General features: G+C 34.4%; 6 protein-coding genes and 1 long non-coding RNA gene across 8 annotated transcripts in view; 5 read left to right on the top strand and 2 right to left on the bottom strand.

Annotated features, from left to right (window-relative positions):
* LOC133201326 (uncharacterized) overlaps window positions 1–2,868 on the bottom strand; it is an 18,304-nt gene extending 15,436 nt beyond the window's left edge. Inside the window, exons 1-2 of the mRNA XM_061337127.1 lie at window positions 2,784–2,868; window positions 2,181–2,471 (exon numbers count right to left, since the gene is read on the bottom strand). Coding sequence (XP_061193111.1) covers window positions 2,181–2,471; window positions 2,784–2,832 — 340 coding nt within the window. The 5' untranslated portion in view covers window positions 2,833–2,868. The remainder of the gene's footprint in view (window positions 1–2,180; window positions 2,472–2,783) is intronic.
* A 7,418-nt stretch (window positions 2,869–10,286) lies between these two features.
* Window positions 10,287–12,900, top strand: LOC133201223 (E3 ubiquitin-protein ligase MIB1-like). Its single transcript, XM_061337017.1, has 4 exons — window positions 10,287–10,647; window positions 11,084–11,185; window positions 11,437–11,643; window positions 12,653–12,900. The coding sequence occupies exons 1-4, from the start codon at window positions 10,287–10,289 to the stop codon at window positions 12,898–12,900; spliced, it is 918 nt and encodes a 305-aa protein (XP_061193001.1).
* Window positions 12,901–16,163: 3,263 nt separating this feature from the next.
* Window positions 16,164–20,532, top strand: LOC133201267 (N-alpha-acetyltransferase 50-like). The gene is made up of 5 exons (XM_061337063.1): window positions 16,164–16,237; window positions 18,733–18,869; window positions 18,981–19,100; window positions 19,331–19,397; window positions 19,719–20,532. The coding sequence occupies exons 1-5, from the start codon at window positions 16,230–16,232 to the stop codon at window positions 19,903–19,905; spliced, it is 519 nt and encodes a 172-aa protein (XP_061193047.1). The 5' UTR covers window positions 16,164–16,229; the 3' UTR covers window positions 19,906–20,532.
* Window positions 20,533–23,132: 2,600 nt separating this feature from the next.
* On the bottom strand, window positions 23,133–38,401 carry LOC133201325 (ammonium transporter Rh type A-like). The gene is made up of 10 exons (XM_061337126.1): window positions 38,119–38,401; window positions 29,613–29,787; window positions 29,342–29,492; window positions 29,103–29,247; window positions 27,271–27,434; window positions 25,851–25,988; window positions 25,640–25,773; window positions 25,370–25,539; window positions 24,419–24,563; window positions 23,133–23,739 (listed from the first exon to the last, which is right to left on the bottom strand). The coding sequence occupies exons 1-10, from the start codon at window positions 38,267–38,269 to the stop codon at window positions 23,727–23,729; spliced, it is 1,386 nt and encodes a 461-aa protein (XP_061193110.1). The 5' UTR covers window positions 38,270–38,401; the 3' UTR covers window positions 23,133–23,726.
* Window positions 38,402–42,913: 4,512 nt separating this feature from the next.
* LOC133201266 (uncharacterized) lies at window positions 42,914–47,141 on the top strand. The gene is made up of 2 exons (XR_009723067.1): window positions 42,914–43,010; window positions 46,385–47,141. It is a non-coding gene; the product is annotated as an uncharacterized LOC133201266 (long non-coding RNA).
* A 792-nt stretch (window positions 47,142–47,933) lies between these two features.
* LOC133201265 (transmembrane protein 79-like) lies at window positions 47,934–48,766 on the top strand. The gene is made up of 2 exons (XM_061337061.1): window positions 47,934–48,034; window positions 48,155–48,766. Exon 2 carries the CDS (start codon window positions 48,182–48,184, stop codon window positions 48,746–48,748), a length of 567 nt encoding a protein of 188 aa, XP_061193045.1. The 5' UTR covers window positions 47,934–48,034; window positions 48,155–48,181; the 3' UTR covers window positions 48,749–48,766.
* A 4,736-nt stretch (window positions 48,767–53,502) lies between these two features.
* On the top strand, window positions 53,503–54,431 carry LOC133201263 (transmembrane protein 79-like). 2 transcript variants are annotated; one of them, XM_061337059.1, is made up of 2 exons: window positions 53,503–53,578; window positions 53,729–54,431. In XM_061337059.1, exon 2 carries the CDS (start codon window positions 53,744–53,746, stop codon window positions 54,314–54,316), a length of 573 nt encoding a protein of 190 aa, XP_061193043.1. In that variant the 5' UTR covers window positions 53,503–53,578; window positions 53,729–53,743; the 3' UTR covers window positions 54,317–54,431. The 2 variants fall into 2 exon arrangements, with proteins under 2 accessions (XP_061193043.1, XP_061193044.1); XM_061337060.1 differs by having other exon boundaries at window positions 53,554–53,578; window positions 53,732–54,431.
* Window positions 54,432–55,284: the final 853 nt, after the last annotated feature.

The raw sequence follows: 55,284 nt of genomic DNA, 5'->3' as shown, positions 1-55,284 counted from the left end.
GAACTTCTTCATTTCACATGCAATCATAATTATATTTACTGATTTCCTTTGTTTTGACTGGATGAGAACAAATTTAAGAAAAAGTTTACTCATCAATCAGAACTACTTTCTTGACATTATTTTTATTGTAAAACATAGGTTATCAGAGATTACAGAGCTCATCTCAATGAATATTGTCTTTAAGTAAGGCAAAGTCCCACACTAAACTAATAATCTAGCAGTGTGCATCCCTAGATGCAACCTTTATGCAATTTTGGTCTGATAGGGCTTGCAGTTACTTAGGAATGGACTTCTCTAAAAACTTAAAAATAGTCACTCATCCAGAAAATACATGTATAAGTCAAATCCAGCATCTGAAGGAAGTTTGAGAGTGGTCATTGCTTGATGCATTATCCATGCAAGTCTGGTTCAAATATGTCTTATAGTTTCTTGGAAATCAGATCTACTTCAAAACTTTAACCTGGTCACTCATCCAGAAAATGTACGTCATATCCAGCAACTGAAGAATGTTCAGTTGTGTGCATGCATTACATAGACATATCATCCATGCAAGTTCGGTCAGTATAGGGCTTAGGCCAAATAAAAAAATATGTGTGGTTCTGGTTACCCGACCTTCCCTATTTTATACCCCGACCCTAAACTTTTTTTTTGGCAATTTTCATATTTTTTCCGGATTTTTCCCCTATTTTCATCAATGGCTCCAGTTTAAGTTTTAGTTTCAGCAATGATGGCCTCCTTGCAAAACACAGTGCTAGTGTTTAATAGTGTTAAATCCAAAGCAAGCTAGCATGTAGGTGTCCCCTACCAATATTGACTAGTTTATTATCACACCACATCTAAATGCCATTTGCAAAGCAGTGATTAGGCATAATTTAGAAAAATTAAGAAAATCATTTTGATTAAAAAAAAAAAAAAAAAAAAAAAAATTCCCTACCTACCTACCCTAATTTTTTTGGAAGTGTAACCGGTACCACACATATTTTTTTGTTTGGCCTTATATTTACTTAGAAATGAGACCAGCTCCAAAAACTTTAAACTGGCCACTTATCCGGAAAATGTAGGTCAGATCCAGCAACTGAAGAATGTTCAGTAGTGTGCATACATAAACCACATATCACCCATGCAAGTTCGGTCAGTATAGGGCTTATATTTACTTAGAAATGAGACCAGCTCCAAAAACTTTAACCTGGCCACTTATCCGGAAAATGTAGGTCAGATTCAGCATCTGAAGCAAGCCTGGCAGTGTGCATCCGTAGATGTATCATCCATGCAAGTTTGGTCAATATAGTGCTTAAAGTTACTTGGAAATGAGACCTGCTACAAAAAGTTTAACCTGCTCCAAAATATTTAACCTGCTCCAAAAACATTAACTTGGTCATTCTTTAGGTGAAATTGCAGCATCTGAAACCTTGACTGGTACAATGAAACACACTAGAAGCATCTTCCATGCATCTCTGATTAATTTAGGGCAAAGAAATACCTGAAAAGAAATCTGCTCCAAAAACTTTAACCTGGGTCAGAAATGCTGATGCCAGGGGTATTACATAAGCTCCCCCAACTTCGTTGAGGTGAGCTAAAAATTGAAACAAATCACTTAAATAAAAACAAAACTGAGGACCTACAGGACTGATAGACAGGAATATTATGTTTATGTCATTGTCAAATCACGAGTGTGAAATATTTCCGATGTAATTTTATCGTCATTCCTACTGCTAAACAAATCAGTTGTTGACTTAAACAATATTCGAGGAATATTTATAAGTTTATTTTATTGAATGTTTTGACAATTAAAGTTGAACTTTATCAATATATGTTCATTTCGATTGTGTTTCATTTCCACATCACAGCATTAAGTATTACTATGCTGTACATAGCTAGTGGATTGTATGGAGGCTTGAAAGAGAAATAATTTCAAAATTAATTGGAATTACAAGAATCAAAAGTTCTTTTTTCAGAATTTATTATTGTGTAAACCCATGCCTTTGTACTCACAAACTTAATATTAAAGTGCTTTACACTTTTATTCAGTTTTTGAGTACAAAAGCATGAGTTTACACATTGATAAATTCTGAAAAAAGAATGTTTAATCCTATAGTGGTTGATATGCTTAGTTTGGTGCCATTATGGTGTTTTAATCTATTTTTGAATTTAAACAACAAAGTTAATAGTTAAGATCTTACTGGCCAGATGGACAACTGCCATTATTTCCAAGTCCTGTCCCGTTGTATTTGTAGCTTTGCATTTCAGTATTTGGTCATCATCACTCTTCGTGGCATTTTTAATCAATGTTATAGTATAGGTACCATTGTCATTTTCTGTGTTATTGTAGACAACTGATGCATATTCCAAAGTCAAGGATGAAAGGTCACTTTTACAGATCAAGGTCAAATTTTCTCCTTCTTTTCCATTTATCTGCAAACTACCACCACTAGTTATTTGAACTGCTCCAACAATTTCCAAGGATGACTGGGCTTTTAAAAAAAGCTAAGCTTATTAATAATTAAAATCTTGATGTTTTACATTTAACATATTCAACAGTGACAAACAAGAAACAGTAGCTACTCCCTGGAATAACAGTAATGCTTCAATTTTGGGTGTGATCATTCAAAACACCGTACTCAGGTCTTTTTTTTTCATCAATAAAAAGTTCCAGATGTAGAGCATATTCAAATTTGGATCACACAAGACTTGTAATTACTGAGTACCTGAATAATAACACTACAGGGTGCCAGAAGATCTTGATGGAAACTGATGTATACAAATAGTAATGACAAATATCTAACCTGAGGTCTGGTACAGCAGTAATGCACACACAGTCAAAACAAGAATCATTATCCTGCTGAATTGATCAATAACTCATTTCCTGAAATAAAGCCAGAAAAATAAATTATGTCAAAGAAAATAATTATTTAATAAAGTACATGTTATTAGTTTAATTCTTACACAACCACTGCTGGCTTTTTGTGTACTTATTAATAATTTTACACATGTCTGGAATGCAATGAGATACGTATACAGTACAAGCAAACCTAGTCAGAACTGATACTGAACAGACTGCAAATGTATTCAACTCTAGACAGGTAGAAATGTTTCATTTAATACCTGAACACCCACTTTACTAATTGAACATTAAATTTTCCCCAGTCAGTGCCCTGGCACAGGTTGTCATGTATTTTAAGAGTCAAAAATGGGCATGATCTGCTAGAACATTTTTAGATACATTTTCAGTTATGCATCAATTCATATTTAAGAATATCAGATATAAACAAACCAGCTACTCATCATTTCGAAAGAAAAAGTCAGAAAGCTGATTATGACTCTAATTCAATAAAATGATTGATGAAAATAATTAACTTAAGGCAATTCTGACACCCATTTGAACAATATGTGAATGATATGAGGGCCATATTAACACAAGTGTCCCTAGGGCTAAACATTTACTAGTATACAGGTTTAAGAACATGCTCAGTTGCTGGACAAATCACTTACAGCTTACCAGAATCAAGTCCAACACAGAAGGTTCAGAGTGCCCCGGGGTGAGAACATCAACGGCCACTTGTTACGGACAACACCTCAGATGTGATCTTATCAATAAAGCGTCTCATTTTAATGCATGACAACACAGAGTCCAGTCAACTCTCTAAACTGAACCTGACCTTTAATTGACATCATTTAGCTGACTCTATAGCCATACCTGAAACATACAATTTCTTTCTATAATTTCAAACATTTTTTAAACTCAAAAATGCATTCATATGAAATATCATGTACCCGTAAATGTATTATCGGTAATATCATGGTGGATTTGTATTCATAATAAAAAATTAAATGCTGCATTATAATTTTTATAGAATTCTAGCTGATATCCAGAAGCTTGTAAAAATATTTTGAAAAAAAAAGTGCATTGCTCACCCAGTAAGATATCTGCCTATGAAAATGGGATGTCATTGTGTTAATTGTATGTGAAATGGAATAAGGCTAGAGGTCTATTACTTGAGAGGTGCAGAATTCATTCTTTTTTTTAAAATTGCACTCATCTAACAGTTTCACTATCTGGCATATTAAATTATAACAAGCATTCTGAGAATATTGCATAAGCAATACAAGTACCCTACCGGCATATGTAATATGGTTCTCCTTAAAAATTAAAAAGGCTATAATTCTGCCAAAATTCATTGAAGCGAAACAAAATGCAAACTTAAACTTTAACTTATCAACGTACACTCAAATATCAAAAATCAGCTCAATTTCTGCAAGCGTTTAGAAAAAAAAAACTGTAGAAAACTATGCGGGGCAGACAGACAGACAGATAAAGAGGAAACCTATAGTCCCCTAACGTTACACCAGTAATGCAATGAATTTCCTTTCTTAGCAGTCAGAAACACTCTCAGTTGCTTAGTACCATGATAATCAAAAACAATTGTCTTGTTACACGTTATAAATACATGAAATATGTTGAGATATGTGATCAATAGCAAGCATTTCTTAAAATTAAACTATAAAATCGAAGTTTCTGATTAGACTGTAGCTCTACTGGTTTTCTTAATTATAAACAAAGGTAGAGAAAGGTAGAATTGGACTTAAAACTATGACAACAGCAATAAATAAAATAATGATCGTTAGTTTAGTCTCTTTCTGAGTCAATTTTAATTCCAATCAGACCTAAACCATGTAAACTGTGGGAGGAGTAGCATTTTAAAAAAAATTCACAGAAATTTTTATTTTCAGTAACCAAGGCAACACTGTTCATCAAAATCAAAAACTGATACATGTATACGAATGGATGATGGGCACCTTACTATCCCATAAGCTCTTCTGATTTCTGACCATGATTGTACAAATAAAAGTTAATTAAATTGTTCAAAATTTTAAGACATTTTGGATACTTTGATTAAATACTGACAATTATTTTTAAAAAGGATTTTGTCACAAGTGCACTTTTTGAATAAATGAAGCTCTATTCACTGGCGATAGGCTAGAAATAAAACGAAATCTGCACATCCGTCTTTCTCCTAATTTTACTACCCCAAGTGACATTTAATAACTGGAATAATTATAAACATGCCATCATGAATTCCAAAGCTGCTGTGTTAGGAATCTTTTTTATAACACATACTAGTCTAATTTGATTAGTCTAACTTGGGAACTGCTGTTTTTGCTAAGATCAGAAGGAACTTTAAAACAAAGAACAATTTGCACACCGTTTTAAACAGTTCCTGAATAACCATATACCATATTTTCTCAAAAGAGTTGTTTACAAAACATTGATACATACAGAAAACAGAAATATGTACTATTGTAAAATCACATATTTTCGTGGGGTCAAATTTTCGTGCTGTGAAGAAAAACTATTGGTTTGTGGGGATTTGATTTCGTGGACGAAGAATTGTTGAGTAGTTAGTTACATATTGGACATTTTACATTTCATTGTGGACATGAAATCATGGGTCTCTTTATACATCAAAAACAACGAAAATTAAACCCCCAAGAAAATTAGTCATTTTAGACTTTATCGACATAGTAAAATATTTATGAAAGTACAGTTGAACTTCTGTATCTTGAAAACCGATATCTTGAATACCATGGATATGTCAAAGTGATTGGGAGGTCCTAACCACATATTTATTAAGTATTTTATCCTTGATATCTCAAACCCTCGGATATCTCAAATTTTTTCTCGGTCCAGTCGAGGTCGAGATAACAAGGTTTGACTGTATATTTATTTCAGAAAGACTTAGCTGCAGAACTGTAAGTAATGTTATGGTTTTATAATTTAGTCCTTGACCATGACGCTACAGATCCCGTAATGCAAAAAAATGGTTTTTATTTTTCTTTTGATAACAAGTATTTCATCATTTGGCTTTATTTAGTAACCTTTAAATTGTGAACTCTTCACTCTGACCTAAATATAGGTAGACTAATCTTACTGTGTCTGGATATAATCATTTTAATGATAGAACATTCTATCACAGGGACATCTTATCCATTATATGTGATAATCATCATGATCATGTGTAATGGAGAACAGAGCAGATAAGATGTCCCAGTGGTTCTATCTAACCTAAATGCATTCCTGAGGAGGAGTTATTTTAGAAAGAAGAATTAAGAATATATGTAAATGGATGAATAAATATTTCTTTTATATACACACACACACATATATATATATATATATATATATATATATATATATATATATATATATATAAAGGAAAAGATTTTAGAAGGAAAAGTTTTTGTTAAAGTTTTGATCATTTCTTTTGATGCTTTGGAATATCACCATTAATAAAATGTGAACTTTATGCTGTGTGTTTGTGTGTGTCTGTTTGATGGACAATTGGGATATTTTACCATGTTTACATGCTCGGAAATTGATAAACTATGCTCAGGGTTATCCCCAAGAACGGGGGGGGGGGGGGAGGGCAGGGAATTTCCGAGTCTATAATGATGTTATCCTCCTGTTATTTTGGTATTCCTCTTAAACTCCCCATTAGGGAAGGAACCCCAGATCCCCAGCGACTTTTTAAATATCCCCTTCTATTTCAATTCTTAGGGAAAACCTGTACGCTACACGTCCAGTCTATACCTTCCTAATGTCTCGTGCGGTTTGAAGAAGCAGGCCTAATTTCAAACTAAATAGGTATCAGTAATCTTAATTTATACACGGGTATACGGGTGCTACGACGTATACAGATACACAATTAACACTAACAGACTAGTGCTTGTCCCAACGTTCGCACCGTCAACAAAAACTTTGAAATTAATAATGTCTCTGTTTAAAGTTACTACTGTGCAGCAGAGTTCGTGACAGTAATATATATATCTAAGCCTGCAATAGTTACCCTGTTCTCATGAATGAATGTTTCCCATGATAAGGTCAAACTGCAATTTGGACTTCTTGTTTCCCGTGAAGAAAATTGATGGAGATCGGGATACCAAATATTAAAAAAAATCCATTTTGATAGATCGCACAATTACTGATTCGGTAGACACCCGACTGACCTAACATTTCCGAATATATTTTTTGAATTACCATATTTATATTGGATTCCGAAACTTCATAAAAATCTTTACAAATAAAGATACATAGCGGGTTCCAGTAAATGTTCTCCCTTCTTTCTTTACTCCTCACTAAAACATTAACAGCAGTGAAGGAGACTGTGCAACAATATATTTGAGAAGTGGTGTAAATCAGATGTGGATACTCAAAAATTCCAAGGAACTTTTGGAAAATTTGAAATCACAATTTTTTACCAAAATCAATAACATAAAAAACTCACAACTTTTCAACTCTGTATACCATTGACAGTTGCTTTTTCAATAAAAATGGAACTCGTAAATTTATTTACCTTGTCATTGGTCATTTGCAAAATTATTTTGTCAAAAAAAATTCTGATTGTACACATAAGTACTCTGAAGTTGATATTAAAAAGATTCTTGAGTTTATAATTGAAAATATCTATGTGGTTTTTGGAGACCATGTCTTCCAACAATCTGCTGGAATTCCCATGGGTACCAATTGCGCCCCGTTGTTAGCAGACCTATTTTTGTATTCATATGAAGCAGAATTTATTCAAAATCTTATACATGAGAAAAAGAAATCTCTTGCTGTGGCCTTCAATTCGACATTTAGATATATCGACGACGTATTATCAATTAACAATAGTTATGTAAATTCCATTCATATGTCGACACGATATATCCCAGTGAGCTTGAAATAAAAGATACCACAGATTCTGACACATCTGTTTCATATTTGGATATTTTACTAGAAAAAGACGTAATTGGGAATCTAACAACAAAGCTTTATGACTCTAACTTTTTCGATCGTCAATTTCCCTTACTTATATGCAGTAATATATACCCTTATCACCTGCATATGGGGTTATATCTCTCAGTTGATTCGATACGTAAGAGCATGCTCTACGTATGATTTTTTTTTAAACAATTTCTAAAACGAGGTAAGTTATTGACAAGCAAGTTGATGAAACAAGAATATCAACAGTTTCGTTTAAAGTCATCATTTCGTAAGTTCTATGGTCGGTAACGAAACTGTTGATATTCTTGTTTCACCAGATAGAGGTCTTTGAAAAACACAAGGAGCGGACAGCTTTTACAGTCGGTCCCCTTGGTTTTTTTGAGTTCAACCGGATGCCATTTGGTCTCTGCAATGCTCCGGCATATGTGGTAGTGTCAGATATGTGGTAGTGTCAGACACATCGCTTCCTAAAATCCTTTAAAATCATGACTATTACACAATCCTGGGGATCGGACTTCCTTAATAAAATAAAACCAAACAATGACCTTGTCAGCAAATACAATCTATCATTAAGCCATATGCTTACTGACGTTTTTCATACTAATTGTTAGGCCATTATTTATACACTGAATTGTAGACGGATTTTTCCATTATTTCCCGATCATGACAAGGAGCACAAGGCGGGTGTGACCCAGGTCGGCAGGGAATGCTCACTCCTCCATGGCACCTGATCTCACCTCTAATGTTTTTGGATGTCCGTGCACGTGTTTGCTCTGCTCCCGATTTGTATTGTTTTAATGGACTTTGAGCTTGAATACTATTCGTTATCTCCATATATCAATTTAATAATAATTTATTAAAGTCCAAATTTTCAGACAACCATATCCGTCAGTTGTTTATGAATTCTATCTGTTTTTTTTCTGAAAATAATACAACCGTCATATATCCAACAGCTAAGACGACGACCATTTGATTCTGAAGGTTGGAGAGGGTGGGGGTTGGAAGATTTTAGACTGAAATAATTAATCTGTCATCGAAAAAGCTGAAGATGAATAATCTGTTTTTAACTGGTAAGAAAATAAATATTCTGGCCCTGCCTGGTGAGCTACTAATACTACCAACCCGCATCCATCCCAAACTCAGCATGTATAAAACTTAAGCATACCTTCATAACATCTTTATGTAGAAGCCGAAAGAGGATATCAAGTGAGTGTCACCTTTTCAGAATTGTGTTTTTTTTTTCCATTCGTAAAATGGCAAGACAGATTTTTAATTTTTTAAGATATATACAGCGGCACCGACTATTTAGAAAATTGTCCCCAAAATAATTAATGCCATGCAAAACCACAATTTTTTTTAAAAGTAAGATCATTGCCCAGCTGCCAAATACATCTGGGTACACAGTTTTCTAAAATATTAAGAATTTGTGGATTTCCTGTAAGTTTAAAATTATCACTTTTTTCTGCTCTTTTTATTTTATACATTTTATCATTTAACCTTTAAAATTAAAATTATTGAGAAATATCTATCATGCGCGGATCAAGAGAGGGGTGGGGGTGGGGGTGGGGGTGGGGGGTCCGGAGCCCCCTGGAATTTGCAGGTATTAAATGTATATAGTAAAGAAACTGAAAGTGACCTTGGACCCCCTAGAAAACCCGGACCCCTGCTAAGTTGGTAGGTAAAGTTCATACATGTGAAGCTTAAGAAGTGAAGTGGAGCGGTGGAACCCCCCCCCCCCCCGGAAAAAATTCCTGGATTCGCGCCTGTTTATGGTGTTATAAACCTGTTCATTTTACTCACGTATATTCATTATTCATTTTCATGATTTTTTTTAAAGTTGTTTGTTGCAAGTTGCCTTACATGTATGTTAGCTTTAAGAGCCGGTTCTTGAACAGCAGCCTATTGCTAACAAAACAAAACAACAATGACTATAGTACAGAGCTACTTAATTTGACCTTTAAGATTGACCTTCGTGTCAAGGCGCACTATCTATAAATGCAAATTCCACAGGCTAGTTACAAGTATACCTGTGTAAATTGTACAAGTTTCTTTTTTTTTTTTTAATTTTATTTTCCCACAATCTAAGATCAACATTTGTTTGTATACTTACTACTTAAATTTATTTACAATAATTTACTTTTGTGTGTTTTAATTCTGTACTTCAATTAATCCGCTTATTATACACTCCCTAAACGATTTTAAAGCGAATTTAAAATGACCATTCCAAAGAGGCCTTCTAATTAAAAAGGGTCAAGTAAGATTGGTAATTACATTCGTGTAAATATAGTGTGAAAAAAATATTTTAATATTTATGGTTTAAGGTAAGATTCACAAATTGACTTCAAATCTTCATAAGAATTCATGATTAAGTTTTTCATTAGATTTTCGAATATATTTTCCCGTCTTTCAGGGTTCTAAAAATATCTCGAGGAACAACCATGATCGGTGTTTCATAAAGGAACATTGGACTGCAATTGTTTATCATTTCGGAGATATAAAATGAAAACAGAATCAACTTGTTTTAACTATGATCAGTCGTCGGAAAAGTGTGGCTTTTCAGCTCCCTTCTGATCCGCCCAGGGGACAAAAAGTAAAAGATAAGGAGGAAAAGGGGGTCAGTATTTGGACGATAATTTCTACTGGTAACGCGGAGGGTCTGCGACAGTATATAAAGACCAATGGGGCGGCAAGTCTCAATAAACGATCCGGAAATTTCCGTTCCCCTCTTGGACTCGCAGTGTATCTGGAAAATCCAGAACTGGTCCAAATTATGTTGGAGTGTGATCCGAGACCGGATGTGAATATAATTGACAAAAACGGGAATACACCCCTCCATGAGGCAGTGGAAAGGGGGTATCTACAAATAACCAAACAACTTCTTAATACAGGTATATACCGCAAAAATGTTCTTTTAAAAATTATATACTAGAAGTGTGATTTAATTATTTTCCCTGTCCTTAATATGTATTAACCCATCAGTCTATAAAATGCAATACAGCTACAAAGTGAGATTGTGTTGACAGCCCCAAGAATATTTTAGTCAATTGATGATAAAAAAAATAAACAAATATGTAATTGGCTCTACCCTTAAATTCCCGCAAAATACACTTGATCCTCCCACATAATTCTTGATTTACAAAGGACAACTGCACTCATATTTTAAAATCGTCTAGATCCCGAGCATCCGTATCAATAAATTCAGATTGTTTTGCACACAGAACAAAGGACATTTATGCCCCCTTCATAATTGGTAAACTGAATTGAATTGTTTCATCCAAATACCATTCATTTGTTCGAATTCTGTATATACATTTAATTTTGAAGGGATGTGCAATTTGGAATTGAAAACCCCCCATAATTACACACCTTTGATGAGATCCGTGTACAATGACTATGAAGAAATCGCGGAAGCACTGATTACCGCAGGTAGGACTGAAAAAAATTATCAAAATGTTGAGTTTTACTTTTGTTGAATGATTTTTTTTTGTTGAAAAGCCCTAGCTGCTGTATATATATACATGTATTTCTACTTGCCTCAATAATGTTTTCATTATAATACCTTCAATATGCATAGACATTCTTTGTGAAACTTGTAGCATTACCCAAATTTCTCTCTCTCTCTTATTTACAATAAAAATTCTTTGGTTTAAATAATATCACAAGAGTGAATTAATCAGGTGCCAATATTGAGGCGACTGGAGCCAAGGGGCGGACCAGTCTGTTTATAGCCGTGATAGAGAGTAGCCTGAATTGTATGGAACTTTTACTGAAGAATGGCTGTAATATGGCCGTCCGAGACAGCCACGGATTCACAATGCTAAAAACAATCTTCAAAACCAACTCTATCATCAAAGCTGAGGCGATTAAACTACTTCAAAAATTTGGTGAGTGCACAACCTATTTTACTATAAAAATACACATTACTTTGTGAATTCGGAACATTTTTTGTGAGCATTTTCAATAATTTAATTATAACTGCTGAGTTTCAGAACCTGGGGATCGGACTTCCTTAATAAAATAAAACCAAACAAACCAAAATTAATAATGATAATAATAAAAATAAACAAACCACAAGAAAATAAAGAAATGGGCAAACAAGAACAAAAATTATTCTAACCCACCGCCCTTCTTACGAGAGAGAGAGAGAGAGAGAGTGAGAGATTTGTCAGTATATATTTGGTAAAATTACAATTTAGAAATGATAATGTTTATATGGTAATACGTAAGGAGACGATATTTTATATTATACTTTCGTGAAAATTAGGTAAATCTGATTCGCCGAGAGAAACATTATTTTGTTTAAAAAAAAGTTGTGGTACTGTGAGCACTGAACTCACAAAATGATACCCCCGTCTCCCATATGTTTATAATGGCAAAGTCCATGTGGGAGACCCGAAACAAGTGTCCGATCAAAACGTAAAATAGGAGATGCACAATGGCACTGTGTAATAAAAATTCTGTGAAAGTCTCATTAAATTTTATTCAGTGGTAAAGGAGAAATTGCAAATAAGAGATGGGTACTCCTCAATATTATAGAAAGAATAGCAGTGTCTATGTTTTGCTATTGGAAACCCGAAATACGTGTCCGATCAAAAAGTAAAATAGGCGCACGGTTTAATTTCATTAAATTTTATTCAGTGGTACAAGACATGATAAGAGGAGTTGCGGAATTCATGCGCGTACAGTTCATCGTAATATGTATTTATATAGTATAAATTATAATAAATATTGCATGCAGTTGAAAGTCACAGTGAAAACTTTCACCCAAGAAAACCATTGTCAACCTCGGCTGTCGAGGTTGACAATGGTTTTCTTGGGGCGAAAATTTTCTTTCACTGTGACCCTCAACTGCATGCTTTATTTATCTAATAGCTCTCTCTGATGTAATTGTAGAGTATAATATCGATCACGACAGAGATTATTTAGAGGACATGGTGAAGAAAAGCAAGGACCCCAATGACAAGGTTTACGCAGAGATGCTACTGCAGAATAAGTCCATTAAGGAAGCCTGTGAAAATCCTTTCGCTTCCGGGGGCTGGCACCGGCGCAACTCCCTAGCAACAAGACGCATCTCCGTTATCAGCGAGATCTCGCTGTCATTTATATATGGAAAGCAGTTATCATTAACTGAAGTGGATTAAAGTTTTGTTAATTACCAATACTGTGTAATTGCTGAACATCCATTTGTGTCGACAAAGTGCATGGATCAGTATACATGTATTTTAAAATATTTTCCTGATACTTGTCTGTACAACTAGGGGACAGAACTGATAATGAATGCTGTGAAAATACAGGTTCTTACTGTACACTTTTGATATTAATAAAAAAAAATCTTCACTGTAGTTTTAGCCTTTCTTTAAAACCTTAATTTCATTAAAATCCATTCACAACTTTCTTAAAAAGTATATATATCTGATAGACAGACAACCAGCGCAGATCCAGGAATTTAAGTTAGGATGGGCGCAAAAAGTAAGCAGGGGGTCTGGGGGCCGCCTTGAGGCCCCCAGTGGGTCCAGGGCGAAGCTCTGGTGGGGGCCCACCAGGCGAAGGCCCCCAGAAGCTTCTGGATTCTAGAGATTTTGTATGGTAAAAATGAAGTCTACCGAGTAGACATTTCTTATATTTTTTCGACGAAACTATGATTTACGCTAACTTTGACAATTAATTGGAGGGGGTGCGCCGGGCGCACTGGACAAACAGGAGTGAAAGTAACTACTTTCATATGTCATTGGCGTAGTAATCTATAGCTACGCATATATAGTTAAAAATACAGAACAGAATATTTATTTCTAATTACATGTGTAAGAGCCCAAAACAGACAAATATGATATACATCTACATATAAATCAATGTGTTAATAAGTTAATTAAAAGGAAAAATTTTCAAGATGTTCATTCCCAATGACAAGTAGTACTTAACAAAACAATTTTAAGGTACGTTTCAAGGGGATGTACACAATTGTATGTATTGCGATATAAAATATTGTGGAACTTCTGTTCTACATGTTTTAAAAAGAATTTCTTTATATATGCATTTATTCCTATAAATGTACATTTGTATACGGAAAGATCAAAACCACTGTAAAAGCCCAATCCTATAGCCCAGGGCTACTTGTTTCATGTTACACCCCCTCCTTATGCGGCCCTAGGCTAAATGTAAAGGTTATTTCCACAGACTTGAATCTTTACTACACATATATGTAGGAATGTTGTGTATAGTGACTAATTATAGCCATTTGTTCTTATTAAGAAAATCGTTATAATTTTTTTCCTTTGCAAAATTTTAACCCGACTGTGGTCCATTCCTATATCCCCGGAAACATTTTCAATTTAACAAATACTGAAAATTAATCGCTCACATAATGGGCACTAATTGTGCCCCTTTATTAGCCGACCTGATTTTATATGCCTATGAAGCAGAATTAATTCAAAAACTCCTACAGGAAAAGAAGAAAACACTTGCTGTGGCCTTCAACTCGACATTATATAACATTCAGATATATTGACAACGTTTTATCAATTCATATGTCGACTCGATACATCCCAGTGACTGAAATAAAAGACACCACAGAATCTGCCACATCTATTTCATATTTGGATGTTTTACTGACTATAGACGATAAAAAACCTAACAATTAAATTGTATGGCAAACGAACGAGATTACTTCAGCTTTTCCATCGTCAACTTTTCTTATATTTTAGTATAATATTCCGCTATCACTTACATATGGTGTATATGTCTCCAAGCTTATATATTCGATACTCAAAAGCATATGGTCTGAGCACGATCAATTTTCAAACCGAGGCAGGTTACTAGCAGGTAAGTTGATGTTAAAGGGATGTCAATGACCTTGTTTACTGTCAGCATTTCGTAAGTTCTATGTTCGCCAAAATGGCCCTGTTAACAAATATAATCTTTCACTGGTTCTTATTTGAGCTGACGTGGTTCATATCAATTGTTAGGCCTTTATTTTTGTACTATATTTGACGACGATATTTCCGTCCATCTGATCAATACATAGGGCTCAAGGCGGAAGTGACCGATCAACAGGGGGTGCTCACACCTCCTAGGCATCTGATCCCACCTCAGAAATTTCTTGGGGGGGGGGGGGGGGGTTCCGTGTTTTATGCCTTTTTCACGGATTTGTAATTGTTTGTGGATTTTTTAAAGGTGTAATATCCCTCTGATAAGAAAGATAACTTTCCAAGGAATTTATCCAAAACAATCCCATGAATTGTCTTACCTGAGATTAATAATGAGGACCATTTTATAGTTAACTCATTCAAAGCTGAACTATGTTACAAATATTGATTTTTATTTTCTATTGCCAATACTTATAATAGTTTACCTAGAGTAAATTATTTATACTCAGTTCCTTTAAACTGTTAAAATTTCTATCTCTTGATATACAATTATTTTAATTGTTACAGAAATTTTAGATTAAGAATTTTTATAATCAATTAATTAATATTTTTTTTAATAAAAAAAATTTGAACAACGATAATCCTGTAGATGGAAAGATAACTCTTGTAGATAGATGCATTTTTTTTGCAAGCACAGAAAACAATGTGATATTCTGGTTTAAAAAGCAAAGCTTCAGTATGTTTTCTAATGTGAATTAGATAGGTATGATAGTAAATATTATTTTCATACATACATCATATATTTATTTTGATGGTGAGATAAAAAATTATTGATCTTTCTATTCACCATATCAAATTTTCTTCATATCATGATTAGACATAATATATATTTCTGAAAAAGTAATCATTTTCTTTTTGAATCTAATGCTGTTGTTGTTGATGAAATTCAATGTTGGGAATTTAAAAAAAAAATGATTAAATTTGGAGCAGAGTGATATTTCACCTTAAGATCATCTTCACCTTGGTCACATGCTGTACCTGCATTTGATCAGCTTGCTGTAATATTGTAAATTCATATAAGAAATTTTTGCTTGCCCTAAGGACAAACGCAATGTAGTTTGAACTTTATTTGCATTTTTCCCTGCAGTTGAAGAGTTCCAATACTTTAAGGAACTGAGTGCTACATTTTAATGTTTAAATATGCTGTTGTACACTTCTTCTAAAACAAGTTTTGATAAACAAAACATCTAGAATATATGTTTAGTAATTTTTGTATTTTTTCTTTGAATTATACAAGAATTGTCATCAATTGATATCTTTTCAAACCCCCTGGTAATGCATGATGATTTTTTGCCTACGAACAATTGATGGCAATATAATCTTATATTAAAAATATCTTGAAAAATTATCAGTAGATAAGGTACGTTGCGTATGTCCTTAAAAACAGTACGAATCAGTTTGTGTACGACTTACTTCAAAACGGTTTGGTTCAATCTTCATCAAATATGTGTTTCATTGGATGTGATTACAAAGTGGTAACATATTCAAAGCGTGTTGATGAGAGTGGAAAGGTTTGGAAACGTGAAAAGCGGGAATTGTTTTACAGAATGACACGGTAAAATTCTTATTATTTTGAAATTGTAACCCCATTTTGTAAATTATGACTTGGAAACTTTAAATCACATCCAGGTTACAGCTATTTGCACCTACTTTTTTTAAAGGCTGATTTTAAAAGTGTTTAAGAAGGCATGACATTAAGGAGGAAATTCGAATGTTTGTACTGTTATCAGTATCTCAATAATATAAAAAATAATATTTTTAAAGAATCAGTTAAACGCATTAAATATACATGAATCAACAAGATTTTGTTTCTCAACTGTAGTATTTTTATAGATTGGTAGAGGCGCGATCTCTAATACGTAACAAAATGGAAAATGATTTCAACCTAGTTGTAGTCAAGTACACAGGTCCAGTCCAAAGACTATTTCTACCTACGTAGCTATTAATAGCTACCTAGGTATTTAAACCTACCCAAAGTAGCTATTTTTACCTACTTTTTGTATTACTTGCTGCAGTTGCATTTTGTGTCCAAACGGCCGAACATAGTTAGAATAATCTAACTGTATCTCGGGACAGGCCCTCACCACAGTTAGAATGCCTCCCATATACCCGTAATGTAGCAGAAAATTGCAGAATCACTCCGAAACGATTTTGGAGAAAATTAATGAAGTTGCATTGAAAATAACAGTCAAATTAATCATAACAAGCCTTTTTGAGACTGTAAATACCTTTCATCTAAACATTTAGTCCATATAATGGAAGAATTCAACACTTTTTCACCGACGTTTTTACTCGTTTGAAATTTACACACCATGTTGACATTTGGAACTCTTGGGATTTTTCATAGTAAATGCACAGAGTTAGAGTTATCTCCCGTATTTTCTTTGCTACATAGGCAATACACGGAACGCATTCTATCGTTAAACTGGGTCCGTAAGACATTTATCATTAACGATAGAACATTCTATCTAGGCCGAACAGTGCAACATGGTGAGTACCAGATTTCTTGATACAGTCACACTAATGATGAATGCGACAAAATTTCGGCCAAAAAATGATTACTTCGTAAATTAACAATTTTACATAGTAATTAATTCAAAATTGTCAATTTTCGAAGTGATCATTTTTTGAAGGGGCTATTAGGGGATCAAAGTTGTACATTGAAGAATATAGGCAAAAATCTTTAAAAATCTAATATCAGTAAAATTTAGAAGAAAGCACCCTCAGGTAGTGTAGGTGTAGTTTGTTCAAATTATGGGGGTAGGTTGAGGCCCCAGTAGAAGATCAAAATTATACATGGGAATATGTAGGAAAATGTGCTTAAAATCTTCTTTCCAAGTACAGCAGGACTAGCTATTATTAGTGATTTTAAAATGCAAGCATCCCCAGATATTGCAGATTGCAGATTTAATGCAGCTCATTGAGGTAAACTCTACCTGTACCCCTTAGTGGGCCCCTTAATTGAGTGTGATAATTTGATGATGTTTTTTTGGTGGGTAGAAGTTTTCCCGTTTTGCACACATTTGATAATTACGTAAAGAACAATAGGTATGAATTGTGTCTTCATAACTATTAAAGTCTGCTTACTAATACTAATGTATTAAAGAATTGAAAGACAACACACCAGCAGATTCAAGTTTGTTCATGGCCAGAGGGATAGGATGGGGCCCCAATTGTGGTGCAGTTTTACATGGTATATGTATATGTGGAAATATGTTTTAAAAATTTTCTTCTGAAGTACAGCAGGATCATGATAAGTGATATAAATATGCAAGTATCCTCAGGTATTGCAGATTCTAGTTTTGTTAAAACATAGCTCCCAGAATCGTTGTAAACCCACGGTCGGTCTTGTTTCTCTTATGAGAAGCGAGACAGACTGTGGGTTTCTGACAATGAGCCCCCAGATGATGGGGTGAGGCCACAAATGACAATAGCCATTAGGGTATCAAAGCTTTACAAGGAATATATTGCGAAAAATCTTATGAATTCCCCTCATGGACAACAAACATTATCAGGTCTTATAGATTCAAGTTTTTGACCCTTGGGAGTATGGTTGGGCTGCAGTAGAGAATCAAATAAAAATAAATCTTTAAAGAAATCTCCTTGTATAGAACAACATGGTCATGATTAGTTATATTGATATGCAAGCATCATCATGAAGTTTAGGTTCAAGTTTGTTGTCATAGCTGTTCAAATAATGACCGCGTTTGGTAGGGCCAATGTCTTAAAGAAAAGCAGGGCCAAGGCGACTCAGGCAAGCATTGTACCCAATGGGTCTCTTGTTTCTTTTACCATTAGCTTGAGGCAAAACATGCATAAAAAAGGAAATATCCCAGTTCACTGTAAGCTGCCTGAAAAGGATGACAAACTTCTTATGATTTTTTCCACCATAAATTGATATTTTATTTTAATGCAAAATTTGTAGCTCTCTGTCATCCTATATGCCAAATTATTCAGTCCAGAGAGCTTTAGATATGCATTCAGCAGACAATAAGTTTTGTTAATCCATTAAGTTAACTAAATAGATCTTTTATTCGTCTTTGATTTCAGAGGAAACACTGAATTAGGGGACATAACTCCTCACAACATTAAGCAACTAAAACTCCTTAACCAAGTTGTCTTTCCTGTCACATACAATGACAAATTCTATAAAGATGTTCTAGAGGTGGGAGAATTAGCAAAATTAGGTAAGTGTTTTGTTCTTACACATCTATCTTATTTAAATAGGAATAATAAAATATAAAGTATTTCAGGGATATTTTTCTGGAATGCAGACTGTATTTTATTTGTCAATACAGCGTACTTCAATGACATTGTGGTTGGAGCAGTGTGTTGTCGAGTGGACACTTCCGACCAGCAGAGACGACTGTACATTATGACTTTAGGCTGCTTAGCTCCATACAGAAGATTAGGCATCGGTAAACATTTATATTGACTCTGAAACCTTTATTTTATTTGTAAAGATGATATTTAAAGCTATTTCCAAAATAAAGGCATAAACACAGGAAAAAGCCATTCACAGAAGTTCTCCTGCAGTACAAGCTTCTTGATCCCTATACAATTGTTTGATGGCTTTAACAATATTCTAATGTTTTAGGTACAACAATGGTTGATGGCTTTAATGATTAACAATATTCTAATGTTTTAGGTACAACAATGGTGGAGCATGTCCTGAAGATCTGTGAAGAAGATAATAATTTTGATAATGTATTTCTGTAAGTGATGCTCAGATTTTCCTGTATAAATATTAACCAACAATACTCTAAAGACCATTTTGTTCTGATACAAATTCTAGATGTAAAGGTGATATATACCAAATTATTTTAGCTTTGAATTGTCATTCATGAATCCCAGCAAAGGGCATCAATTTCAATTTTTATACAATGTATTTATGAATATTTATTTAACCCCTAAATACTTTTCATTGTGTGAATGATTTTGACTTTCAAGTCTTAAACAGACCCCCCTTTCTAACATATAAACAGAAAGGGTTGTTTAACATTTTTATGATAATAAAGAAAGATATTTTCTTGCAGACATGTCCAAGTGAACAATGAGAGTGCAATAAAATTCTATGAGAAGTTTGGTTTCGAGATTGTGGAAGAAAAAAAGAATTATTATAAACGTATAGAGCCAGCGGATGCGTATGTGTTACAAAAGTCATTCCGTAAAAAAGACAAAAGTGAAAGTAAAGACAATAAAGAACAAGATGGAGAAAATTGAAGCCGAGGAACGCCCAGTATTTACATAAACAGCTCTTGCTTTGTTTTCAAGGAATTATTTTGTTTTTGTTTTTATGTACAAATAATAATTTTTAGAACTAAGAACACAATGGAGGAAAACTAGTTTTTGAGAATTCAATTTCAATTTGTAAACATACTTTACTTCTCTTGCACAAATGTTTCTTTTTGTTTTATTTTTCAACTTTAATATATTTTCTACACATATTTACATGCATAACTTTTCAAAATCAAAATATATAAATGAAGCAAACAATTGTGTTTACTCATAGTTCTAACAAACTGAATCAACAAAGATTCAATATTGGAAATGAAAAGCATGTTCTCCATTATATATGTAGATACATGTACATACATGTATAAATGTTCATTGTTACATTTATTTTGGTAAAAACATTCATATACATGTATATATCTACAATGTATTAACTTTTTTCTGCTCATATAAAATTGAATGATCAGTTAATTGCCTCTGGTTATTTTGAATATAGTACATGAGGTTTACTTTTGAGGGATTCATAGCATTGTATGCCTTAATGGCAGTACAGAAGTTTGTGAGATTCCCTTCCCTTCCCTTACTTTCGGTAAATACAAATGGAAACATATTTGGGGAAAGGGGAATTGTAATTGAAATATTTGCTAATTATTATAAAATAAGCATTCTGAGAATATTGATTAAGCAATGCATATAATATGGATGAACAATTTCTAAAACAGGGTAAGTTGTTGGCAGGCGGGTTGATGAGGCGGTCTCGTTTGGGGTCATCATTTCGTAGGTTCTATGGTTGATGCAATGAACTTGTCAGCAAATACAGTTTGTCATTAAATCAAATGCTGACTGACGTTTTTCATACTAATTGTTGGGCCTTTGTTTGCACCCTGAGTTGTCAACGGATTTTTCCGTTATTACATGTACTCGATCATGAAAAGGAGCACACAGTGGGTGTGACGGGTCGGCAAGGGATGCTCACTCCTCCATGGCACCTGATTGTTTTAGAGGTCCATGTTTGCTCTGCTCCAAAATTTGTATTGTTTAGTGGACTTTTGAGCTTGAATACTGTTCATTATCTCCATACATTTCATTGTATCAGTGTAGTGTAATATTTTGATACTGTGGCATATTGAACCAGGTTATGTTACTTACATTATGTAACCTGAACATCCAATCTAATTCACTTCGCCAAATGTTACGAGTAAATGCTCACATTTATGCCTTGTTAAATAGTAAAGATTTGGCAAATGTAGTACTTGAATAAACTGATATTATTTGATATGTACATGTATGTTAAGTACATGTACATTAAAGATACATACTATAAACAAATTTTCTTATCTCTAGCTAAGAAGAGTTACATTGCTGTTTCTTCCAATATATCTTTCAATTGAAATCTAAATAGAACATTTTGATTGTGTTTAATGTAAAAATAGACTATCAGTAATGTTTCCAGAAACTGTACAGTAACAAAACTTCATATATTTTTTATAAACTTCTCAAAAATTATATTGAATTGTAAAGTTTCATTTTCCCACTTTTCACTAAATTATGTGGTGGCACCTATTTACCGGGTACAAGCAAAGATATTAGAATTTTGAGAAAAAAAGAAAATTCTTTGTGTTCTTTATCCTTAAAATACAAAAGTGAGCACAGAGCTATTAGTTTGAACAAGTACATGACTGTTAAAGCGACACTTGTACCTGTAACAGGAAGGGAGAAAATGTGATGGACTAAAAAAAGAATTCTCATGCGTTTTTCTGCTATGAACAGAAATGTACCTACACTCGGTCCAGTTTCTGTAAGGTTTTAATCCAAGAATGAAGCCGAGCCAGGTATGGAATTTACTAACCAGGTATCATCCCGTACCCTGTAACTAAAAAACTATGTAACGAATTTACCCCACCGATAAAATATTTATGCATTGTCTGTGGTTTGTAAAATTGTTTTTCTCACTATATATATGTTTCATCACTCATACAATGCCTATTATGACGTCACGTTGTGTGACGTAATGTTGTTTTTGCGAGTGTTTCGTGCTGTAATAACGTACTGACAGTTTTGAAGACTTTCAGTAAAGGGAGAAAAAGGTTCCATCTTCGTTACTTACATTAGTTAACTGTAACATTGTCAACAGACACTCGGTAAATCGCGTGAACTCGAGTTGTTCGAACGTTACAAAAGAACGATAACTCCGTATCGACCATGTATTGATTTTCAAGCGACTAGGTATAAGTAATACACCCCCTTCACGTGACAGACTTCAACCAATCGTAAGCCAGGATTTCATCGAAAAATCAACAGAGGTGGGGTAAATATATATCTTTGGATTTTCTTTTTTTAGGCCCCGCATGAACAAGACTGATGAAAGAAGATTTGTTAACTGGCTATATTGTAACACTTTTGAAAAGCTACAAATTTTTAACTTGTGGGTCACGGTAATTATAGTGCAACATAACATGCTGTTTTGAAGTTGATGGCAGTAAGAGCTTTGCCCACACCTGATTTGAATATTATACCAAGTTTATTTCGAGGCTTTCACGCAATAATGGTGCATGCGATTTGACAAGAACTTAACTCATAGTTATGTCCCGCCCGCGTGGTACAGTGGTTAGAACGTCTGCTCTAGAGTGGCGAATTAAGGAGTTGATCCTTACGTCGCGGGTTCGAATCCCACTGTGAGAAGTGGAGACCGGTCCTTCGGATGAGAGTCATGAGACCGTATAAACTGAGGTCCCGTGTCGCAGTAGGTGCTGGCACGATAAAGATCCCTCACTGCTCAATGGCCGTAAGTGCCGAGCATAGGACAAAATTTGCAGCTCTCCACCGGCAAGTGGTGGCGTCTCCATATGAGTGAAAAAATCTCGAGAGGGACGTTAAAAAACATACAAACAAACATAGTTATGTCCCGACATCTAACGTCTGGTTTTCCTGTCACACATTTGATAAACACCTCCCTATGTACTGATGTATATGAAGGTGAAGTACATGTACACACCAACTACAAATCTCATTCGTTATTATTCAATTTTTATACAGAATTCTGAAAGGAAATGTTTCTTGGTTTGACTTCTGGGACTTAGACAACTTAATGGCTTCCAAATCTACACGAATCCTCACTTTGTTTTGCATGTATTTGTCTGGAGAAATGGGTTTTTAAACAATGTTAAAAAGATGTCCACAGAAGTATACCATCGGAAATTGAAAAAAACCCACAATTTTTTTGTATAAAAATAGTTTTATTGTATTGTAAAATAATGCATTTATAAAACAAAGGTACAATATAAAAACATTTTATAAAAATAGCGCCAGTTGTGTAGATACCCTTTAACGTAATGTATACATTGTTAATGTGTAACAGTTATACCATACAGTTATAGGGAAAGCTTGGTATACAAAATACATGTTAGTTGATATACAAATATACAAGCATTGAAGCAATACTTCTGTATACTGTATACATATAAATAATTCAGAGTTGTTAGATTTAGCTGATACTTAGAGAAATGAAAGCTAAACAAGTATCTGCATTTTTTTTAAATCACAAAATTTAAAGAATGTTAAAGGAATTGTGGATAAAATGTACACTTCAGCACCTTGTATGGTAATTTGGGAAATTAAAGTTTCTACATATATAACTGTTGACAATTTGTTGAGTCGCCCACCCCTTAAAAGCCTGACCTAGCCTATAATATTGAACACATTATGGACCGCTGTAGACAAAAGACTAGCCAAACAATGATTAGCTGTTTCTGGTAACTTGATCGTTAAGTCAGATTGGATGTAAATCTCGGTGGCAAGGATTTCCATCTTCATAACATGGGACTGAAAGAAAACACATATATACACATAAGGAATGGATCTTTATCTATTCTACTTATATGTATTACGTTAAAAAGATGTGTTAATTTGATAGGTTTTAGATTATTGGTATGAGGTCTCTAATCTATCAAACTGAATGTGAAGCTTCAATATGGTTGTTATAAAAAGTTATTAAAGATTATGAGAGCAGTAAATATATATGACATGCAAGTACAGGTGAGACCAGGCATTTATTATACAGGTAGCTCTCAGAATATAGCCAATTTAAAAGAATCATTAATCATCATTATTACAAAAACACAAAGGTTTTTTGTGTCCATTTTTAAAAAAAAATTCTTTGTTTTAACAGATGAGTTTATGAAGTCACGTATTGAAGCTAGAGATAAATCTGCAATTGTAGGCTTGTTAAGATTAAAGAAAGCCATTCGAAGCTTCAGTAAAGTAGTTAGTGAAATAATACTCGTGAAGGGTATAGTACACTAACACTATAACAGCGTAACGAGTATAAAATATTTATACTTCATAAAATGATACAAATTCAAAATATACTTAACTCGTTGCATAATAATATAACTTGCTAATTTGTACAAAGACAATGGAATAACATTTGGCAGTATGTATGCAATTTAGTTGTAGATTTCTCGAAATAAGGAGTATTAACAATATTGACCGATGCCCTTACATCTTCGTGTCATCATTTGGTTTTCCATTCAGAGGGAGATCACCAGAACCTGGGAAACCCTCCTCGGCGACATTCCATTGGTTCTGGTCGTCAAACAGCTGTTCTGCTTTAGGACTGTCTAAGAAGGGGATGCGAAGGATGAAACCTGGAAAATAATTTTGACAATATAAATATTGCATGTAGTTGGCTGGGTCTCAGTTGATGATAATTTTCAGTACTATCCAGTGGTCACATTTACTTAAAATATAAACGAAACTCCAATTTCTCCGAGTTCGTTTATATTTTAAGTAAATGTGACGATGGTTCGCTTTTACATCTATACATGTACATATATAAGAAATGCATAGCCCCTGGATAGTACTGATCGGCACGGATGACTCTAAATTGGCACGAAAAAAAACTAATATTCGATATCAATGGTGGATGAATACATGTTACTTCATATTAGGCAAGTACAATGTAATATCGGGGATGGGGAACTTCTTCCAAGAGTATAATGATTTGATAAGGACAGATGATAAAAACAACATTTTCCCCCAAATCATGAAAATAACAAATAATTCTACGTTTATATTAGTAAAATGAATAAGTTTTAATGATTTTACTGGTCGCTGCGGCGTGTAGTATGCAAATCTTACGATGTACGTTTTGTTTACGTTTTATTTATTTCAACGTGCATCACTCTGTAATGCATTGACCTGTGAAATTGATATCGAATATCTTTAATACCCCCCCCCCCCCCCCCCGACATGGCAGAGCATACAGAAGTCTTTTTTTTCGCACCCAAGTATATCACAATGACAATGAAGGAGACCTCCATTCAGGTAAAATCTGATAAGCGAAATACACTGACCCGTGAATAAAGCTGAGGCTTACCTAGTTGCTGGAGGATTACAGTCTAGAGGAGAAAAATATGGCTGACATAGATAACTCTTTTCCTTTTATGATTACCTGTAATGACCCCGCCCACTATAGCTATAATCAAGGTCACGCAGAGTGCAGCCATTTGATATCCCCCCTGCTCTATAGCTGACCGTCCTCCCGTCATGACCATTGTGGTGTTGGTACCAATGGTTGTGTTCTTCATTGTTGGTTCCATTGCAGTAAATATAGAATACAGACTGTAAAAAAATAATTTGCAAGAAAAATTTAATTTGATTACCTCCTGTCATTTAACTTAACATTCCTTTTCCCTATACTAGCTTTTCCGTGACCTCTCACCTGTCGCCCCAGGTATCTTTGCTGGACAGAGCGGCGGCTACAGCTCCTCCTATAGCCGCCAATATTCCCGGCATTCCGTGCAGATTGTTCACTCCACAAGTGTCATGAATTTTGAGTTTCGATGAAAGGGCAGGCTAGATATGAAGAAAGAAATTTTTTATTTTGTTATTTTTTTCTTATCTTTGGGAAGAGAGAGAGAGAGAGGACTCACTGTTAAGTACTTGTATCCTAGCGTAGAGATGACCCCAGCAACTGTGCCTAGCAGCATGGCACCCCAGGGCTGGATAGGCATATGAGCAGAGGTTCCCACCGCTACACCCCCCGCCAGAGTAGCGTTCTGAATGTGAACCTATATAATAATGTATCAAACATCTTAAATATCTCAATATTCATCCTCTCACAATCTATGTTTTTTTAAAGTTGGTACAAGACAAAACTCTCGTCCAATTTTCGACATATACTATTGGAGTTCAATGCATTAAAAAAAACCTAGCTCTCTAACGCTAACCTTACCCTAGCATTCCAACCCTATCACTCGATCAGCCCTAGCCCTCATTGTACCTTATTTTGTGTTTCGAGATTTTCTCCAACTTTTAGAATTTTGATCTTATTTGTAATAGTAGTGATTCAGCTACTAAATATCCCGTTATGTTCTCCAATAAGCCATCGATAAATCCAATAAATATCAAGTATGTAGTATTCGAAAAATTCTTTAATGGCATTTGTATTAAAACTGTTTAAACTATTACATGTATATCTATTAACTTATTTCTAGAAATCTTTGTTGAATGTCTTTGTGGTGGCTTTTATTTTACAACTTAAACATATTTCTAGACAGATAGGGTTATAATTATACGATATCCTCGTAGAAACCAGAATCGTATGGAATTTCAGACAAAAATCCATAAAATCGAGTGTCAGTTTCTTTGCATTTAAATGAACGTCCGAAAGTACCATTTCGTATCAATCTTAAAAAAGATTTTTTTTTTCTTTAAAAAAAAATGGTGAGAAAAAACATCCTCTGCTGTGAAACCCTATCTCGTCCTTACCACTAATTCATTCTGAAGGAGAATTAAAACGTCATGGAGAACCACAGGGACATTGAAATCACACCTTGTAGGTTGACATCTACTTTTGTGTGGATTGTGATGGATGTGGCCTGTGAAAATCACACTGCCAATGTTTTGCTTTATCATGTCTAAACTACATTCTTCTCCTTTACTGTTTCTTATAAAGATTTGCAGTTTATAGCATTATTTGGTAACTTAATAGAATTGACTATGGGATTGCCAGGACTTGCATATTATATAATTAACCAAGTTTTGAAGTTCTTATTACTTTTCTGATTATCAGCTTTTTTACAAAGAAAATTCTATTATACTTTAGCCTTACTCTTATTATATACAAAATTAAATTAAATTGTATCTAAAACAGCTTTAATTTATTTCAATGCCAAGTTTATCATGCAGTGTATGGATGAGAAATAGTGGTGAAAGGATATTATCTACGTTACTTATATTTTAAGCAATGACTTAAAAAAAAACGTATATCTTTTTAAAGTTGGTTAAGCATATTAAGCATGTCAATTTCTGCTCAAGAAAAGAAGAAGAGTTATCGATCTTTTTTCTCACCATTTCAAATTTCCCGCGCTTGTCCACGAGAGAGGAGATGATGAAGGTGGTGACGGTACAGGCGAGGAGAGAGAGGTAGGTGTTGATGACTGCACGGTGCTGCTGATCCCCTTCTACAGCCCCTCCATTAAAACTCGGCCAATACAGCCACAGAAATACAGTACCTAGAATATTGTTGACAGTTCCATTATTTGAAATCTTTATTATCGATCATATCTGTTTCATACTTGGTAAAGTGCTATTCCCGAACTTCGCAAAGTGAAATAGTATCTTTTTCGAAACTGCTTTGCCGTCAACGGGATACAAAATGAAGAGGGGGATGGGGAGCACACGTGTTACGAATGACTGAGGATTGGATCTTAATGTCTTGAGGGCGGTAAAAAGTTGAATTCTATAATGCTTTTACTTTTCTTAAACACTGCTATTAATTTTAATCGTGAAATACAGTAATCATACTCAAAAGTCGAATTAAAGGAAAATAATTGAGAGCAGAGCTAACACAGATCCTTTAAAATGAAGTGCCATTAGGTGGAGGAGTAAGCATTCCCTGTCGACGGGTCCAGCCTGTCGTGAGCCCTTTGTCTTGATCGAGTATAAATGGAAAAATCTGTAAACAATTCAGTATAAAAGTAATGACCTAATAATTTGTATTAAGAACGTCAGTCAACATTCAACCTAATGACAGGTTGTATGTATTTTGCAAACAATGTTATTGTATTGACTATAGAATTAGCTAAATGTTGACTTTATCAAAACGAAATTGTCAATACCCTTGTATCATCAATTTCTTTGTCAGTAGCCTACCTCAAATTAGAAATTTTTACATTCACAGTTCATGATCTTGCGTATCGAACCAATTGGCAGACATAAACACCGTATTAAGGTGATGCTTATTACATTGCTGCATATTTAACTTAGGGGAAGTTGACGAAGAAAAGTTGAAATCATCAGGGTGTCTGTTAGCCATCAAAGTTTTTCTAGAGTAAAATATTTAAAAGTGAAACAAATGCATGTACCTGTGCATGTATCCATCTTTTATTTTGAGTCCAGGGGGACATTGAATCAAAGTATGAATGAAAATGAATATTGTTAATTCATAAACGTCGTAGATACGAAGGTTGTTCGGAAAGTTCGCGGACCATTTCAACCTTCGTTATACTGTCTTCAAGAAATTTTAAAATGAGCACATTATCAAATGTAAAATATTTATTTTGTTGGTGTGTAAAGTCTCTCTATCATTCAAATACCACCTGTGTCATGTACACGCAGATGTATGGCTCGCTTTTTACATACTTTCTGCTTCCTCCAGCATTTTCGGAGTTTTGGAGTACAACACAAAATTATATCGTTAACTGCTTCTCCGTGACGTTCTCTGACGTCATCTTTGTTTGCCTTTTTCAATGAGGACTGCCTATCTTCTGAAATTGATTTCTTGCCAACGAAGCAAAATTTCAAGTCATAATTTGGAATATGAAACGATGTAACAATTCTTAATTTGAACGTCTAGGGTTTTTTCCCCTGTTTTTGCGCTATTTTTCAGGGGATATGACTACAGACATTATTAAGTGTATTGATTGTAAATAACGAAATTTTTACCTGCTCCATGATCCGATTTTTGCTTGTTTAAACTCTAAAAAATTTTGAAATATATCAAGGTATTTTTAATATTTTTAATTCACATCATTTGGATTTATTGTTGAAACATTTCTACCAAATTTGGATATAATATGACGTTAAGCAATTTAAAAGTTATGACGGTAGTCCGCGAAGTTTCTGAACAACCTTCGTATATGTAAATGTGCAAGCATCTTTCTCCGTTATCGTCTTCATACCTATCATAGAGAAAAGATCTGAATGATACGTAGCGCCCTCTTTGGTTGATTTTTCCACATCTTCATTATACAGAACACGTGCCACTGCTAGACCAAAATAGGCGCCAAAAGCATGAATGAACATGGACTCCCCGACATCTGCCGTCTGTGCATAAATTTTTAAATTTGCAATAATGTGTCAAAATTCACAGAAGTAAAATACACATGATATCGAGATACATTACGTTATCGTTTCTTACATGCAGTATATGGTAACCAATGTGTTCATTGACTTGAGCCAGAACTACTTCTATAGTAGCCATTATAAGAAGTTGAAGAGGTCCAGTTTTACCCAACACAGCACCAAATGATATGAGAATTGTAGCAGCAGCGAAATCCGCCGTGAGCATCCTGAAAAGAATGTAAAGGGTCAAGGTAAATTTCCAAGTTGATTCGAAAAATACCATAAAATATATATAATACCATAAAATACCATAAAAGTGACACAAAGCGTTAATTTCGAAGACTTACTCCATAACTCCGACCTGCCAGTTGCCTGAGATGGCGGATCTGATGATGATTGCCCATTGAGCTGAGAAAGCCGCCAACAGAAGATTGAAGCTAACCGACGAGTACCCGTATCGCTTTAGAAACGTCATCAAAAACCCAAAGCCAATATAGATCATCACGTGTACATCTTGAAACACTGCAATGTATGAAAATCAAATTGTTATAATATGCTTTTGATTATTTTTTTTTCTCATAGTATATGTTGAAATGGTCGTAAAAGAGAGAAATGATGTGATATTGGTATATGTTATCTATTTTCCATAAAATAAGAAATAAACTACACTTCTTTCCCAAGCGTGAAAAAAAAACCTATGGGTGGGTCCACGTTTTTTAGGGAGTTCCAAAGTCTTTTTTATGCCCCCGTATCGAAGATTCGGGGGTATATAGTTTTTGCTCTGTCCGTCCGTCTGTCTGTCTGTTTGTCCGCAAAAACTTTAACAGTACCAATGACTTTTGATTGGCTGAAGCTAAAGCTTTCATATTTCACATATGTATTCCTTGTGACAAGACATTACTTTGGATACTTTCAAATTTGACCGTTTGACCTTGACCTTGGAATTTGACCCAGTTTTGCAAAATTTTACTGAACGTTAACCTTGGCCATTACTTTTGAACGGTTGGTGCTAGAGCTTTCATACTTCATATGTGTAACCCTTGTGACAAGACCTTTCTTTAGATACCAACAACTTTGACCCTTTGATCTTGAGCTTGGAGTTTTGACCTACTTTTGAAAAAAAATTAATCTTGGGTATAACTTTTGAACAATTGGTGCTAGGGCTTTCATAATTCACAAATGTTATCCTGGTGACAAGTCCTTCCTTTGGATACCAACAACTTTGACCCATTGACCTTGACCTTGGAGTTTGACCTACTTTTGGAAGACTTCAACCTTGGCTATAACTTTTGAACGGTTGGAGCTAGGGCTTTCATACTTCACATATGTAATCCTTGTGACAAGGCCTTCCTTTGGATACCATCAACTTTGACCCTTTGACCTTGGAGTCTGACCTACTTTTGGAAAATTTTAACCTTGGACATAACTTTTGAACAGTTGGTGCTAGGACTTTCATATTTAACATGTCTATTCCTTGTGACAAGACCTTCCTTTGGATATCAACAATTGTAATCCATTGACCTTGACCTTGGAGTTTGATCTACTTTTGAAGAACTTTTACCTTGGCCATAACTTTTGAACGATTGGTGCTACAGCTTTCATATTTCACATGTGTATTTCTTGTAAGAAGACAATTCCGTTGGCATCATTAATTTTGACCATTTGACCTTGACCTAGATATTTGACTTACTTTTAAAAACTTTAACCTTTGCCATATCTATTCAATGGTTGCTGCTAGGGCTTTCATAGTTCACAGGTATATGCTTCGAGACGAGACCTTAAATTACTTTGGGTACCAACATATTATAACAAACTTTAACATTGGCCATAACAGTGGAAAAATAGTGCTCATGCTTTTATATATTATATGTGTATTCCTTGTGACAAGACCTTCCCTTTGGTACCTACTTTTGTGACCTTTTGACCATGGAGTTTGAAAAACTTTAAACTTAACCATATCTTTTGAATGGTTGGTGTTAGGGCTTTCATATTTATATATTATATTTCTTGTGACAAAACCTTCCCTTAGGTAACACTTTCATGACCTTGACCCTAGAGTTTGACCTACTTTTGAAAATCTTTAATCTTGGCCATATCTTTTGAATAATCGTTATTTCCATCTTTTTGTTTAGTGCTAGGGTTTTCATATTTCAGATATTTCTTGTGTTAAGACCTTTCCATGGGTACCATTTTTTTTACCTCTTGACTTGACCTTGAGTTTGACGTGCATCTGAGAATTTTTAACCTTGGCCATTGCTGACATACAGGGGCATCAGCGTTTCACAAACACGTCTTATTCTTCACGTTTTAAAACTACACCGTATACTAGTATACAATACAGAAAAAGCTATAGTGGCATAAGAGAACTATTTCTTCAAATAGATGTAAGAAACAGGCCAAAAGGAAGCAAATTCGGGGGGGGGGGCAACCTTAAAGAAAAATTTAGACAACCAAAAATCAAAAATGCATCAGTATTCATTAATTATTATTGAGAGGACACAACATAATTCAGCTTTGTTTTCCAATGTATAGTTACAGGCACTTGCTTCTGTAATAAAGTTTTACTCCATAGAATAATAATAATAGACACCTGTTTTATACTATATTATACTATCGGGTAAAAAAAATTATTACAGAAACAAGTGTCTATGTGTATAATATATACTGGCAAAACATTAAGGGGGCTCAATTGTGAATTAGCTTTATTTTCCAAAGTAAATTAATACCAGTCTGGCAAGATTATTATTACTACGGGCCATCGAGATAAAAATGACTGGTCTGTGACCATCTAATAATATTTTTGTGCAGAATGACGTCTGGATACAAAATACGTCCTACCACAGTCATTCTCATATAACCTAAACACGATACCACTTTCTTCTTATATCGATACCATGAAAAAATCATGTAGATTTCTGAAAAGAAAGTAATTTATTTGCGCTGTTTGAGATAATTCTTAATATCAGTGCTATTTTTCATGTAAATTCGCATATCAATTGCCTGTTTTGAGAACCATTCATCCTCATCTGAAACAGCAAAGATAACAAAAATGCTACTTCCAGTTTCATTGGATCCCGTTTAATACTTGTATACAAACACAATGCAAAATATTTGATATTCATAAAGTTTCAAATAATTCAAAAACTGCAGGGAGTATAAATGGACGTAAAGAGATGAGGCCTAATTAAGGTTGTTCTCAATGAAATGTTTCTTGTGTCTCCGTAAGTGTATGTGAAGGTGGATCCGGAAGACTGGTGTCATTTTACAGTTAATACTTGTATTTAGTGTGCGACTGCCTCAATCATGGTCATCTTTCATAGTGTGTGTAGAAAATACATAGGGTCAGATAAGGATAATGGACAATTCATTCAGTTCTCACGAAAACAAAATTAATGTACTTGAGAATTTATTCTTAGTGCGGAATAAGACACTGATTATAATGCATGCGCGGATCTAGAGGGGGGTGGGGGTGGGTGGGTGGGGTTCCGGACCCCCCCCCCCCCCCGGAATTTGCAGAGGTATTAAAAGTATATATTGAAGCAAATAAAAAATGACTTTGGACCCCCCCACCCCCCTAGTAAACGTGGACCCCACCATCACCATCACGAAAGAGGTGTTTTTTTTTACGTTCAGGAACTGAATTTTACGTTTTGTCTTTTTTGTTTTTGTTTCTGATATTGTTTTTTTCTTTCTTTTTTTTTTTTTGCATGTCAAGTAATTTTCTGGATTTTTTTTTTTAGCTTGTCAAGAATTTTGGGGGTTGGAAATCTGTTTTCGACTGGGGTGGACTCCCTCCCCCCCCCCCCCCCCCTCCCCCGGAAAAAATTCGTGGATCCGCACCTGTAATGTCTCAGGTATATGGAATGGACACCATTAAGTTTGAAAAGATTGTCTGTCTGTCTGCCACAAAAGCTTTTAGTATTATCTGCTTATGTCTAAGAAATATGTGTTCAATCTTGTCTCAACATCATATATTAATATTAAAAGGGCATTATCACTGACTAATAAAATGTTGAAATAATGTCCAGGCTACAACTTTTCAAAACCGTTGATTGGAATATATTGAAACGTGAGTATGTTGTTGCTGGACCGACCCATAGGATCATATACTGTATTAAGTGTCAAGGTCATGATCGATACATCTCTAGGTGATCCGTGTTACATTATCAAGCGGTACACTGTCATTTGTCCCTTTACAGTACTAATATTTTAAAATCAACTGCACGAAAATGGAAGATGAAAATTAGCGCAATGAAAACAAGATTATAAATGAGGATAAAAAAGCATCTGTAAAATGTAGTCATGTAGTCGTGGAATTCATGGCGAACAACTGAATTACAGTGTAAAATTATCTGTCATAACTTACAAGAGAATGCAGCGTTTAACAAATTTGGAACTGAATTGTTATGAGTGTTATATAATACGTCCCGTTTGCACATTCAAAGGATACCTGACGCATTATAGAGTCTGAAAGTTGAACCTGGGCAATTATAACTAGAATACATGTATTTATAAACATGCCTATAAAAGAGTGCTGTCTCATTCTGTAAATACTTAGTTTATACATGTAAGATTGTTGACAGATAGAATGATAACACATACAGTTACGATAGTTATGTATATGTACTTAAAGATCTTATTTTTATTACATAATATACCGTGTCCTTCTGAATTATAATTGTGTAATGCTAACCGAGAGCCATATCTATTTCAAAGTAAGGAATCGTTCTTGTTGTGATACTGAAGGAAATTTCTAGATTTCTATAAAATTCTGTTTTCGTTCAAGCCATCGGGGATACTGTAGTGGAAAAGGCAAAATTAGACTTCAAATGAGGAATTATAAAAAAACATACAATGCTTTCTTAATTTGTTTTACGAGCATAATCGGTTGCAAAGTGCAGAAAAAAATACATAAGTGGGTTCTGTATATCTTCTGCAATGATAGCAACCTCTGATCCAACAAAAAACTTCATCTTATTGATTATATTTTTATTTGTCTTGAAAATATTTGTAAAATGCTGGTGTAAGGAATTTAAATATTGTACTATCAATCAATACGTTACATTGTACATATACTAGTGTACATTAATACATAATTTTCTTGTGGTGAAATTCCAATCTTCCGACCATGGAAAAAGGCGTATAGACCTAGTAAAAGTTCCCCAGCCAAAAAAAATATCTTCTCTAGTCTTATACTGGGTAAATGTCCACATCTGAATGTTGAGATGTAAAGATAACTTTATATTAAATTAGGTCACAATCTTCATGTAATATTACACTGTTCATAAATATCGTATTTCAACACATAAATCATTAGCATTTGATATTAGACCTGAAATCAGACTATACACTGATAATTAAGTTTGCTTTTTCAATTGATATGTTTAAAAATATGTTAATTTTATGCGACCGACAAATCAGTTTGCAATCGTGTAAAGAAATCATGAGTTCTTCGGGACTTTGGTTACACAACAAACCAGTACAGACAGACCAAGATTGTCAGCAATGCCAAATCAAGCCGTGTAGTTGACGCAGACAAAGCTAAAGAAAATCGAGGCTCCTTGTTCCTCGAAATCTGTTCGCTAAATGCATGATGCAGGGAAAACAATATAAGAATTTCCATGAATTACCGCCGAAAACGAGTCTTTCTTTTATTTTCCTTTCGCTTACTTCTCTATTCTTCGATATTATTGCAATTCAATGTCACTTATTTTTATATCCATGCTTATTATACCCTTCTCAAAGGAAGTTTGGGGGCATATAGGAATCACTTTGTCCGTCTGTCTGTGCAATCTTATCCGGGCTATAACATCGTAATGGAAAATCATTGGAATCTCATTCTTAGTACACAGATTGTTTATAACCTGAGAGTGTGTCTAAACCTTGACTCAGGATCATTTCGGTTAGTTCGAAGTCATAGGCAGAAAAAAATCATTAAATTATTTGTTCGGGGCATATCTTTGTAATGGAAAATTATTGGAAGCTCATACTCGATACAAAGATTGTTTATAACCTGAAAATGTTTCAGGACCATAACTAAGGCCATTTCATTAAGTTTAAGGTCACTGGCAGAAAAAGTGTAAAATTCTTGTACGGGGTATAACTTAGTAGTGGAGAATCATAGGAAACTCATACTTGATACAAAAATTGTTTGTGACCCGAAAATATGTGACGACCTTATCTCAAAGTCATTCCGGCAAGTTAAAGTCAGGGTCAGTGACAGAAAAAGTATAAAATTCTTGTTTGGTCTGCAACTTCTTTATGAAAGAAATTGAAAGTTCATACTTCATTCAAAGATATGTGTAGCCTATGATCTGAAGATTTGTCATGAGCTTAAGCCAAGGTCATTTGATTAAGTTCTAGGTCACTTAAAGAATATTTTTATGCCTGTCCAGACCATATTTTATATAATGGAGAACATTAGAGGTCATACTTATCACAAATATTACATATGATCTGAGGGTATGTATTGACCATGATCCAAGGTCAGACAAGCAAGATCAAAGTCACTGGCAAAAAAGGTGTTTTTATTCGTGTCCTGTCTGTAACTCTCAAATGGAGGCTATTGGGAGTTGATACTTGGCACAAAGATTACTTATGAGTAGTTATGACTTAAGGGTGTGTCATAATCTAATCCAAAGTCATTTTAGCAAGTTCAGGGACATATTTACAAATTTGCAAATTGGCACTTTAAAACAATTGCAGCGGAATATTTTTTTTTGTGAGCTCGCTCACAGGTCTATAATAATTTTCGAATGGAGAAACTTGGCTATCCATATTTCACTTAAACATTACTAAGGATCAGAAGATGTGTCAGTTTTTAAACAAAGGTCATTTTGGCAAGTTCATGGTCACATTTACAAAATTTCAAATTGGCACTTAAAAAAAATGCTGTGGGGGTATTATTTTTTAGCTTTCTAACAGTACCTCTAATCACATTTTACTTTGAAAACTTCTTGGTCTTCATGATGTTTGTACTTCTATAAAGCCTTATGTCATTTCTTCGTATCAATGTAAATTCAGATTAGATTTTTTACTTGCATTTTGATACCGATTCTTCATTGCCTTATTTTTAATTAAAGTTTTCTCCATTATACAAAATGTCAATTCAATTACTAGTATGCAAATCATGAAGCACTTTCAACCACACAATGGTTTAACCTACTGCAAACATGAAAATATACGCTTGAGGGTAGTTTACACTAAGAGTATAAGTATCTTTAGTGGCTCTTGTTTCTGCTACTGATTCGCGTGAAATTAACAAAACGCGAAAACGTTCACATTTATAGTACTTTATAAGATGTATTACATCTTTGCTTTGTTTGTATGTGATTGGATGTACAAAAATGTCCTGCAAAGAAATGTTGAACCTCTCAATGTAACCCTTCCATTTATAGGCTTAGGATGCCAGAATAAATCATATACTGAAAGTGTTATCTAATAAGGACAATTTATCAGCCATACTAAATCCCCCTTTGTAACACTGTTTTACGGTTTTTGATTGTCATTCATGGAGAGCAGACCGATCAAGTCTCAGAACATTGATTCAAAAGCAGATTTTAAAAAGATAATGAGATTGAAAAACAGATTTCAAGTCTTTTCAAAGTAAATTTATGGGAAAGTATTGCATGGTAAATGTATTAAATATTTTTTATAAGCCTCCCTCTGATTAAGATGAACAAGAGCAAAATAGGAATCCCCACGAAAATACTGCAAACTAAACCCTAGTTTTTGATAAGTGTATTGAACTTGTGCACAGCTGTTGCAAGGTTTGCGATAAAGATTTATTTTATGGTAGGGAATACAAACACTAGGTAAACTGAAATCTGGTTTAGTTTTGCAGTAAATCAGTAAGAATGAAACCCTGTAGATAACCTGTGCGCATTTTTCTTCATGCTGTCGTTTTATGTTAATCAAAAACGACTGAATGAATTGAATGGTAAAATGTCATTGTTTACTGTACATGAAGCAGTTAAAAGTTACACTTGGGTTCAAGATTGAAAAAGGGAAGTAATGCATGTTAAATAGTCTATGAAAGAGATCACTACTCGTTTGAAAGCACAATAAGAATAAAATCACAATATGAGATTTAACTAATTGCTTGAAACTTTAGAATTTAAGGATATTCTTTATAAGCAAAATTGTAAAACCAATAAGGGAACCCATATCTTTATTTGTTCGAAAATACCATGGTACTTCAAAAAAGCTTTAATTAAGTCTCTAAGCTTCAGATATCTGGTCGACCTATTTATTCCTTCAATTAGTGGGGTACTATTGCCTTGTTAGAATTTCTAGGTGACCAGAAAACCAGCAAGATGCTTTTGTGACTGAGGGATTCACATTAAGCTGTATAGATAATAATGAGTAAGGCGGACCTGGGTCCAACGAAGCATCAGACGTCACAAAAAAAAAATTAAAAAAACCCATCCCGAATGTTTTTGATAAGTTTCCCCCTAGCTTTTAGCTGCATGAAATCCAGTCACAGAGAAAAGGGACAACATAATGTTTTATTTTCCTCAAAGAAGGACTCTTGCTTGCGGTTTTGTTGAATTTGTCGTATAAAAAAGAACTACAATACATTGTCATGTATATCCGTCCATCAAGAAATATGAATGCTGACCTGAATTGACATCAAACAAAGCCTTGTATATTTGCCTTGTAATTTATGATATGAATTTAACCAAGCATGCCAAATTAAAACATTCACAGGTGTACATCGTTATTTTCATTTGCAATGGGGGCACTTATATATATTGTCTAATTTTTAAACAAAGAAGAAAAAGTGAATCGTCACGAAACCGTAAATATTCATTTTTAATTTAAAAAAAAGAAGAAGATTTTTAATAGTCTTACTTGGATAGACGTTCCCCACTGGGGAGGGGGAGACTGTATCTAAAGGCTTAGCCGTCTCATGATATTCGATCTTAACTCCAAAAATCACCAAAAACACAATCTGTACGACCGCCAGAGAAATAATTAGACGTAAGCTTTGTTTTTCTACCATTGTGAGTTTTCAGTAAGTCCTGAACAAAAACTTTCGACGGATAACACGTAAAGCCTTGACCGAATGCGAAGTAACAGATGTTAATCATGAGCAAACCAATGTGTGTGGTTCCCTCCACCAATCAGAATTGGGCCCAACGTAAACACCCAGTTTTGGTATGTTTATTTCTTTTAATATGGAGCAAAGACGTATATAAAGTCTTCAGCGGAAGAGTTTCTTTAAGCTTTGAAAATACATTTGTATATTTATGAAACGTGCCTAAATACATTCACATGGCATGCAGTGAAAAACTTGTATTACTTTTTTCCCCAAATGCATGTTCATGCAACTCTTTCTCTCTTGTGTGTACGTATATTACATGTATATGACTATATATAAGTATTTACATTGTACTTTCTTTTTGCCCCATATGAGGACCCTTAATTGGTCAAATTGTTATCACACTGAAAGGACACGTGACCAAGTTCCTCCAAATTCGCAGAAATAAAATTTCTCATGCGCATAGGTAACATGCCTTTTGGACTTCAGTGACGTTTAATTTTGAACATTTAACCAGCTGATATCTTATCAATAATTAAATCTCTAAAAGTATAAAGTTAATATTTGTGAAACTGGATTATGACATCGTGCAAAAAGAGCGATTTTAGCATGGTCAACTAATACAGTCAACTGATCATATACGTACTGTCACTCGGATCTCAAATATTAATAGTATTTTCCCATCACTGGAGGATAAAGAGAGCGTGTCAGTGACTGGATGATAAAAAGTGCATGGAGTTGTAGAAAAAGTCATTTTATAAGAATTTAAACATGATAAACTATACTTCTGTAAAATGCACAGAAATTTCACTATAATGTTGAACGATGTCTTTATGATGACACGTATGTAGCAATGGCAGATCTGACTTGTCCGGTTATACTGAATGCGGAGTGTAATTTCATCTAATACAAATGAAATTAAGAATGAAATGAAAACACAGACGACAAATGTTTCGTCACTGACGAGCAGTGAAATTGCGGATTAAGGTCCAAACCTGAATAAGGAATGTTTGCATTTTTTCAAATATATGCCCGAATAACCCCCACAGTTGGTTGGTTGAGTGCAAATGAGATCAAGTGACGATCCTCAAGTGACACGGTTTTTGGTATTTTCTCGGACACTTGGAAATAGTAAGACACTTCATTAAGAAGGTCTCAGCTTTGTGAGACGCGATTATAGAGAGATAAAGAAAACTCATTACGATATCTTAGCCGTGAAGATTTATTTAAATTACCATATCTTTATGATCTTATCCTTATGTGGAATTTGAGTGAAATACTAGAATCTTAAATTCCTTCAAGAAAATTGATTTTTTTTAACACCGTTTGTCATTATTGAGAGTATATCAACAGATCAAGACCCTATTCAGTGACAGGGCGAATGACTAAAACATCATAACTAAATAATATATTTAGAAAGTCTCACACACCATTCCCTCATAAAACTTAGTTCTGCTCATATTGCTTAGGACTGGTGTAATAAACCCATATACATGTTGTCATGAACAATAAAACTTGTGATCCAGATAAATATCAAAGAATGGTCGCAAATATGATTGAATAGAAAGTAAGGCAGGGTTCTCGGCAGAATCATTTGTGGTATATTTCTCATTTCATTCTATAAATGGAGCTGTTAAAGACAGAAAATATAGACTGCAAAACAAAAGTAGAATAGAATTAAAGTTGATAAATTGAAATTCAATTAAATTAATGTAATCAGCTACTATAAACTAAGAATTCGCAGAGAAACATTTACCTGGTCATCTTTATCTTTTACCCAAAGTAAAAGGTGAAGGACAAACTCAAAAGATATACAAAATACGGCATCTTAATTTATCTACAAAGTTTCAATATGGAAGTTATGGTATTGATACATCACATACAGCGGACAATGATTTATTTCATTTACCAATTTCAGTTTCTCTAATTCATATTCATATATCTCTTTTTAAAGACCCTACGAGGGATCTTTTTTCGGGGTGGAAGGGGAGGGGTGGGGTGTCTTAAGTGATATTCAGAAAACTATGATATATAAATTTTATAACTTTTCTTTTTTAAGAATCTAAGGAGGTGTCAACTTCTCTTTGGGTTAAGAGGCTCAAGTCGAATTCAGACTACTTAACTGTGATAGAGAAAAAACACTGAAAATCCTAGAGTTAGAACCTTTACTACTGTATCCGACCTTGCAAGAAAACCGTAAATATAGGACAAAATATACAAGAAACAAATCAAAGACAAGATTATAGCACTCATCTTCTTCCATCACCACCAGTCACGGTAACTTAATGGTAGGGCGTTCCCTTCGAGGCCCGGGTTCGATTCTCGTTCGCCGCGCCACGTCAAATCATGTACATAGGTATAGTGACTGTTCCTTCGATAAAGAACCCTCTCTGCTCAATGGCTGAGTGCCGAGTATAATTCTAAATTTGAAGCCCTTCACCGGCATGCGGTGACGTCTCTATATGAGTGAAAAATTAATTCTCGAATGGGATGTTAAACAACATACAATCAATCAATCTTCCTTTATCAAAATGTTCTCGTCCAATACGTGAGATTAGAAAATAATAATAATTCTATTTGAACAGTAGTAACATATATAATCTGTACATCGCACATCGTACATCGTATATATAAATATATATATATATATATATATATATATATATATATATATATATATATATATATATATATATATATATATATATATATATATATATATATATATATATATATATATATATATATATATATAGGTCCATTACTTGATTGTGGAACTGTCAATATTTTTGAATTTCTAATAATCAATTCAAAGTGCGCACGTAATATATAAGCTTTGAACTGTACACTGATAATCTTTATATTAGACTCTTGTTGATTTTACTGAATATTTATTACCTATAGCTATAAATGTCTTATCTAAATTAAATAAATTTCATCTGATGATTTATTGAATTCTGATAATTCCTTTTCACAAATCCATAATGTATTCTCGACTTTTATTCAGAAAAAAGATTTTTTTATCGACATCACATTTTCATAAAATGTTAAACATCTTTTTTTTTTTTTTAATAAACGAGCTTTGTGCCCTATCTTTTCTGTACGTGATATTGCCAACAAGAATATGAGGGCAGGGACACTTGTCGCTTGATAATGGAAATGTTCCTAGTCAAGGCTTGAGAGTCAATGAGGTCAAATTATTGTACAAATTACATAGAATTGCTCTTAATAGATCAGGAAAAAACGCTATGCAATCCATCCAGTGGCAGTCTTATGGGGGGGGGGGCACAAAAAAAGTAGAAAAACTAGTTCCATTAAACCCAAATTAACTTTCAAAAAAGCCCCTCTCCCAAATTGAAATCCTGGATATGCCCCCTGACATCTCACAGACTATTGTAGAGTAATCACGCGTGAAATTCCCTATCCAGAGCTAGTCAGGCTATATTTTTTTTTACAGTGTGAGTACGAGTATTTTTTGTTGCCCGCGTGACGCAGTGGTTTGTGCGTCTGCTCTAGAGTCGCGGAGTTGATTCTTACGTCGCTGGTTCGAATCCCACTGCGGAACGTGGCGACCGGTCTTTCGGATGAGACCGTATAAACCGAGGTCCAGTGTCGCAGTAGGTATTGGTACGAAAAAGATCCCTCAATGCTCAATAGCCCTGAGTGCTGAGTATACTGGTAGGTGTAAAGTTGCAGGCCTCCACCGGCAAGTGGTGACGTCTCCATAGGAGTGAAAAATTCTCGAGAGAGACGTTAAACAAACAAACGAATATTTTTTTGAAATTCTGTTAACATTTATAATGAGAGTACGTGTATCTCGAATTAAAATTATGTCCATGAACGGCTCACAAAGGCAGCTAAGCTATGATGAGTGATTAGAACAAAATGGAACTACACATGTACATGTATACACTACACTACACATGTAATATACATGTAACGCTAGACCGTAAAACGAGAAGTATAAGCAAATGTTAATTATCAAACAATAGATTGAACATGTATAATATATGTATTATGAAATTCCTCTCTTCAACTACGACACATTTTCCATTATGACTGTTGGTATGCACCTAACTTAAACAAGTCTATATACACGTGGTAAATGTCAGTACAAATGAAAAAAAAATTCTTCAGATGGAAGAATCCGGGCAAAGGTTTCAAAAGTGGAGGGGGAGATGGTCAACTTCCCAAAATAATCTGACAAGCAAAATACAAAGCAAAACAAAAAAAAAAATTACCAATCCAAGTGACAATTTCCTGGAATTTGCCCGTGCTCGACAAAAAGTGTGTTGTGTGTTTGGGGGGCAGCAAGCATCTAAAGGATAAAATTATTATTTTCGGAAAAAAGCGCCCCTCCCCACCCGCGTTGAACGGTCCTGGGGTCATTACCCATTTCTGACATTACAACACAAAAAGGGGAACGTATTGAAGAACTTAAGGTTGTAGTTGAAGAACATACACTGTAGATATGTACATGTATTATTTTTTCACCACAGTCTCATTAAAATTCACACATGGTGAACCAGGAAGATGATCGCTCCAGCATGGACTGTTGCATAAAGCTTGTCGAGTTGTTTGTCTTTGCTTTGCTCTTTCAAAGTTAAATACCTGTAATGAGGTTATCATAATGACCTACATAGGAACTGAAGTGCAGACTTTGCACCAGTTTATTTTTTAGGACTTTTACAGATAAAGGAAGGTAAGATTATCCTTTTTATGTATACTAAAAGATACTTAAACAGTACCGATCAGTAGCTATGTTGAGTGCAGGGTATTTGGTCATAAAATACGGAGATATAGTCATAATAGTTATGTCTAAGTCATGGGCGGATACAGGATTTGTGATGGGGGGGGGGCGTGGATAACTTCGTTCAGGCAGGGGGTCTGGGGGCCGCCTTAAGGCCCCCAGTGGGTCCAGGGCGAAGCCCTGGTGGGGTTCCAGGGGGCGAAGCCCCCGGAAGCTCCTGCGTTTTCGTGAATTTTAAGAGTAAAACCAGACACAAAAATAGTGGTATTGATTTGCTATGTACACTAAGATATTTCACTTTTCAAAAGAAAAAACACATACACACACACACAAACAAACCAAAAAACAACGAACAAACAAGATCAGATTTTAAAAATAGCATTTTACAAATGTACCTAGATATACAAGAAGTCACAAAAATCAGAATTTTTTTTCAAAGTACCGTGGTGTATTTTCGACCGATTATTTTTTTTATATATTTACATTTGTTCAAGTATGTCACTGCCTATTACATGTATTATTCTCAACTTTTACTGGATCCATTTTCCTTCGAAATACCTTTTATTGTTCAGATTACACTGTATTATATGTATTATTCGTCATGATATAAAATAAATGTGTTCGATTTACAGGATATGCGTGTTGGGTAACTTCGACCGCACACGGGGTATTTTCGATCGATGTGCAAATATAAACGAAATTATTCGCGTCACCTCTAATTTAAGAATATATATATATTAATTTAAATTATTCTGTTGTAAAACATAAAAGATTGTGAAAAAATGCTGACAAAAAAAGAAGAAGTAATTTTCAAAATGTACCTAATTTGAAGACATGATGTGCACCAGGTGCCTAGAGACTGATTTACCGATTTGTAAAGGCATGCTACAAATGACATGTACATATATGCGCAGGCATCTAAACCGCATGTAAACAGAACAGATGATTTTTTTCACTGTTATAGAACTAATTTCTACGGAGTATTCTTGTGCATAATACTTATCCTGATAATTTCTTTATACGGACGGTGGTCATGATTTTTTTCTGGTACAAAAAGCATTGCGTCTTTTTCATTGGTCGAACTGAGATACCCGCTGACGCCGTATTCATGCATGGGTAACTTCGGCAGATTTCTATTCAGCTGATTTGCATTTTATTTGTAAAAACTAAATACTATAAATTAAAAAGGTATGAATTTAAGTTGCAAAATTAAACATAGTTGATAAATTTCACGCCAAGAATATCCACTGTGTCTTTCTATATATACAAGATATTTTCAGAGGTGATAAACTGATAATTCCCCGCAAGGGTTTAAAAATACTCGTCCGTAATTTTTCGGGCGCTAAAGTTTCTTCTTGGATGTAATTTTCCAGTGAAGAAATAAATTTCGCCTATTATTATCGACATTGATTTGTATATGAAAAATGCATTTTCTTTCTGCATAAAGTACATGTAGATGTATGTACACTATAATGGGTTATAAACAAATTATTTTAAAAGGTATTTATGAACGGTCGAAAATAACCAGGTGGTCGAAGTTACACCATCCTAACCTATATCCTGACGTTAAATTCCATTTATATGGAAAGAATATGAGATGTGTGTAATGAAAAAAGTCTTGAATCTATTTAAATAAATTACTGCATAGTTACACCATTTGATAAATAAATACATCAATCAGTGGACGGGTTTGTAACGTAGACCGTCTGATTTTAAATTCATTTATTTACCTTTTACCAGCCTTTAAATATTGCAGTATTTTTCCTTGCATCATGATAGGAAATTTACAAGTGCAGTCTACCCTTCAAACGAAATCGGGAGAGGTTTTCCGGTTTGAATAATTATGAGATAATATTCATAGCGGAATGCAGGCTTTTCAGACTTGATTTTTAAGAAAACCGATACTTGGTCATTAACTAAATTTACCATTTTTTTTTATTGACCATTAATTATAAAACCAAAGTATGGCATAATTAATATTATTAATATTAGTCATGTCATACTTTGAAAATTTTAGGGGGGGGGGGCGTGCGCCCCCCACGCCCCCCCCCCCCTTAAATCCGCCAGTGTAAGTTCTGATTATGGTATGAAAAGCAGTCAATCTATGTAGACTAAAAGTACTGATAGTACTGAGAAGCGCTAAGCTAAGAGTTGATTTTTTGGATATAAATTTGTAAACCGGTATTCTTCATAAGTATGCCCTCTTTCAGATTTGGTTACAGTTCTACCATATTAACTTTTTTGGAATCGGATATCTGTTAAAAATCACTCAAAGGGTTACATGTGTATGAGCGCAATTTCATTACTGATGGAACACAAGAGAGAACTTTTTCACCGCTGAGTATTTGTTTTTATGATCAGACTTTGGTAAAGGTTCTTGGAGTATTTACATACCTAAGTGATTTTTAAATAATGCGCTAAACCATATTTCTATCTACGTGGTCTGTCATATATCGAATGCAGTTGAAGTGATGATTAAAAATATACTATTTTGTATATTTATTTAGTACATTCAGGCATATATTCATGTATACCCATAATGTGGACAGAGAGGGTTTTTCTCCTCAGGAATTATATAATTTGTACAAAGGGTCTTTTCTTGATTACATTCATAAAAAACCCCAGTATTTTGATTTTCTTTTAAGTCATTTCCAAGTTACTTTTTTAAAAATATATAAATAACAATTTGAATAAATATCGAAATATAGAATAAACCTGCGTAAATATGTCTTTAATTACTGAATTTAGACTTCCTACTGAACCCCCCCCCCCAATAATCTATAATCTCATGTGTCCTTGGAGAGTTGCTTAAATCAGAGATCAGAGACATAACATTGCTTTTCAGAGTGAGTTGGTTGGGGTAAATGTACGCCTCTTTACTATTTTTGGCAAATTAATAGAATAAAGTGGCTTTTTTTATTATTATTATACAGTTATATAATGTGACACAATAAAGAAATAGGGAAATTACTTTTATAAAGCTTTTTAAAAGAGAGTTTTTTATAGATTGCAAATCAACTAAAACTTGTCATTTTATGAGCCTAACACATATACATATATCACCGAAACACGTTTACATATATCACTGAATCGAGTATTAAATTAAGGAACTACATGTCCAGTGTATAAATAGAGTACATGAAGGATTAATTGAGAATTTATAACATGTACCGGTATAAACATGACTTGTCTTACGACTTGTTGACTGGGTGTTTACAAGCATATTTAACTTTCGGTAAGTGTTGTATACATACATTACTTATAAATTATGAATGTGATACATGTATATTTAATACTTTTCTCAGAGACATTCTGTCGTATTTCAGACAAACTTCAAACGGTATAAAATGACCGAAATGAATGCAAAAGAGAAGGAAGAGCATAATAAGAAATTGAGCTGGGTCTGCAAGGAATTTGCAGTTGCCATAGGCGTTTGTGCCGTGGTATATTTTACGGTCAGGAACATTCCTCTGGACACGGAAACACTTAAAACTCCCCAGGACCGTCTGACATTCACACTCAGGTGGTTGTTCGTTTCCTCACTTCCAATCTTATTTGCACTTTTTGGGGTGTTAGATGTCCGAGGTAACACGAAAGCCATCGATCCACTTCACGGAGGCGCAGAACACCTCGTGGAACTTCCTAACAGGATTCTGCGAAATACTATTGAACAGTTTTCCATGCACGCAGTTGGATTATTAGCCTTGACAACATATCTGGATGAAAATTGTATGTCCGATATTCCAGTCTTAGTTGTCTTGTTTTTTCTTGGTCGAATCGTCTTCGCGATTGGCTACAAATCTTCGCCCATGAACAGAGGATTCGGATTCGGCATCACTTTCATGCCAACAATGGCTACCTATGGATATTGTTTATATAAATTCATCACCACATACTTTCTTAAATTTTAGTTATGTCTCACAAAATCTAATACTACTACATATTGCATGTGTACAAATATCCCCCACCCTTCATGTTAGATGTCTATCATACCTGATACAGTATACACAGGTAATTTTAACAAACTCACACATTTAATCAATTTACATGTAAAATTGTGTAATAATAAAAGGTCTCAAAATATTCTAATCTCAAGTTATATTAACAATATCGATTACTGTAACCAGCTTTCTTCTTACGATCTTTTGGTTTTATAATTATTTACATGAAGTCATTGTCTTAAGCAGTTTGCTAATGACTCAAGCCAACTGACTAAGAACTGCTAAGACTTCATGAACCATTACCAACTTTTAGTTCTTTTCAAAGTCATAGATCAAGAACACACCATGTAATTTACATAATTGTCCAAATGTTATGTAACCCCTGATATCATTGTGTGAAAACAACAGTTACTACATTGCGTTCCTTTCTCTATAACCAATGGAGGATTTCATGACTAATCTTGTCCATTCATTTCAAAGTAGTGCATGTAGACTCAGATCATAAAGGCATAAAAATGATAAAATGAATACTATCTCCTTTCTGAAATTCGCTTAATTTCCTTCATTCCAAACCTTAACAATGTACATATAAATCTATTATATGATTATAACGTCTTCTAAATATAAACGTATGTTTTTTTTTTTTATTGAAACTTAGAAAAAAAAATCCCAGAGAAAAAGATAGTAAGTTAATTGAGCTTTGTTAATTTTCATAATACGACAATTGAATTTATGCCAAGAAGTGCTTTTAATTCTGGAGTTTGCCTTATAACCCTTTTATTACGCACATTTGACGCATTGTCCTTTTTAACGGGAAATACATTCAAGTACTGCGTTCTTCTTTATCAACTTTGAACCCCAGTAAGCATACAACAGTGCCTATGTTTGCCATGGTTTGCGTCGTTCTACTTTATCACCTTTGCTGGGGGCTGTTTGATCGAAGGTTATTACATTATAGAATTCAGCGCACTATATATGTGACCATTCATTTCATTGGATCAGCATTTGCAATAACAGATCGAGCATTTAACCAAGGTAAGATCTTTAGTTTACACGAGAGTTTAAACGTTTAATTTCTTGCATTTAAAAAAATAAAATATAACATGATGTTAACTTTGATTTATATGCCGAGTTTTATGTTTACATTTCTTTTAGGAAACATTAAGCACTGGCACTTCGAAAATGGAAAGCAAAGAGAAGAAGAAACCACGACTACTGATAGAGAATATGCCTTGGATTCGGATTCAGATGATCTCGGCAATAGCGACGAGCTTACTTCTCTTCACCGTTTGTTTCTGGACATTGCCAATAAATACATCCGGACTTAAGGACCCCGCAGGACGCCTCGCGTTTGCAATCAGGTGGTTGTTCATATCCTCGTTGTCCATGATATTTGCATTGTTTGGGGTACTAAGAGTCCGAGGAAGCTCGAATGCTGTTGATCCAATCAATGGAGGGGCAGAACATTTAATAGAGGTTCCGAACAGAATTCTGCGAAATACCGTCGAGCAGTATTTTCTGCACATGGCGGGAGTTTTGACATTGAGCACTATTCTGGATGCCAGCTCTCTGAAGGTTATTCCAATTCTAGCTGGCCTGTTTCTCCTCGGCCGGTTTACTTACGGGGTAGGATATTCCCAATCTCCCTTCAACAGGAGCTTTGGATTTATCATGACTTTTATTCCAACATTACTTGTGTATGTTTATTGTACGTATCGAATGTTTACAGGCAATCTGTTGCTGTCTTAATAGAAACAAAAATACTTAGATATTTGTGTACATTATATTAGTACTTCGTTCAATATACTTCAAAATAAATGTCTAGAATCTATATTACGAGGGGTGATCAAAAAGTTCGCGAACTATCTCTATATTTACAAAACCACAATTCAGATCAGAATGAAATTTGGCACACATATAGCCAGTCTGATTAAAACCAGCCCCCCCTTCTCCTTTCACTCGTCAGGCTGATTAAAACCAGCCCCCCTTCTCCTTTCACTCGACGAGTGAAAGGAGAAGGGGGGCTGGTTTTAATCAGAATGACATATAGCCATATAAATGTTCCATAAATAGCATATATGTTATATAATGTTTTGCTGCACGTTTGTGACGTCACAATGTAAAAATGACGTCAATATATAGGTGACTTGTGACAAAAAATGCTTGACTCAGTCGTACTCGAGCAACGAACGGCTGTATAAAGTTTAACGTGTATCTCGGAAATTCATTTGCAGTAGAATATAATAATTTGTACAAGGTTTATAAAGACAAAAGACTTATCAAAAGTTCAATCATTAATTGGATTGATTGTTTCAAAAAAGGTAGGGAGATGGCTTAAAAATGATGTTTGTTCTGTTGCCCAGCGAAGGCAAGCCGGAAAAAAGATGTGTCCTTAGTTGAGCAATTTGTTTTGAAAGATCGCTAAGTTAAAATTAGAAAATTAGTTGAATATCTGAACAATGATTTAATTATTAAATTCCTAAAATATTGTTTACTTTAGACTTTAAACATATGAGATATGAAGAAAAGAAGGCGCGCATATTTTTTTCACTTTGGATAAACGACGCTCCCGAGACAAAGGACTCGGGTTGTGGTCGTCACTCTTGCTAATTCTGGGAAGGGATATCCTTATCCACCCATCCTATTGCCGAGATTTGGCCATTTCTTACAGATGGTCTGTTCTTGTTATAAAAAATAACTTGCATGGTAAGAAATATAAGACTCGGAAAAATCTCTTCGCTTCTGTGAACAGACCGCTACGGAGCATGTCACGTGACCGCCTGGATCACGTGATTCGCGCATGGGCAGAACAATGGCAGATATGCATTAAAATCGGAGAGGACTACTTAAAAAAATAATGAACACTGAAATCTCATTTTTTTTCTTTTAAGGAAGTAATTCAATTAGTTCGCGAACTTTTTGATCACCCCTCGTACACATGTAATGAGCTTTTCATTTATTCATGATGGAAACAATTTTGGGCTGCAATTTTTGGGTTACTGAATTAGTTTGATAAAAATAACAAATTCACAAAATCATGACACAGATGGTAAACTATACTATATGTAATTTGGTAACAACATATTGCCGATTCCAATTCACAAACCCAACCTTTTAAGCTCACCTCGACGAAGTAGAGATGAGCTATTCTCTTTAGAGAAGTGGACAGGCTTTCGCCTACATCCACTTCTCTTCGCAAGCCTTCATGTTTTGATTCTGGAAAACGTGTAAATCTCGAAACGGTGACGGTCTGCACTTCAACTGACATTTCGTCTAAAATACGTCTGAATGTACGTAATAGACGTGTTATATTATCAATTTTAACATAAATACACACAATTGTTACAAGAAAACTGACCTTTAAGTATTGTTAATCCATTTTCACAAGTTCTCCATCCCGGATTTAAATTATGTGCAAGTAACTCTTGAAGTATTCAAAAATCTCTAAATCGGATAAAAATGGGAACTATTTTTACAAAATAATAATGAAACGAGAGAAATCGTCTACTCTGTTTAAACTTACGGGACGGTATTTCTTCAAGTTTCGTTCTAATTCTTTTGATCTTTGTTTTAAATCTTTTTTTCATCTCTCGGGAAAGGTAGAGTTAATATCGTTTAAAAATAAAAGAAAATATTTTTTTAATATTTTCAGTGAGGAAGTAATGAAGTATTTTTAAGGTCAAATTTACATTTAAAGTATTAAAATAGTAAAAATAAGTATAGGTAATATTATTAATTTTGAATAATATGCTAAATCAAAAGTGAATTGTCAAAAACTTTTTTTGAATTAAAATACGTTTTCACCAATTTTTCCAAATTATCCGACTTAAAATTTTCATTTTTTTTCTAATAAGCTGTGGTAGATAAACATTAGTTTAAATCCGGGATGGAGAACTTGTGAAAATGGATTAACAATACTTAAAGGTCAGTTTTCTTGTGACAATTATGTGTATTTATGTTAAAATTGATCATATAACACGTCTATTACGTACATTCAGACGTATTTTAGACGAAATGTCAGTTGAAGTGTAGACCGTCACCGGTTCGAGATTTACACGTTTTCCTGAATCAAAACATGAAGGCTTGCGAAGAGAAGTGGATGTAGGCGAAAGCCTGTCCACTTCTCTAAAGAGAATAGAGATGAGCATATGCTAGCTAGCCCCCATGTATGGTTGGCGTCTCGGTTAAAGTTTTTGGAGCAAGTTCATTCCCAAATAATTATGAGCTCAACTGGACCAAACTTGCATGGTTGATGCATCTAGGAATGAACACTACATGTACCAGACTTGCCTAGAATGCTTGATCTGATCCACATTTTCCGAATAAGGTTAATGTTTTTGGAGCAAGTCCATTCAATTCCAAAGTGACTATAAGCCTTTTGTGACGAAATTTGCGTGGTTGATCGAAGGATGCACGCTGCCTTACTAGTTTCGGAAGCTGGATCTGACCAATATTTTTTGGATAATTGAGCAGGTAAAATGTTTGGTGCAAGTACATTCCCAAATAAATATGAGCCCTATGGTCACCAAACTGGCACCGATGAAGCATCTAGAGATGCACACTACCAAACTTGCTTCAAATGCTGGATCTTGCCTACATTTTTCAATTGATAAAAGTTTTTGGAGCAAGTCCATTCTTATATACGTTAAGCCCTATGGTGACCAAACTCACATGAATATTGCATCTAAGGATGAGTTGTACACTACCAGACTAACTTTGGTTGCTGGATTTGACCTATTCAGGCTGATCGAATAGTTAAAGGTATCCTCAAGTAGCTACAAGTTGGACGTAGACCAAACTTGCATGGATGATTCATCCATGGATGCAAATTACCAGAACATTCATTTGGAGTGAGACTTACTTGTTGATAATATGTGTAGAGGTGAGCTTCATAAGCTTTGATTGCCTTTGTTTTTCTTTACCATGTTCATGTAAATACACGGATCGGTCAACAGGGGGAGGGTTAAGTAAAAAGTGTATTATAAGATATTAACTTTGAACATATATCTGCTCCTACTTTTTTGACATCCTTAATAACTCATACTGTATCGTGATTTTAGCACTTGTTTGAAACATACTGTTGTTATAACCGTGTTTCTCAACAGAGTTCCTGAAACTAATACTTTTTCTATTGATTATTAAAAATCAACATTTTCTGGTCTCCTAGCCTTTACCATTCATTCGGTTGATGTCGAAACTCATGTGATTACATTTTTTCCTGGCATTCCCCTGTGAGGAACTTTAATTTGTTAATGTGTGAAATTTAAGAGCCTCTCTGTGCACAAAATAGGACTATAATACTGGTCTGTGCATATCTAGATGCATTTTCCACGCGAATTTGATCATTATATTATGATTACCGTTAATATAAATGCATCCCAAAAATGTGATCTAGTCACCCATATATAAGCATCTGCAGATCAGGCTCAGCACCCGAAGCAAGTTTGGTAGTGTCTAAATGTATCATCCCTGAAAGTATGGACTTGATCCGACTTGGAAATGGACTTCTAAAAATGTTAACCTTTAAAATAATCCAGATACAGCATCTACAGTCTTGTAGACTCTTATTGTGTAAACATTTGATAGGTCACTCATACAGAAAATAGCAGGATCCATCATCTTCAGCAAGTTTGGCAGTTTGCATTCGTAGATGCATAACCCATGCAAGTGTGATTCATGCAAGACTTCTGGGTTGGTACAAAAAACCATATCTGCTTTAACTTTTAGTAAGGCGTGACAATCTCGGCGATATATAATTTGCGTCTCTCAAATGGTGACCTAGATTCTCATTGGTTAAAAAATTCATAACATTAGCAACAACAAACTATGAGATGACATAAGCCACACCTCTTTACTGTAAGAAACCGATAAAACCGGTTCCTTGCGTCACTCGTTGACGTCTGGACCATTTCTATTTCATGTGTATTTCACCCGTGAATGAAAAGCTGCATGTGTAAATTTCAGTGTTGATGAGCTAATCTGGCAACCAATGAGAATCTAGGTCACTATTTGAGAGACTCTAATTATGTATAGCCGAGAATATCACGCCTTACTGAAAGTTCAAGCAGAAATGGTATTTGTACTATAAGTTATACTTATATAACTTAATCCTAGACCCTAACGTCGGAGGTATGACAAAAGCCCATCTCAATATTAAAAATATTTACTTATTTGGATTTGTTTACGTTTTATAATTTGGTAAGGGAAGTAAATGGCTAAAGACAGTAGAGTGCTTAAAATGGATCGTTTTTCTCTCAGACTTTGACACAGTATTTGAAAGTGCGCATGAAAAGGTAATGAGAAATCTGTATAACTACTCGATTAATTTATGAAGAGAATTTTTGGGTATATATATATTTTGTAGATATCACATTTAGATCATTTCATCAAGTATGGAATATGGTTTATCACATATTCTGCATCAGATCTAGTCATACAGTTATAAATATACTGCGGTGCCGTACCTCCTACTTTTGCTGTGCAAGATGTTCCGTAAAATTTAGTCAGCCCTTATCACATTTTTAGCAAAAACTGTTGACCATAGAAATAACGAGGCCCAGTGCATAACTACCGAGCAAGGTAAGCTTAATTTAACGTATGCATGAGTAACTCTAATTCAATGGAGGTATGTATTGTTCATTATTTGCTACAAAAAATTACAGCAAGTGTAATTCACTGATCTTTTACTTAATTTTTTTGTTCTCTTCTTCTGAATGTTCTAAATTTTAGCAGCCAGAAGAAAACATGTCGGACAAACAGAAGGACAGGAGAACGTTTCGGGAAAAGAAAACATATGTCCAAATGCAGATAGTGACTTCACTGATTGTCAGTGGCTCCGTTTTTGTCTTCAGTTACTGGCTTCTTCCTATCAACACCTCAAAAATCACCGAACTTTCTGAGAGATTTGCCTTTACGATATGTTGTTTATTTGTCTCCTCGTTTTCCATTATAATGGGGATAGTGGGGGTCGGTAATGTCCGAGGTAACACAGACGCAATTGACCCCGTATATGGCGGAGCTGAAAATCTCGTGGACGTCCCAAACCGGATCCTTCGGAATACAACGGAACAGTTCTTTCTACACATGATGGCCATGTTAACATTAACTCTTTTTTTGGAGGGAAACTCTATGAGGGTTATTCCCATTCTTTCAGGGATATTCCTGGTGGCTAGAATTGTATACCAGTATGGGTATATGTCCTCTCCAATGAACAGGGGGTGGGGATTTGCCAGTACATTTTTACCTACACTCGCTGTATACACTTATTGCACATTTTGCCTTTTTACAAAGATAATGAATGCCTATAATATCCTATAGCTTCAGTTTATAGTGTTTAAAATTCTATGGCAATTTTTTACGATTAAATCTTTCATTAGTAAAATATGATGTATTCGAATACTATTTATTTAATTCAAATAAATACTAATTACACGACAGATATACACTGTATATGTTTTTTTTTCCTGCAAACCTAATATGTGGTGCAATCTCCATCATATGGGACAAAATACTGAAAAAAGTTTAATACACAATTTATAAGTCCCTTGAGGGTATACCATAAATGTAGAGGTACATATGCAAATTACTAAATTACATGCAAACAACCCTAATATGAAATTAAAAACACAGGCACCTGATAAATGGTTGGTATACTCCCCCCCCCCCCTTCCTCCTGAGAATTTTTTAGACAACATAACTTAGTATACTTGAATTTCTAGTTTATCATACCGATACTTCGATATTTGATATCATTTTCCGTTTTTGTCTAGTTTTTAGGAATTGCCCCCTTTCGGTATACAGGCACCTGACGAATGGTTGGTGTAACCCCCTCCTTCTCCCTTCCTTTTGACAATTTTTTAGACAAGATAACTTAGCATGAATTCCTAGTCTATCCTACCAATACTTCGATATTTGATATCATTTTCCGTTTTTGTCAAGTTTTAGAGATTGGTATATCGGTATATAAAAAAATACTAAAGGTAAGAAACAAAAAATTTTGGTAGGATGGGCTATCATAGGCGATCAAAATTTTACATAGTTTAAGTTATATAATTATATAGGGAAAAATCGTTAAATTTTTTCTTGACAAGAAGTATAAAGCCATGGTTGTCATATTTATATAGATGTTTCCTCAATAAGTGTAGATTCATTTTTTTTTCAGATCATGACCCCTAAAGGTAGGAGGGGCCACGATACGAGATCAAAAAATTACACAGGAATATATTGGGGAAAATCTGCTGATAAAGAGCGTTAGTGCCAAAAGAAATGTGAGCGTTGTGACCCAT

Source organism: Saccostrea echinata, unplaced genomic scaffold (assembly GCF_033153115.1).
Source record: "Saccostrea echinata isolate AGI-Se365-2 ecotype Australia unplaced genomic scaffold, CSIRO_AGI_Sech_v1 ptg000043l, whole genome shotgun sequence".
In the NCBI taxonomy this organism is placed as follows: domain Eukaryota; kingdom Metazoa; phylum Mollusca; class Bivalvia; order Ostreida; family Ostreidae; genus Saccostrea; species Saccostrea echinata.
Note: the sequence above shows the minus strand (reverse complement) of the source record. Positions and strands in the feature narration are given on the sequence as shown.

Bases quoted from the DNA above. Each gene is read 5' to 3' on its own strand.
- LOC133201223 (XM_061337017.1), top strand. From the start codon at position 10,287: ATGATCAGTCGTCGGAAAAGTGTGGCTTTTCAGCTCCCTTCTGATCCG. The intron at 10,648-11,083 runs GTATATACCGCA...TTAATTTTGAAG, and splicing joins CAAACAACTTCTTAATACAG to GGATGTGCAATTTGGAATTG. The intron at 11,186-11,436 runs GTAGGACTGAAA...TGAATTAATCAG, and splicing joins GGAAGCACTGATTACCGCAG to GTGCCAATATTGAGGCGACT.
- LOC133201265 (XM_061337061.1), top strand. From the start codon at position 48,182: ATGGAAAGCAAAGAGAAGAAGAAACCACGACTACTGATAGAGAATATG.
- LOC133201263 (XM_061337059.1), top strand. From the start codon at position 53,744: ATGTCGGACAAACAGAAGGACAGGAGAACGTTTCGGGAAAAGAAAACA.
- LOC133201325 (XM_061337126.1), bottom strand. From the start codon at position 38,269: ATGGTAGAAAAACAAAGCTTACGTCTAATTATTTCTCTGGCGGTCGTA. The intron at 29,248-29,341 runs GTAAGAAACGAT...ATTTATGCACAG, and splicing joins TTGGTTACCATATACTGCAT to ACGGCAGATGTCGGGGAGTC. The intron at 25,989-27,270 runs GTGAGAAAAAAG...ATTATTATATAG, and splicing joins AGCGCGGGAAATTTGAAATG to GTTCACATTCAGAACGCTAC.
- LOC133201267 (XM_061337063.1), top strand. The intron at 19,101-19,330 runs GTAAACATTTAT...CTAATGTTTTAG, and splicing joins ATACAGAAGATTAGGCATCG to GTACAACAATGGTGGAGCAT. The intron at 19,398-19,718 runs GTAAGTGATGCT...ATTTTCTTGCAG, and splicing joins AATTTTGATAATGTATTTCT to ACATGTCCAAGTGAACAATG.